The following is a 71,740-nucleotide window of genomic DNA, read 5'->3' as shown; positions in this document are numbered from 1 at the left end:
TCTGAGCTGTGTCTCCAGGTTCTGCAGCCCGGGGCAGACTCGGCAGAGGAGCCATGAGATCTAACCCTCAGAGCACTCACCGCCTCAGAGCTGTTCCTGCCTCAGAGGAACAGTTTAGAAAGTTGAAAGCTCAGCAGAGGAAATAATATCACAAATTAAATGGTTTTGAACCATAACAAAAATGAGTTTTCCTTGGAAACTCTTTTGTTTCTTTAAATCAAAAACAAAACCTCTCAGACTATGGAAAAACATGACCCAGAGACTTAGGCAACGTGGAAAGCCTGGGTCCTCCTTTCTGCCCTTCCCTCAGCCCCGCCCTCCACTTGTTCAGTCCAGGAGGCATGGGGCGGGGTGACGTTGAAAGCTGGTGGCACGTAACTTCTTTGACAGTTGCACAGTCCCCAGAGAAGTGTGTGACTTTCTAAGGCCAAGAGATTGAGTTTTTTTCAGGGCACTGGCAAGAAGAGAATAGAAAATGTGAGGAATGTGCTCAGTCCTTCCCCCGGAACAATGACCTAACCTACCTCCCAGGCACTGGAGATGGAAGGAAGAATAAGACTCAGTCCCTGCCTTCAAGGTGGGAGAAATACCCACTCAATAAATAATTATGTTTTGATACATAGATCTAATTCATTATATATTAATATACTGTGTATTTGTTACTTAATATTAAATATATTTGTTTTAGATTTATAGCTGTAAAGCAGCTTTCTTAGGAATAATTCACATTGGTTGAGTGCCACTATGTGCCAAGAGTTCAATATTCCTCAATAAAGGAAGGGGCACGTGGGTGGCTCAGTTCGTTGGGCGGCTGCCTCTGGCTCTGGTCTTGATCCTGGGGTGTTGGGATCGAGTCCCGTGTCAGGCTCCCAGCTCCATGGGGAGTCTGCTTTGCCCTCTGGCCTTCCCCCTCTCATGCTCTCTCTTACTCTCTCTCTCTCTCTGTCTCAAGTAAGTAAATAAAATCTTTTTAAAAATCCAATGAAGATAGAGATACCGCTTTTGTTCTCCCTTTATAGATGGAAAAACTGAGGCATAAAACATCTAAGTAATATGCTCAAGGTCACACAGCAGGGAAGAGGTGACACCATGACTAGTACCAGATCTGTCTCTTTCTAGCACCACTGGATTTAACTGTGGATTTATGTACACACAGTCTATTTAGCCCTCCAAACAGACCTAGGATGTGGGAAATCATATTATTGTTTTACTAAATGAGGAAACGGAGGCACAGCTTAAATAATAGCCTACTCATCATCTCACATCTAGTGAGTAGCAGAGCCAGGGCTTGGTCCCCGGTTTATGTCCAGCAGTAAGCTCTGGAGGACGGTCCGAAGCAGCTGGTTAGGAAAGCCCTGCAGAGGAAATAATACCAGAGAAGCAGCTTTTCAAATCAATGAGCACTCAGCCTGGTGCCTGGCACCTCTCTGTAGGTGTTTGTTGAATACAGTTTCATTTGTACTATAACTCCCTCATAAATGAAGAAACTGAGAATCAGAGAGGTTAAGTGACATGTGTGAATTTACATAGCTAGTAAACGCAATGAACTAAAGCTGGGGAGTAAGAGGGTTTTGCAAGAAGACAAGAACCCAGTTATTAGAATAGGGTGAGGTGTTGTATCTGTATTCATCAAGATAGGCTCTGCACATTTCGATAGCATCTCCAAATCTCAGTGGTTGAAAAGTCCATAAACCAAGGGCCCCCTCCTTTCTTCCTTCTTACTTTTCTTTTCTCTTCTTTTTTCATTTCTTTTCTCCTTCCTCCCTCCTTTTTTTTTCTTTCTTTCTTTCTCTCTCTCTCTCTCTTTCTCTTTCTTTCTTTCTTTCTTTCTTTCTTTCTTTCTTTCTTTCTTTCTTTCTTTCTTTCTTTCTTTATCCAGAGCCAGAGATTGAGCCTGAGATTGAGTTGGGGGGGGGGGGAGTAGTGAGGTGCTGAGGGAGAGAGAGAATCTTAAGCAGGCTACACACCCATCACAGAGCCCAATGCAGGGCTCCACCTCATGACCCCAAGATCATGACCTGAGCTGAAATCAAGAGTCAGATGCTTAGCCAACTGAGCCACCCAAGTGCTCTCCCCCAAAAGGTCTATTTCTTACTCATGCTTCAATCCTGTAAGTTGATGGGAGACTCAGCTCAGCTTGGTCACTCAAGAACCAGGCTGACAAGGGCCCTACCCTCTTATGATCCCACCATGTCTACAGAAAGCTCTGGAGTTTGCTGCAGCAGGAAGAAGAGTATGGAAAGCTGCACACTGGTGTTTGGATTCTTCTGCCAGAACATGACTCACATCACTTGCGCTCATTTCTCATTGACCAAAGCAAGTGGCCACTCCTACCTTTATAGGGGCTGGGTAGTATAATCCTCCCTTGCACCTGGAGGGAGCAGGGAACTGGACATACTGGTGAGCATTCACAGTGTCTTCTTCAGTGGCAAGTGGTTCGTTATGTGGGTAGGTTTGGAGTTGGACAGTTATATCTTTGAATTCCATCTGAGACAAATACTCACCATGTGATCTTGACTCAGTCTCTCTCAATTGTGGTTTTCTCTTCTGTAAAATGGCGACAGCAGTAGTAACATGTGAAGCCCTTGGTTCAGGGTCTGGCACAGTGTAAGCCCTCAATAAGTGTTATCTACATCTATGAGGTCACAAGCACTTACAAAGCATGACAGTAACATTTGTGGCTTAAATAGTGTGTGACCTGGGAGAGGGAGGGGGCGGGTATGAGGCAATGAGACTGGAGGCAGACACATCAGGGAGGAAGCAATTGAAATATTCCAGGCAAGAGATAATGAGGCTTACCACAGGGCAGTAATTGCTGGGAGAGAGGGAACAGGTTTGAAAAAACTAGAAGCTAAAACTGGCAGGATTCTTGTTGATTCTGAGCTGAATCTTAAGGTTGCTTAAATTCTCTTCACTACCTTAGCAGTCCTTGGGGAGTGAGGCACCATGACAAAGCAGCGGTATCCTTGGAAGCAGTGGTAGTGGCGGGAGCCCAATACCCCTCAAAACCCTGGAGAGGGTGGTGGTGGGGTGGTAGCCTCAGGACATGTCAGACTTCACCTAAGGCCAGAGGTGAGTTATTCCACCTGCACCTTTCTGTACAAATACTAATTCAATTTTAAGTCTTAAGTCACTTTTTTAATATATATGATCTGCTCTTCCCACTTCCAGCCCTTTCTACTGCTCTCCCATACAAGGGATATGAAGTTTCTGAGTATGCAAAGGGATGAGAGGAGGAACTGGGGATAAACAGCATAGCGCCATGAATACTTATCCGTGGGCTGATTTGAAGCCACCACCCAGACCCCTTGGGCTCTAGATCCTCTGAGGAGAGGCCAAAACCTGCAGACCTGAGGTCTGAGAGCTGCCAGTGCCTTGACCACAACAAGACCACAGTGTCTGGTTTCTCTATGTGGTCCTGGGATCTTGGATGTGGCATGGGGTCACCATCTGATTAATGTTCATTGAATTGGAAGGGAGACTGGCTTTAGAGAAGAAAGAAAGGCTGGAAAGCCTTCTTCCCAGCCAGACCTGAGTGCTACTGTTGGACTGAGGACATTAGGCAGTAAGCACCTCCACCATCTGAAGCTAGAAAATGTGCAAGTCTGTTCTTGTAGATTCTTCTTCAGATTCTGTGAGCTCTGACTTTGATAACTGTTTGTCTTTGAGCAGGACAGGGAATGGCCCTGAGCAGAGGGTTCCCTGGACAGCCTCCCTGGCATGGAACTAATAGAGCTTCTGAGGACAGCACCTTGGGATTGAGCATTTGGAAGTCTGTCCAAGTTGCTGTGTCTCCAGAATGCTGCTTCTACCAGGAGCAGCTATGAGCTTAGGAAAGTACCTGTATCAGCCCATTTTAGCACCAGTCCAAGGAAAGCAATCACAAAGGAGAAGCAAGTGGCTAGGTCTGCGTCTGCAGTCACCTGCCGTATATCTTCTTGATGCTTCCTGAGAAAGCACAGAAGCACTTTCTTTGCTTGATCTTCTTTGGGTTACTTATCAGGCTGTTCTACTCCCTATGGATAGTAACCTAAAGTACCATGTCCTAGAATATAACTGACAAATATTCCCCCTGCCCTCACTATTTAACACCTAGTAACACCCCATAGAGCTAGTAATCTGCAGAACACACTCTAGGAAGAACTGAGCCAGCTCTAGCTGTCTTTTCAGAGATTCTGTGATTGCTATTAATGTTAAGATTTTCTGTCAAATAAATCAAGATAATACCACATGTAAACTGCGAAATGTGTATGGGCCAACCAGTCACTGGTGTGAGATGGATTAAAATCCTCTGTGACTTTTCATGATTACAAATTACGTCTCTACATGGCTGCCAGGTTGGTCTTCTAAAGTGCCAACTGGGGCCTCACAGGCTAAGCCATTGCCTATGGGATAAAATCTAGATTCTGGAGAACAGTGTTCAAGGCTCATCACGAGTGATTCCTAACTGCTTTCCCAGCATCATCTCTTTCTTGACTCCTAAGGACATGTTGGACTCTGTTCAAGCTACCTTCCTCTGGTTACCCAGAATCCCATGCTTCCCTTTGCCTCCCTGCCTTTGTAAATGCTGTTTTCTATGCCCGGGACTTCCTTTTGCCCTTGTAGTGTGCTCCAACTGGTCCTCTGAGCCTCAGTTCAAATTCCCCCTCTTGTCAAACTCCTTTCTGGCCTCCTTAAGCAGAGTTAAAAGACTTCTCTTACCTCATGTTACATTTTATCACATTCATATCTATTCCATTACTCACTACTTGGATTGTGTCTGGTTTTCCCACTAGACTATGAGCCCTCCGAGGGCAAATACTCTGTCTTATTCATATTCTACCTCCTCCCCACAGTGTCTAACACATAATAGAAACTTAATACGTGCTTGTTGAAAGAATAAAAGATTAAATGAAAGAACAATAAAAGTAGAGGATGTTGCTTCCTGGTTACAGATTTGTAACTGGTGGTCAATAGTCCAGGAATGAAGGCAAATGAGCTTCACATTGCTTGGTCACCAGCTGATTTCTTATCAACAAGGAAAAACAGTGAGCAAATGGAAAGCACTGCTGAATGATGTGATTTATTTTTTTATTTTTTTTATTTTTTTATTTTTTTGTTTTGAGCTTTTAAGGAATATGATAAACTATGTCAAAATCCTTCAGGGGCAAGATATCATAGTCAAATTATTTGAATGATGTGATCTTTAAGGAGTAGTGAAACCCTTCAGGGAAAGCTATCAGGCAAGTACCTAGTGTTCCCTCAGGAAGGACTTTGTTTTTCACCATTATCAAAGCTTCTAGCATCCATAGCTTCTCCCTCTTTGACTGCTTCCCTATGCTCTTAAGTAAGTTCGTACATCCCATGCGAAACAAGAGAAGCAAATGAGTAACCCCTAATTATGCCTGAAGTTCTACCCCTAAGATCTGATGGAAATTCTCAGGGTCTTGATACACAGACAGTATTTTTACTTCCTCAAGGCATTTGGCAATGTAGTTCATGAAATCCTTGCAGACAGGATGGGGAAAGTGGATTAAAGCTTTACGACAATCGAGTTTAAGGAACACTGGTCATAGATCGAAGTTAATCTGGAGGCAGGTCTTGGTGACAAGCCAAGTGGTTCTCTCCCATGGCCTCATCTTCCTCTAGGCTCTCTTTTCTGCATTCTGTTCCAGCCATGTTGGTTTCTTTTCAGCTTCCAGTACTTTCTGGAATCTCTTCACCACCAGACCTTTTGCAGAAGGCCTTTGCCTCTGCCTGGCAACTTCCTTACTTTCATCCTCACTTGGTTGGTCACATGCTTCCTTCACCTCACACATAACTTCCTCCTCCCCAACTAGACCAAACCCCTTTATTGTGATACTCAGAGGCTGCCCATATTTCTATTTGTAGCACTCCTCATGGTTGCAATATTACTTATTTGTGGGTTATCTTTCTTCTTCACTAGACCCTGAGAAGATGTTTCTTTTCTCATGTCTGATTTTTCTTACTGGTGCATTCTCAGTTCCTGTACAGCTCTTGGCTTGGATGAACAATGAATGAATAGGAAAGCTATAGTCCAAGTTAAGCAAATTCAAGATCTGAAAGTATGTGAGGGGATTCCTGGGGTCCAAAGCTGACAGGAGCAAGCAAACAAATATGTTCAGACAAAGTGAGTTTGCAGTGAATTCCTTGGACCAAGGTCACATATGTTGGAATTTCTTTCAAAAGCTCCATTGTAGGCCTGATTCTTCCTCAAGTCACAGTTCTCTGGAGGTTGAGAGGATTGAGCAGTATGTTGGATCATCAGATCAGGATTCAGAAAGAACACAAGATCAATGAAGGTTCAAATAATTGAGCATCTCTCTTATCAGTCCTACACTCTTACCTCTAGGGGGAGCTCTAGGCTTCTCTCTTCTCACCAGGTGACCAAAGAAGCAGGGGTGGGGCTCCTAGTGGGAGGAATAATGCAATTGTAAGTGGAGCTGGACTGAGCAAATGCTCTTTCATTCTTCCCCTCTTTCATGGTTTTCTTTTGTTCTTGGTTTATTTTCTTTTTCTTCCCTGCTGTGTTTGTCATCAGATGGGCTTGTTTGGATGAGTTCACACAAGTTCTACAACAATCAGAGGTGGTCCAGTCCAGGTTGGGGGGGGGTGGACACGGGTGGAGGGCAATACTATAATTAGGGGTAAAGATCAAGCTTTTGCCTGGTGCAGTCTTGGTGCCTTTATGCCTTAAGCTGTCATCATGATGGGAGGCAGCTGTTACAAGACATAGCTAACATGTCAGGAGCCAGGCACTGTGCTAGGCTCTGCAATATCATAACTGGTTAGACACAATTCCTGCCCACAGAGGCTTTCAATCTCACCGTTTAGTCAGTCACATTCCTATGTTTAATCTAAACAATCACTAGCAGAAATGCAAGATGGAGGAGTCCTGGTTTAATAATAGTAAGAAAACAAAACAAAGCAAAAAACCCAATGAATTATAATTTACCATAAACTCAAAATGAAAATCTAGAGTGATGTGGCAGCTGAAAAGGTTTTTGTAATTTTAGGCTCCATTAATAGAAATATGCTATGTGGATCAAAGGAGTTAATAGTCTCATTGTAATTAGTGCTGGCCAGTCCACATCTGCAGTATTGTGTTTCCTTCTGGACACCACATCTGAAGAGAAACATGGACAAATTAGAATGTGTCTAGTGAGGGCTGCCCAGGATGGTAAGGGGGCTGGAAACCCTATCATACACAGATAATTGAAGGACCTGGGAATGTTTAGGCTAGGAAATAAAAGACTTAGGTGGGAGACATAATAGCTATTCTCAAAGATTTGTCATACAGAAAGGGTATGGGCCAACTCCATGTGTTGCTACAGAGAACACTTCTCAGGGATAGCACTTGGTTAAACTGGTGGAGATGTTGGGGAAAGATTTTTAGTTTGACACAAGCAGAAACTTTCCAGCATCTGGGCTGTCCAATGGTGGACTGGGTGTTCTCTTTTCTTAGCACTTCCCCTTCTTGACTTCTTTTCTGTCTCTCTTTCCAAAAACTGGATTTCAGGTTCTCTTTTCCACCCTAATGATCTCGAATCCTTGGTTCTTCCTGGTTACAGTGGAATGAAGATTTAGATTTTACTTCTGTGTGAGAGAAATGGTAATATAGACCACTGACACTGCTGAGCACTTTAGAGTGGTGATACTGATTGCTTAAAACAAACTATGGAACAAATATAGTCATCATTCTATTTTATAGAGGAAGAAACAGAGCTTAACTAACTTGCTCAAAGTCACATACCTATGTTGTGGACTGAACAACGTGCCCCTAAAATTCACATGTTGAAGCTCTAACTCTCAATGTAACTGTATTTGGAAATGGGGCCTCCAGGGAAAAAAATTAAAATTAAATGAAGCCTTAAGTGTAGGGCTCTGATCCAATAGGGTTAGTGTCCTTATAAGACCTCTTCCTTTTCCTCCCCATTACGCCCCTCATCTCTCTCTCACAGTGACAAGGCAACATCTGTAAGCCAGGAAGAAAGTCTGTACCAAAAACCAAATCAGCCAGCACACTGATCTTGAACTTCCCAGCCTCCAAAACTGAGAAAAATTAATTTGTGTTGTTTAAGCCACCCAGTCAATGGTATTTTGTTAAGGCAGCCCAAGTTGAACCCATACAGTCAGTAAATGGGAGACTTAGGATTTGAACCCAGAAATGCTACTTTAATAACCTATTCTAGCCACCCTGCTATCCTTGTCTTTCTGCTACAAAAATAGAAATTCATGAAAAAACAAAAAACAAACTAGGTAGATGAGGAGTTAAGACCTAAGTGGACTAATGGAATAGGATTTTTTTTTTTCCCCCAGTGAACAGGGGGAGAAATGCATGGCAGAAATAAATATGTAACTTGTGTGAATGTGTTGAGGGCAGTGTTGCTTGGTGTGTTCTCCTGGGCTTGTCACTTCTTGCTGCCTGAACAGTGCATAGTGTCTTTGTTAAAAGAAAACAGTGCTCAGATCCACTCCGATGGCCACTCCAGATGGCCTGCACGTGTCACCAGGCTAAGCCCACTTTATTTAGGGGCATGGCCAGGATTCTGATTTAAATATTGCCTTCTTTCTCTGACACCCTCCCCTGGTGCCATAGGGATCTGGGCATTCTGTTTTAATTGTGTCTTTATTGCTTTACGTGGGACAAAGTCTTTTATAATGAGTAAGACAATTGAAAAACTCTTTCCTCTTAAAAACCTCTGTGACTCACCAAATACTCTCAAACCACAACTCAATAAAGCCATGATTAAAGTCTATGTCGAATAAATCTCTCAATGAGCAGAGTTTTGTGTGCTGTTACCACAAGTCATCCAAACCCTTTGATGTATGTTGGACCCTCTTCCTCATAGACCTCTGTCCTATCATCATTTTCCCCAGCCATGAATCTTGTGCTCGTGTGATTTCTCAGTGGAGAAGAAGTCTTGTCTAATGGGAGGTACAGAGGGAAGGCTTCCTGGAACATGTGGAGAAAAACCAGGAAAGTGACCCTAATGAAAGGTAAGACTAGAAGAAGAAAATCAGCAGCAAATGGATAGCTTTCCCAGCTGGAATCCTTGCCTGTGCTGAATCCAGAGGCTGCTGGAATAAGTGAGCCAGACTGATTTAGAGGGAGTTTTGCCCACATTTTTGTCTTTTGGTTCTTGTTCTGTATAGAATCATGTTGTGGGGGAAAAAAAACACACCCTAAAACAGTGTCTGAAACAAAATTCTTTCCAGAGATGAATTTATATTTACCACCTGAGGCTGTAAGTACCAATACCAAAAGGTTTACTGAGTTATAGGAAGATGACTTCTGGTATACACATAGAACATTTGCTTTGATTTTATTGCTTCCAGCAACTATTAATTCAGAGAGAACCTGACTGGCCATCTGTTCTGATAAACTTGAGGTGGCTTGAATTCTTTGTAATTTTTTCTAGCAAAGTTTCTCTTAGGGCAATTAAAAGCTTCATTTTACTCAGAATAGTGATATTTTCACTGACTTGGTAAAAGAGAAATTGTAATTACAGCAGCAACTGTCATAGATCCAGAAAGGAGCCACCTAAAGGGAGAAGACTAGAACTGGTTGTCATTTTTAAATGATAGTCTTCAACTAGGATGGGCCATAAATAAACTGTATATTGCCCTTTAAGGGTGAAAACCAGAGGTGGAAACTCCACATATGGCCATCAAGAGATCTGGTTTGGGGTTTTCAAATGCTCCACGTGCCTCCTGACATGGTTGGGTTATGGAATTAATCTATTTAAAGCTGAAGGGAGACAAATTCTGAGACCGATGGGAGCTACTTGTTGTACACACTTAACTGCGACATTTTTCATTTTTACAACCATTGCCGATAGCTATGTCGAGTGTTATGTAAACTGTCCCGGGTAAAACAGTAGAAACAGCCTCTCAGGGAAATTTTAGGACAGACCAGAATGTCTCACACTATTGAGGATGACTTTTCATCCTCAGGGTCAGGGAAGAACAGGAGCTCGCTCAGATTTACCTTGAGAGGGAGAGACTCTGTTGTGGCCTTTGATTGTCACTGACTCTTTTTCTGCAAGTAGGACTGAGTCTGGTGTTGTGTGCCAGTTGCCCCCTTTTCTACCTCGTCGCTAATGCCCTCTTGAGGCCTGACCATGTGACCCTGCTTTGGCCTCTGGCTTCCCTTTGGGATGAGTTCCTACCTCTTCAAGCCTTGGTTAGAGCCACCACTGTTTTCTTCCCAGGAGTATATGTATCAACCAAGTCTGCTCCTTGATGACAGACTTCTCCCCATCTAGGAAGGGCAACTGTGCTGAGTCAGATCCCCAGGTGATTCAGGTCAACATTAAGCTTGAGAAGTACTTCCCCAGACAGGGGCAAGGTCAGAGCCATGGGCCAAGAGTTTGAAACTCAGTAGGGGGGGCGTCTGGGTGGCTCAGTGAGTTAAAGCCCCTGCCTTCGGCTCGGGTCATGATCTCAGGGTCCTGGGATGGAGCCCCACATTGGGCTTGCTGCTCAGCGGGGAGCCTGCTTCCTCCTCTCTCTCTCTCTGCCTGCCTCTCTGCCTGCTTGTGATTTCTGTCTGTTAAATAAATAAATAAATAAATAAATAAATAAAATCTTAAAAAAAAAGAAAGAAACTCAGTAGGGGCGAGGTGGGAGGGAGTGAGAGCAGACAAGGACAAGCCAGCAGGGCCGCAAAGGTGAGGGGCAGAGTGGTTGCTGCCAGCATCAAGGGGGGTGTTGGTTTGAGCCTGCCCCTGGGAACTGTGGTGTGGGGTATAGGGATATATCCAGACTCAAAGCTCTATTCAGCTTCCTCCTCGGATGGAGGGGTCTAGAGGTTAGGAACCTAGCTTACCTTCTGTCTCCTTGGGGCCTAGGATGGCACTTACACAGCAGAGAAGTGCAGCTGAGGTGTCTGCCCAACTAAATGGGTCCCCTTAGCCTCTCCTGTCAGTGATGCAGCTTGGTGGGGAATCAGGATGGAGAGGAGCCGGCGAGTTTGCCTTTCCCTCCGGGGTCTCCTAGTAAGATAGAGACATTTTGGGATCTTCTTTAGCAGAAACCACTGAGCTGGATCAGAGAGGATTCAGCATCAGAGTCCTTGAAAGCCCAGGCGATGGCCAGAAGACCCAGGCTCCCAACCGGGGTGTCGACCCAGCCACATGCCACCTCTGTGCTATGGAAAATGGACCTGCTGGCTCTTGCTTTTACTGCCGAGAGAGCTGGTGCCAAGCTGCCAGATCTAGAGCCCTGTTGCACATGGCTGGGGTGGGGGGTCAGGGCCGGGGGGGGGGCTCATTCGTGCCAACCTCTGCAGAACCTCAGGAATGAGCTCCGCTTGCAACAGCCTCCTCCTGGCAAGAGTTAGCACTAAGGTGCAGCTGAAGGAATGTGAGGGCCGGGGAGCCAGCTCAGGGGATTGCTATTGCAATCAGAAGACAGCCCAAGTCAGAGCTCCCAAGTCCTTTGAAGGGATGCCAACGCGGACACATGGTTCCAATTATCGTATGCAATCTCGAGACAGTGTGCAAGTTGCACTTTCATTATGTCAAAGCAAAAGGAATAGTGAGGGTGAGATAAAGGGGGGAGAGGCCGCCGGGCCCGAGACAGCCCTGAACTGTGGCCGTGAATGTCAGCCCTGGTGGCTAGCGGGCCTCCAGCCCGAGTCCGTCCCGGAAGCAGGGACTGGTGGTGCCCACTTGGAGGGCCAATCTTTTTCTGACTTATTTTGGGCATTAAGGAATGCTGGCAGATAAGGATGGAGGAAGTTGCATCTTCAAGAAGCTATTTGACCAGTTTGTTAGCATTTGGGCTGAGTACGAAGATTTTATGGCTGACATACAGGCACCTTGTGTTCGTCCACAGGATTTCACACTGTTCTTCCTTGGGTTTTCCCAGGGTCTGTCTTTGCAGGAGATGCTAGTTCCTTTGCCAGGCTGTAGCTTGGAATGAGGAAGCTCTCCTCTCTCTCCTGTCCAGGGCAAGGCAACTTCTTAGGTGGGCGTTATATGGCTTGTTAATCTGGGAGAAGTCCCAGTGCAAACGGGGCTTTTTGCATTTCATTCAACTTCTTTTTCCAAACATAGTTTTTGAAATTGTCTCCTTCAGGAAGTCTTCCCTCATTTACTCTTTGCACTGACTACTTCTTATCACTGTCGCTGTCGTTTGGGATGTTTTATCTGCACTGATTTGTATGTCTCTCTGTGTTCTTTTTTTAAAGGTTTTTATTTATTTACGAGAGAGAGAGAGAGATCAAGAGCAGGGGGGAAGAGTAGAGGGTGAAGCAGACTCTCCACCTAGCAGGGAGCCCAATGTGGGACCCGATCCTGGGATTCTGGGCTCATGACCCAAACCAGAGGCAGATGCTCAACCGACTGTGTTTTTAAGTCAGTGTGTGGGTGCATGTGGGTGTAGGAGGTACATTTCCTGGCTGCTTCATAGCTCGCGGGGGCTCTGTGTGTGTGTGTGTGTTGTGTCTCTATGTGGACTTATATACATATATATGTGTGTGTGTGTGTGTGTGTGTGTGTGTGTATGTGTGTGTGTGTGTGTGTGTGTGTGTGCATATTTACATATGTTTTATATACAATAATCTACAATGTGCCAAGCACTGGACTGAGTGCCTTACTACTCAACAAGATAGGTTCTATTATTATCATCCACATTTTCCATATAAGAAAACTAAAGTGCAGAGAAATAAGGTAATTTGTCTGATACCACTCAGCCAAGCTGGCAGTGAGGCCAGGATTCGACCGTGGCAGTCTGAATACGCTTGTCACCATGACACCATCCTCAGAAAGCTTCTCAGATGACTTTCCTACAGTACCCTTAGGAAGGACTTTGTCTTTAACCCATTAACCAGTTTATTGCTGACACAGAGTAGGCACATACAGGGCAGGGGGGTGGCTGGGAGGGTGGAGAAGAAGACGGGAGTTGAATTCTGACTTACCTGCCCTAAGGCACTGATTGAGCGCCTGTCGCAGGCATTGGGCCGGATGCCAAGGGGAACACAGATGGAATGCATCCTGGATTTTAAGGAGCAGCCCCGGGTTGGAGGGATTCTCTTCTGATTTCCGCTGTAGGAATTTAATCTTGGCCCTGGCCCTCCCGAACACCTCCACAAACCCAGGTGAATGCTGGCAAGGTCACGGCTTTTTGTTGTTGTTGTTGCAGACCCAAGTGAACTGGAACAAAACAGATCCCACGTGCTTGACACGTGGAAATGGTCAGAGCCAATGGTTTATAAACTTGCCAAACGCTGGAGGAGTAAACACATCTGTCCGTGGAGGCGTTGTCTGGCAGTGATGCATGCAAACAGAGAGCCTGGACTTCCGGCGCTCGCCTTAAGGTGGCCTTGGTTTTAGAAGCCGGGGGCTTGCTCTGAGCTTAGCCACATGCACAAGCCTGCGCCTGGCAAGCTCTAAGTCCCATGGCAAGCTAACAGTCCCTATCATTACTGCGTGTCACAGAATGAACCTCCGAGGCATCCACGAAGCTGTCTGTTCACGAGCCTCCTTGCCTTGCTGAAAGCCGTTCCACCCCGTCCTAACATCCTTTTAGGGTTTCGCGGCCAACTCGGCTTTTCAAAACTAACATTTATTACGTGCTTCGAAGCGCCAGCTTATGTATATTTATACGTTGTCTCCTAGAATCATCTCTAGGCCCTCTGAGAAGACTGCTGCTATTTTCTCCATTTCATGGATGAAGAAATGGAAACCCAGGGAAGTGAAGCAACTTGCCTGAGGTCACACAGCCTAAGGAGAAGTACCTGGCTTGTCTGACCCCAGAGCCCACACCCTTGCTTTTGACCTTCTGGGCCTGACTATGCCATATGCACATTCATATTCCATGACGCCCACTGATCAGAAGGTTTCCTTTACTGGATTGATATCTCAGCCCATAAACCAATGGTTCCCAATCACCAGCACAGTGGTTACTGCCCTACAATCAGCACAGGAATTGTTCCATTGAGGATAAGTTACTCTGCCTTACACTTGCATAGGATGTGGCTGTTTACTTTCAGATATGTCGTTTGCCTTCACGGTCGCAACTCTGGGAGATAGGAATGATTATTTTCATCTCACGGCTGCAGGATCTGAGGCCAAAGAGGGGCTGTGGCTTGCCGAGGCTCACAGATAGGAATGGGGCCTAGAATTTAGCTCTGCTGACACCGAGCCCTTTGTCTGTGGCGTCACACCCAGCTGTTTCCTCATCACCAGGGGCCTGGGGGCGCTCACTCTTCAATTCAGGCCCGTGGAAGAAAGCCTGAGGTCACTGCCGAGTTGGGCCCCTGTGATCTTCATAGTCCACACTTGCACTCATTTCTGCACCCCCATTCCTAATGTCCCCTTTTGTCTAAGGAGCAGAGAACACGTGGTCCATGAGGGGCTGCACCTGTGTCCTCTGTCCTCCAGGTCTGGGGTGGACTCTTCTCCCAGAATGCAGATTAGACAGAAGAGAAAGTGGTGAGACTTCGAAGAAGTCTCATGGGGATGAAACAAGCTGTTTCTTTGGCTGCTGAAAACCCTTCTCTCTGTGGTAGGTGTTTTGCTAGTGGTGGAAGCAGATCTAGGGGCCGCTAGTGCCCTGGCTGGGGGACAGGAGGTCAGAGGGACAGACTGGGAATAGAAACCAGAGTCAGGCACCGTACTGCTCTCATCTCCCAGAACCAGGAGTTTTGCTTTGCTAGGAGGGCTGGGCTGTGTCCGGCTGAGGACAAGCCTGGGGCTCACTCTAGTTTTCTTTGGCATGTTGGAGGGAGGCCTTCCAGCCGAGGAAGCTGCAGAGGAGAGGGTATCAGCTCAACTCTCCAGCCTTTGGGGAAACTGGGCTAGAAATCTCGCGTGGCGAGCAAAGGAAGGGCCAGTGGGATCCTCAGCAGCCGCCCCTCTGTGGGACATAATGGGTGGTTGTGAGCTATTGTTTCAACGGGTTCATGTGTCTGGTGCCCCGATGACCTGGGCCCGCCTCTCAGAGGCAGCTGGGGTGGGTCTGGAAGCCAGAGCTCCCCTGGGTGTGGGCGCAGAGTCCAAGCTGCACAACCACCGGGTTTGGGGTTGTTTTTGGACCGCCCCGACTCTCCTGGGCCAAACCGATATCCCGATGCGGGGTGTGAAAACACTGCCTCCCACGCGGCGACTCGGGAGCTGGGCCTCGAGCTTTGCTGCCTTTGGGGAAGGCCTTGGCACGGGTGGGGTGAAGGGGACCTCCTCTTACCTGAGCCTCGGCCTCCGTCCTTCCTCAGAGGCTTGGAGGCTGCCTTCCCTCCGGCAGGCCAGGAGAGTCTGGAATATCCATTGTCGGCGTCCCAGCGGCGTACAGCGCCGGGACAAGCTCCCCAGACTCTTCATGCTGGTGTAGCCGCTCATAAATGGAGTTTTGGGGTTGGGAGCTGGCGAAATGCCTCCCTCACTGCCTGCCCTCGCCACGGCCAGGACCCCGCAAGCCTGCCAGCCCGAGGAGGAAGGCCCCCCAGGAATGGTCTGCAGGCAGAGGCAGGAGGGCCGAAGCCTCGGGCCCTGAGCCCAGGGAAAAAGCCACAGACACAGGCCAGTGGGAGGGCCCCCTCTCCCCAGCCTTTATCTGACCAAGTATCTCGGCACGCAATGTTCTGGTTGGTGTTTCTTGAGCATAAATCTTTATTCCAATTGCAGTAGCTTTGACAGGAAAAATAGGGTGCATTTTCATCATGCTTTCCCCCTAATCAAATGTCTCTCTTGCCAGAGCTCTCTACATTTCTAATTTGGCCCTATTTGGATTGGGTTGGGGGCGGGAGGGACAGACGGTGTTATAGAGGAATGGATAGGACCTTTTTTTCTTTTTTTTCACATCAGAGGGACCATTTGGGTCTAAAAACTAGAGTAGGCCTTTCACCCTGGCCAGGACGCGATGCTAGGAAAGCAGAAATTCCATTTCAGTGTAAGTGTTCCTCTGGGGGAAAAAATGCACCTTCAGGGAAAATAAGGAAGTTAAGGGGAAGGTGGCAGCTGGAGGTGGGTGGAGCTCTGTCACCCCTACCCCTGGCCAAGACCTCTTGAAGTAGTCAGTGTTGATGAGCATAACCCCCCCAAACACAATTGCTCAGGGTGTTGGAGTTTTTGGAGGCCCAGGATACTGATGCTAGTCAGCACGACACCCTTTCATCTCCTTCTGCCCTGTGGCCCCCTCCTCACTAGCCTCTCCTCTCCCCTCTCCTGTTCACTGTGCCCTGTCAGGGAGCAGCAGGAAGTCTTTGTTCCCTTCTGGCCTGGCCCACCTTTCCTCTGCGCCTCCCCGAGTTTTGTGTGGGTTCTCACGGTGTTGACCTCTTTTCCCCGCTACCACCATCTACTCTCCCAGTTTCCTGGCCCCTCCCCACCTTCAGTCACTGACAGAAGTCACCCAATTAGTTCTTTCTGGGAAGTTCTTGGCCCCGCGATCATGGCCCAACACTGGGGCCACTGGAAGCTGCTGTGGGGCCGACAGTGGGTGGCAAGAGTGCTGGAGGCCCTCATGTGTTCTCGGGTAATGATCTCCTTCTGCAGGAAGCCTCTGGAGGATATGTTGAGGGCCGCCATTCGTCCTAAGGCAATCTGAACGTGAAATCAGATCTACCATGACAGCTCTCACGAGATTATTTCATTACCATTCTTCCAGACAGCATTTCAGCCAAAAGCAAATCTCTCCCCCGACCCCGAAGCAAGCCAGCCTCATAGGTCTTCAGTGCAAGACTCTTCCTACTGTAAGGCGAGTCCCTCCAGGACTCTGAAGCAGTGGACCTGCTTCTGCCGAGGCTCCCCAAACCTCCCCGAGGCTCATGCACTGGGGCAGTGGGCCAGGTAATCCAAGGATTAGGTAGCTTTGGCTCTGGAATGCTGAGCAGAGTTGCAATCCAGCAGACGTCCCTTTCTAATTATGTCCGGCTTAGGGGAATCTGTGAACCCAGTCAGCTTTGCCCTGAAGTTTGCAGAGCTGGCTGGGGTGGGGGAAGGATGACAGCCAGCGGTGCCAGGGGTAAGTTCACCCCACAATGTCCCCAGACTTGCAGAGGGTCACACTTGGGGACAATGACTGGAGTGCCGGCACATGGGATGCTTCCAAAAATTTAATAAATAATGATTTTTTAAAACTGTATAAACTATAAATTACCATGCAGTCCTTATAATTTAAAATAATTTACAGGCTGAGGTAGGGAGGGGCCCAGGAGGGTGTGGAGGGGGAGCTCGGGGAGGGTGGGGGCCGTCCTGCAGGTCAGGCTCTTCTCCCAGTCTTCCTGCTGAGAACGCACACGCAGGCCGTGTCGATCCGGATAAACCGCCAGGCAGCCTGCTTGCCGTCCATGGTCAGCGCCTTGACGAAGGTGTGGGTGGTGGTACAATACGAGTTCCAGTGCTTGGAGTCGATGCCCCTGCACCCGCTGTCCACGGGCGTGGGGTCCCGGCACTTGGTCTCAAAAAAGTACTGTTTGAACACACTGTTATTAATGTTCACCTCCCCCAAGACCATCACCTCCTTGCCCTTGATGTCCGTGGCGGTGGTCTTGTCCCCCACCCACACGCTGACGCTGTCGCACACCGAGAACTCGCCCCGGTGGAAGACAGGGTGGGATGACGACCGCTTGCTCCTGCGAGTCCTGTTGGCCAAGGCGGCTCCGCCCGCCTCCAAGTCCAGATCCTGAGTATCTGCGGCCACAGGCGGGGGGTGCGTGCTGAACAGCACGCGGGGTGAGCGCAGTCGCCGCTTTTTAAAGAGTTTGGGGTCCACAGTGATGTTGCGGGTCTGCCCGGCCACCCTGGCAGCTATTGCCCCTGCCGGGGTGCTGCGGGCTCGGCGGAGGGCTGTGTCAAGGGAATGCTGAAGCTTAGTCCAGTGGGCTTGGGGGATGGCGTGTCCTGCTGGGACATGGCTCTCGGGGTGGGCTTCTGCCTGGGTGCCGATCAAAAGAGCTGTGATCAGAGTGTAGAACAACATGGACATTACGCTGTGCACCTGGAAGGAGACAGAAATGGGGATTAGTCCACGGGGCACGGAGTTCTGTACAAAGGCAGTTTCTGGGTCTTGACCTCCCGAGAGGATCCCAAAGAGCTGTCTCACCTGGGAGTCCAAGGGCAAGGTGACTCTGGAATTTACCGTTCAAACCGAGAGACTTTGAGGGTGAGAGGGGCTGCTGGCCACAATGACAGAGGACGACAGGTATAAATAGGGCTGGCTCAGGTGACCTGGAGATACGGTCACGCCATCAAGGGGCTGGGCTTTTTCAGGAAGGGACAGAGCCCCCAAATTCCAGCCTGTGGCACCGTGTGAACTTGGCAGCACCATGTACAGGGTCCTCTGTGTGCTGTGTCTGCCAGCTGCAGGTGTCCGTGTGTGTCTGACTCCTGTCCTTAGCACTGTGTTGAGCCCAATGCCTTGACTCTCCTGGGAAGGCAGTGGGAAGGGTTTCCCAGGACTCGTCTTGAAGCCCCAGCCCTGAATCCACCCTCTTCACACAGCAGCACTGGTCAGCTCTGAGATCTGGTGATGGGGAACCCTTGTTGCAAATCCATGAAACATCATGTCTAGCAAAAAAGTACAGAGCTCTGGGACCAGCATTGCCTGCCTAGTCAGCCACCAGCCAGGACGTAGAAATACCGACGCTGATATAGCTCCTTGTTGTGTGACATTTTAAAACTTTTCAACTGCATTCATTTCTAATTTCTCATTAGTCTTGACTAAGGATTTATCATCTTTCTTTCATATACAAGGAAAGTGATCCACAGAAAATTAACCAACAGTCCTAAAGTCATCAGAACCACTAGGAACAGAATCCAAAGCTGACCCCTTCTGAAATCAGTCCACTCTTCCTTCCCCCTAATTTGTCTTTCATCCTTTTTCTTTTGAAAATATTTTATTTATTCATTTGAGGGGGAGAGAGAGAGAGAGAGAAAGAGTGAGCGCACGAGTAGTCAGAGAGCCTGACTTGGGACTCGATCTCATGACTTCAGGATCATGACCTGAGCAGAGGGCAGACGCCCAACTGACTGAGCCAGGTGCCTTTGTCTTTCATTCCTAAACATGCCTTTTCCTTTTATTATTTACTCCGATGTGAGTATACAGCAAATGGCAGAAATCCATCTGTCCCCAAGAGGCAGCGCAAGCAAGCCCAGACAGGGTTCCAACACTGTACCAGAGTTGCCCACCTGTGACCACCCCCCAGGGCAGCTGACTGTGGAGGTCCCAGTCACACCTGTGGATGGATATCAAATGTCACCTCCTCTGTGAAGCGTCTCTAAATCTTGGTAGGCTTAGTGGCATCCCCTAGAGAAGGGGCCCAAACTTCCTATTCCAACCCTTCCTCTTTCTCATCCCCACCCCCACAGGCCATTCTGCATTGGATTTGGAGTTAGAAAACCTTGTTCAGATTCTCATCTTGGCTACTTGCAAGCAGAGGGAAATCACTTAATCTTTCTGAGCCTTAGTTTCCTCATTGGTAAAAAGCAGGCAATAACAACTATTTCACAGGGATGCTGCTGGGATTGAAAGGTGCGCACACATCTCCTTACTTCTGAGTCATTCCAGTGTCCTGTGGCCAAGGACTTCATCTTCTTCAGTCGTACCGCTGCTTGTTTGCTCTCTGAGCTTACTCCTGTAAGATTTCAGCCTGTCTCCCGCTGGCTGCAAGGTCCTGGAGCGCAGAGTCGTGTCTTATCCACCTGCCCTAGCCACTCCTTCCTTGGTGAGCCCCTCTCCTGTCTTCCATGGCGGCTTGCCCATGACCCTATCACCTTTCCCAGTGCCATGGATAATCACGTACATTGTCTGTCTCCTGAGAGCACTTTAGAAGCTGTGCCATTTAGAGTTAAATATTTCTGGAGCCATGTGCAGTGCTGGCACATAGTAGGTCCTCAAAAAATTTAAGGCGAACGAATGAAGGAGTGAATGGGGACGGCCCAAGAAGCTCACTGCCTGCCTTCTTCTCACTGCGGTAGGTGCCTTCTCTTGGATTTTGTGGCTGTGGCTGCAGGGTGCCTTTCTAATCTGTTTCAAAGTGATGCATTCTTCTCTTCAATACTGTGTTTCCCCCTTCCGTCCCCACTGGAAATAGGCAGCTCTTTGGTGAAATACCAAGAATAAAACCACCACATTCTTTTCTCTTGGGTTACTTTGAAAAAACACTGGTGTTTACTCCAGTCCTCCAGCCGGCTATGCACATCTGGGCTTCTGCCCATTGCTGGTTCTGCTGGCTAATGGTGTGGCACATCAACTGTCCAGCCGACTGCCACAGAACCGAGCATTCAGTTGGCTGGCAGCTAAGTCAAGCCCCTTGGTTTGCTCCTTTTCTTTCTTCTCAATACATGGTATCTCTCATCAGATAGAAGAAGGGAGAAGAAATGAAACCGAAAATTCATCCATTTTTATCCAAATTAGTAACGCTTAGAATTTGGATGGGGAAATGGAAAAAGAAAACCACAAAACTTTAGGGTTTTGATGGTAATAAGGGACGTACTGCTCCCTATTTCCCATGACCAGGGGTTCCCACCTCCTCCTCCAGTCTCCCCCTTGGTAAGCCCATCCTCTTCTAAGGAGGCGGCTGAGACTTCTGTGGGATTGATGCCTGGACTGGGATCTCTAGCCCCACTGCTCTTTCAAAAGCCGGTTCTGAACCTCCAGGGACTCTCCCCGGATATTGACATTTGAAACGCAAGGCATCCCAAGCAAAAATCTTCACACTGCTACTCCGCTTCAGGATGATCAGTCCCGCCTTCCCTCTCAACAGCAGCAGCCCTGTTTTGGACCACTTGATGGTTTATGGTGTAGTTCCCCAGCAGCTATCTCTTGTGACCACCTCCCCACACTCCCCTCCTAAATGTGTTTCTTCAACATTTCCCTTTATGCTGGCCCTGGAACCACCATCCCTTTGTCCACCAGCTCCAAACCTCAGCTCAATGCTGGCCTCTACTCCTTCCTCCTGGCGCTCCCCCTCAGCCCTTTGCATTCCGTTCCAGTAGCACCTCTTGAAACTGTAGTTTCCATTCTCACCTCCTGTTCCTGGTTCAGGTCACAGAGCCATCTCCCCACTGATATCCTGGGCCCTCATCTCTCTTCTTTCAGTGCCTATTGTCCCTAGCCACCCCATTTAACCTCTTGAAGCCCCGCTCTGATCACCTGTTCCTGCCCAGAGGGTCCAGTGGTGAGCAGCTGTCCTCTCGGTTCAGCATCTTCTTGGCCAGGAATGCCCCCCCCCAGCCCTCCCTGTGCCTTTTCTGCTCCCCTCCTCTGTTGGTTGGAGTCATTCACATCACCTTTTAGCACCCAACTCATACATCACCTCCACTGGGGGGGCCTTTTTCTATTTCCACAGAGACCAACTCTCTCCCTTCTCCACTTCTGCAGAGCATTTCCTTAGTCCTGCCTTAGGACCCTTGTGTTCTCATCTCCTCCCACCCCCAGGCAAACTCCCTGGAGCCAGAAAAGCACCCTGCCCCTCTTCGTTGTGTCCAGGTGACCTAGTGTTCACAGGTGACTCCGGCTCTAAGAGTCAGGGAGGGGTGGACGCGCCCCTTGCTTCTGTGTTCCTTCACTTCTCCACGGGACTCTTGAGGAATCTTCCAGCTCCGACATGCTTCGAGAGTCAGCAGCCATACAGGTTACTGCTCTGCCCAGCACTGCAGGTGCTACTGAATTCTTAACGTCGACGGTGACTTCCAGTTCACTGTCACAAAACACATGGTAATGGACGGCATTTCTTCACGGGGGAGGGTTGCATCAGGCACAGACTGCTTCGTTAAGATTTTTGAAAATGTTGAAAATGTTCTCTCATTCAAGTTTTTAATCAACTCACCCCTAATAGCATACCCCATAATCTTTTTCAAACTTTAGTTTTTATATTTAAAATATACTTCTTGGCGTGTTTTTTTTTTTTCAAGTGAGAATATTGCCGTGTCTGACATTTTCTCATAAGACAGGGACAATATCAAATATTTTTTTATATAATATAAAACTTTAGTTTTTATATTTAAAATATACTTCTTGGCGTGTTTTTTTTTTTTTTTTCAAGTGAGAATATTGCCGTGTCTGACATTTTCTCATAAGACAGGGACAATATCAAATATTTTTACTTATTCATTTTCATTAAGCTTTTTATTTTAGTTCCAGTAAAGTTAATAGTGTTATAGGAATTTCAGGTGTATAACACAGTGATTCGACAACTCTAACCATTACTGAGGGCTCATCATGGTAAGTGTCCTCTTTAATCCCCTTCGGCTATTTCTTTTTAAATTAAGTAAGTGTTTCTTTTAAAAAATCATCAGCGGAGAACTAAAGAAAAGAAAAAAAAAAACGAGTGTGATTTCTAGTCCAGTGATAACGATGAACAGAGCGCAGTTTACAAAAGAACATTCTCTCCTTGGCTGACGTAAAGCCATGGAGTGACTTTTCTTTCTTTCTTTTTAAGAACCACCCTCGAGGGGCACCTGGGTGGCTCAGTGGGTTAAGCCTCTGCCTTTGGCTCAGGTCATGGTCTCAGGGTTCTGGGATTGAGTCCCGCATCGGGCTCTCTGCTCAGCAGGGAGCCTGCTTCCTCCTCTCTCTCTCTGCCTGCCTCTCTGTCTACTTGTGATCTCTGTCTGTCAAATAAATAAATAAAATCTTAAAAAAAAAAAAAAAGAACAACCCTAGAAGCCTTTCTCCTGGTGACACGACAGGCAGTCCTCATTGAGGCTTCTCGAAGCAGAGCCCTATCAGCTGAATGATCAGCTGGGGATGATGTCGTTAGGGGCTCACATGGGGGAGTGTGTTTTGTGTCAGGACTGAATGTTCTGTATTTGTCCTGCTCCTAGCCTGAATGGAGGACATAGGATTAAGACAGTGTGTATGTGTATGTGTGTTGGGGGGGTGCCTTTTATTCAGGGCTCCCCAACTTTTGTGCCCTCTCGGACCAGGGGTACATTCTGGGGGTTTCCATGGTTCCTATGCTCCAGTGATGACAGCAATTTCCTGCACCTGGCGAGTGATCTGCACACTGACTCAGGCTGCACGTGGGGAGGTGAAGAAGCTGCTGGACGCAGCTGAGCAGCTGGCCCACATCCTTGCAGCTCGGAGGATTGACAGCACCTGGGGACCGAACCCGTCGTGGTTCACTGTCCAGGGAGTATGAAGATTCCTGCCTCAGAGGGGTGGTGCCTACAGCTAGTAGTGGTTCTGGGCCAGAGACTGAGTCAGTGAACCGAGATCATTAGTGCTAGTGAGGCCAAGTGCCTGTGGCTGAGGAAAGCCAGCCTCCCCTTCCATCCTACTCGCCATGTTATGAGAGTGGGTCAAGGGTCCTTTTCCACGTACACTTGGCCTTGCTCTCATGTAAACATGCTGCGGTCTTCAGTGTAAAGATGGGGACACCCCCAGTTGTCAGCGCCTGCGTGGAATGTGAGAGGCCTTCTGCCGCTCCTCGGCTGCCCAGGGAGGTCTCCCTGAGGCCTCAGCAGAGAATAACATTGCCAGGACAGAACCCAGTGAGCGCCTCTGCTGGCCTCTCCCCGGGGAGGAAGCTTGGACCGGAAGGGACATCAGAGATGATCAAGTCCAGAGGTTCAGGGTGTCAGAATTACCTGGAAGGTCTGCCAAACTGCAGACTGCTGGACCCCACTCCCAGAGTTTCTGACCGAGTAGGCCTAGGGTGGGACCCGAGACTTGACGCTTCTCACAGGCTCCCAGGTGATACTGACGCCGCTGAGGACTATGTTTTGAGAATCAGCGATCTGGTCCAATCCTTGAACTTGACAGAGGGGACACATGGGTGTTGGGGAGTCTGAGTGACCTAGGGGTTCTGCAGCTAGTGAGTGGCGGGCTCCAAGTATGGGAGCTTCCCATCGCTCAGCCTCAGCACCTTCCTGAGGAGAGAGCCCTGAGGCCACACACGCACTGAAACCCATGGCTACACTGAGTTGGTCACCAACATCAAAATGAGAATTCCATTCAACAGGCTGTAAGTTTTACCTTCCTTGTGCCACAAATCCGGACACTGGGGAACACCTGGATATTCGATTATTTTCCTGTTTGGTTGATCAGGTTTCTAGGCATCAGGTCGATTTTGTCCAAAAGCACTCAGAGTGCCCATGATAGAAATATGCAGCCAGAAGGCACTAGTGAGTACAGGCACCTGCGGCTTTCCTGGGACCAGGATCTACAGGCCTGAAGTCTTAGGCACACATTTAAAATGAATGAGGGGAGATCATAATTATCATCATTATCCTTTATTGGGCATAAGTACCTCATTAACCTTTGCAACAAACCTGGGAGGAGGCCTTATCATGATGCCTGTTGTACAGAGGAGGAAACAGACAGGTGTAAGTGTAAGTACCCAGAAGCGGGCATACACCCAGCCACAGTGGAACTCAGCACTGGCCTCTGCCCCATGATCTGGAGCTTCCCTCACCTTCTACTCCATGGCCAAGGATGTGAAAGTGATCAAGGATACTTCATCTCACAAGGCTGCCTACTCAGACAGACCAGGCGCTGTGTGGAGGGTCTGACTGCTGCTCTCTGTCTGTTGGAAGTCCCGGGTTCTGTTACTACAGAGGTGGACAGCTCAGACTCTTAACCTGTCCCTGGAGGTATGGGACCAGCTGAGAGCATGAAGGCCACATGTGCTGGATCACTAGGACCATCCCAGAGCCCAGCTGATTAACAGATGTGACTCCCCTTCTTCAGCCCGGAGCTCATGTCCAGCTATCTCAGATGCTCCAGAGCCAGCAGCCTCAGTGAGGCAGGCGCCCCTCAAGTGCTTACCTCGGTGGGGCCAGGACAGAAAGCTGCTGCCTTGGAAAAGCCGTTATTGGGCCCGGACGCTGAGCTGAGCTTGGGTCCAGCATGCCATCCAAGCCCCCTGGACTGCACGACCACGGGCCAGGACTCTGTGGGATGAGAGAGCTGGCATTAGATGGGCACTTTACCCTATTCCCTAGTAGGTGGATAGCTGTACCCTAGGCAGGAGAGTATAATAGTGTACACGTCCTAGGCAGGGGCGTGCCAATAGGACAAACCCCATTCCCTGAGTTTTGGGTCTTTACTGGCATCAGCACCTGGGAAGGACCTAGAGTCTAGCTACCAAAATTGCCAGGGGCTGACCTTGCACAGACCTGCGGTGGTCCCTGCCTCCCATTCTTGTGCCAGAGTGCTTGGTTTCTGCCTGGATGCAGCCCATGGGTCCCAGTGAGGAGCTTCCTGTCCCGCCCCAGCGCCCTGCTCCAGCAGACCCTGACTTAGCACCAAACCAGAAATTATTCTGTACATTACACACATGCAGATGTAGTAGACCCAACTTGGGATGGCCCAACTTAAGATAAATTATATGGAAGAAAAAGTCCTGACAATTGAGACCAAGTTGGTACTCTGATAAAAATCCAAATGAGTAATGGTGGCGAATAGTATGGCCTGACCACTGGATAGAGAACAGAAAACTCTTACGGAATTGGGTTGTGCCTCTCAGAGAATCATGCCAAAAGTCAAATTTTATCAATCAGAAGATATATAGGTGATACAATGAGGAAAAAAAAGACTATTCGAGTTTAGATTGTAGTTCCTAGAAGCAATGGAAGTTTTCTGTTCCCCTCTCACTTCTATAAACCTTGTATATATGTTAAGTGTTTCCTTCATTCATTCAGCAATATTTCCTGAGCACCTGCTATTTGTTAAGCACTGATCTGGGTGCTGGAGACCCAGCAGTGAATAAGATAGACAGGATCTCATCTCATGGAGCTTACAGTCTTACATAAATAAAAAACATATCTTCTGATTCTTTACATGTCATGAAGGAAATACACAAGGTATGGTGAACAGATTGTGGGGTGTAGTGAGGAGATCCTGTAGACAGGTTGCTCAGTGAAGAGATCTTGGAGGAAGTGGTCTTCAGGCTGAGATCTAAAGAATGAAAAGGAATGAGGGAGAGAGCTTTCCAGGCAGAAGGAACAGCAAGTGCAAAGGCCCTGAGGTAGAAACAAGTCAAAATTGCTGAACATGTGCAGAAATGAATGGGGAGGTAAAAGGAACTAGGTCTGCAAAGACATAGCTGGAACGATGGTTTTATCCTAAGGGGAAGGGAGTAGAGGGCTTTAAGCTGGAGAATGACAACATTTTTAGTGAATAAGTGAATGAATTATTATGTCTATTGTAGCACTTGTGAAGGATTGAGTCCCTACCCCACAAAAAAGTTTTAGAATGACATCTGTATCTTTCCTGTTTTTTTCCCTTCAACTTCCTCTCATCTTGTACTACAGAAGCAAATGTCAATGAAGCCACCAAGTTCCTAATCACATATAGGAGGTAGAGGACAGGGAGGTAGAAAGAGCATCTGGAGTGGTTTTTCTGCTGTTGGAAATCATGATATTAAGGACTGGGATATTTCCATTCCTCTTCCTTACCCACTCTACTCAAAATATTCTGTTTGCCTCAGAAGCACCAGAAAAACCTTCTCATAGTCAATTGGTATTCAAGTCTAGAGATGGGAATTTACCTACACACCCTTTAAAAATGTTAGACTCCGTGGCAAAGTACACCGTCATGCTTTCTTGGGGTTGGGTTGAGCAACTGGAGGAGGATGGCATGTCGCCGGGGTAATAGGTGGGCTCCTGGGAAATCCAGTGCACAAATTCTTCATCCAGGTATTTGGCCAAGACTGACTGACCATTTGACTGGAACCCACAGTTAAGCATCTCCCAGCTTCCTCTTCCAGAAGTCAAGGAACTACTATGATAATAGCTAAATTCTCCTGCCCTGATCATCTGTGATTCTATGATGTCAATTCATCTTTTCTGGCCTGTATCCCTACTGGATTCTTAAGTAATGCTTTCTCCCACCCAAACACTCGAATTTTTTTTTTATTAATTTTGTTTTTGTTTTTGTTTTATTAACACATAATGTATTATTAGTCCCAGGGGTACAGGTCTGTGAATCGCCAGGTTTACACACTTCATAGCACTCACCATAGCACATACCCTCCCCAATGTCCATAACCCCACCACCCTCTCCCTACCACCCACCCCCCCCCGGCAACCCTCAGTTTGTTTTGTGAGATTAAGAGTCTCTTATTTTTTTTTTCATTAATTAAACCGTAAAACTTGCAGGCCCTATGCCAGCCACTATGTTAGGTGCTAAGGACACAAAGAAGAATATAACATAATATTTAACTTCCAAGAGCAAATAACCTAGAGGTGAGGAAAGACAAACACATGAACACACCTTCAAAGAACAGTGTGATAAGTATGATGTATATTTGACATGATATGGAAACCTAATCGAAGGAGGAACTAGTTTCATCTGGCCAGATGAACCAGAGACATAGGTTCATGGGGGGTGTAACATCTGAGCAGGGTTCTTAAGGATGAATAGAAGTTCATCAGGGAAGAAAGGAAAAAAAAAGGCATCACAGATCCCCCAGAGTTCAAGAACTGGCTAGAGGTTCAACACGGCTTGGGGAAAGGAACAGTGATGGATCTTGTACCCATACTACTTATAGTAGCAGGTGCCTATGAGCTTGGAGAGCTCACTGCAGTGGTCTGCCCATGGACTATTACTTCCTGTGTGACATAAAAGGCGACCACTTTCCCCTCTATGGATTAGCCAGGCAAGTAAGAGTGACTTTCTCTGGAAATATTCTGGATATTCCATTACAAGCCACGATGGCCTCCAGTGTAGATGATAAGGAGGAGAGAGAAGGTTGATCTCAATTAAAAAATCCCACAACATCCAGGCAGCTCTGTCTTCCCAGGGGTTTGCTATAGACCCATCACAAAAAGATCCCTTGCCCTATTGATGCCATCTAGGCCAAGCCACCTTGGTGCACCAGGGTCACCAAGCTAGGTGGCTGAGTGCTATATTTGAGACCCTGTCTAGCATCCCCTCATCCCCTATGCCTTTGGCCTTCTCCTGTCCATTGTAGGTACAGTTTGCTGTTGGAGAGAACAATACCCTGTCCAGAATATTGAACACTAAATGATTTTCATAGAAGCTGCTGTTATTGTGTTTAGTCTTATGCTAGTGAAGGTTAGAACTCTAAAATTAAATCTGATTTAAATATTACCAATTTCTAATGCAAAGATATGAGGGACAAGCAACCCTAAGGCTTATCTATTTAAAAACTCTGTTCTCATGAGGCAATCACTTAATCAGATGGTTCTCACCCTTTCACACGTGCATGAAAATAAAGCCAAGTTCATTGCAGACCCACATTCCATTCCTTTTTCCAGGGCGTGACGGAATACTCTTTAAAGTCTGGTGTACCTCTTGCAGACCAGGACAACCCTAGTCTGTCCAGGGTCTCATTATTAAGGCAGTGATTCTCAAAGTGTGGGCCGTAGTAGTATCAGCAATATCTTAGGACTTACTAGAAATGCAAATGCTCAGGCTCTACCACATACCTAGCAATGCTGAGTGAGACCCTGTCATGTGTGTTTTAACAGCCCCTTGGGTGATTCTTTGCACACCTAAGCTTGAGAATCACTGCTTTTGTGGGTCTACTCTGGCTCTCCTCTGTATGCAGTCTCCCCATGGAGTGAGGGATCCGGGACCAAATGAGAGGGTCAACCCGGAGTCAGTCTACTACCGTGGATGGCTTGCTCGATTGGAACTTCCCATATTATAGTCCATCTTATGTGTAGACCATGACCCCAGAACCCCAGAACAACCAGCCTCAAGTCAGCTAGAATTAGAGGTTCTTCTGGGGCCCCCTGAGATAAAGCCTACTTGAATATCTCTCTGTTGTTTCCTGCCTCAGTGTCCCCTTCACTTTCTTAAGGTCTCAATGAGGCCTTTTGGTCAATTTCAGCTAAGAAGCTTAGACAATGGCCAATAGTTGAAAATTCAACTTAATATACAGTTGGAGGAAACTAAGCCTCTGGAGAGTTATCGGGGAGTAAACGGGCATCAGCTAACAACCTTCTGACTGTTGGTCAGCATCCTGCAAAGTCCTCCAAGCTTGAACTTTGTGGAAGATCTCATCTAATCTCCTCGCTTCCCCTTTCCACTGCTCTCCTACACTGGTGGCTCGCCACCCTGGCTGACCACTGAAATCACGCAAAGAGCTTTCCACAACCCTGACACCCATCCCATCTCCAGAGGTTCCAGCTTAACTGTGCCAGAGCGCTGCCTGGGGATCAGTATTTTGTAAAGATTCCTGAGGAGTTCCCAGGGAAAAAGCCAAGGCTGAGAACCACTGCTATACAGGATGAACAGGACGCTTGACATCAGCTTTGATGAGCTAGCAATTAAGAAAAACTATCAAGAAATTAATATATCTCAGAAAATGTAAAGTGCAGACGTGGTCACATTTAGGCAACAAGAATCCAGCTTCCAGACTCTCCACCCTCTGCCTGGCCAACCATCTAGATATAATTGATGTTTGTGAATTGGAAGGTTTTCTTTTTACTCCTTGCACGCCACTTAAAATGTTGTTTGGTGGCTGGAGCTATGGTAGCTTATATTAAGCCCAAGGATTATTTGCTGGCAAGGATTTGGGGATGCTTGACCAGAAAGACCTCTTGGACCATTCCTTGCACGTGCTCAGACGCGATGCTTAGTTCCAAGAGCAGCTTAAGCCACATCAAAGATGACAGAACATCTGGCGCGAACTGCAGCCTCCTTTCTCCTCGCTTCCACCTGCCAGAGCTCTGTGCTGGGAAAACTCACTGGGGATGTTGGGCATTAAGAGCATGTAGTGGAGGGTGTAACAGTAATCATAGTTGGTGCTCTCGCTGTGACCATTCCCCCCCACCCCGATTCTCTCCTTTCTCTGGTAGTTCTTACTCTGAGCCTGTAGGCAAAAAAGAAATTTAAAGTCTTTCTTGTTAGGTCTGTTTTCCTAATTTTTAGCCTAATCAGAAATTTTCTAGTATGGAACATGACCGTGAGGTTTGCTGACTAGGAGCTCTTTTTTGGGGGGTGTGGTAGGGAGGGCATTCAATTTTGGCCACTTAGAGATGATTTGATGTGTTTTAACTATTTAGTGGTTTTGGCAAGTCCAATAGGAAAATAGCACATCTGGCACCAAGGACTTAGGAAGACATTAAGGTTCAGCAAAACTGCTATTCTTTTTGACTGAAAGGTTCAATGCTAACAATTCTAGAGTGCCCTGCCACATTTCTCTAAAAGATAAATGGTCCTCTGGCTCTTTGGAAGACTCTCAGGTAAATTATAAAACCCTGGCATTTCTCCAGAGAGTTGGGCAGCTTAAGGGGGAAACCACCGAGATGGGCTGACCTCGAGCTTCAGAATCAAGGAGCAGTTGCTACGAGTGTCCATGGCCTGTTGGTGTGTGTGGCTGGCCACAATCTGCATGGTATTTACCTGACTGGAGTCATTAGCTGTGCAAGGCCAACACCGCAGGGAGGTTTCCAAAGCGTGGGCAATTAGAACATTGATGTGGTGGTGGGAGATAAGACATGCAAACACACAGCAGCCTTCCACTACAGAGCTGAGGGCAGCGCACTATTGCAAGAACATACAGCTAAGTAACAGTCCTCATATTATAGCCCGTCGGCTTAGTAATACTAATGCTATATCTATAATCTATATTTTGTTGCCAAAACCAATTCAATCGCTTTTCAAACTTCTCTGCAACCCTAAGAAAACATCTCCTTGGTTCCAACTGGCTGATGCTTAAGCCACAAGAAAAAGATCCATTTCTTTCAGCCCTCCTTTTGGCCTTTCCCTGCCTGCCGTTCCCATCCTTGGGACTAAGAGCAGACAGAAGTATTGGGGGGAAAGGGCTCTCGGGTTGGTTGGGGTCTAAGGGAGTTTTCGATAACACCAGCACCTAGCGAGGTTTTTAATCCACAGCAGACCTCGGGTGACCACCTGGGAAGGAACGCATGAATGCAAACAAAACCTCGCCGGTGAATGCTAACCCGGATCCAAGTTCTTCCTTCTACTAGCTTTATAGGATTAAATGTCCTCAGCTCCTCTTGAGCTAGCCTTTTCCTCTCAGTGTGTGGTATGTTTTCCAAGCACTAGGTCAAGCAACGTTACAGCACATAAGTCTATAATGCAATTCAGATGTAACTTCAGAAATAAAGACAAGCTAATGATCTACAGTTCTGAGACAGACCAAGAAAAATCCTGGCCTTGCACAGTGTTCTAGGGCTTTTAAAGGCAGGCAGGCCTTCGTTCAATTGGTGAGGGATAAGGTACGAGCTGTAGGACTTGAATGTAAGAATCCCAGTAAAATGTCACCCTCACTGGTCCATGAGACACCCATACCTGTCGTGAGACATCCATACTTGTTTGTGATGCATGCTTGTCCATGAGACACATGTGCCTGTGAGACACACTTACCCATCCATGAGATGCCCATGCTTGCCCAGGAGATACACTCACTCGTCTGTGAGGCATACTCCCTTGTCCTTGGGAAACCCACACTTGTCCACGAGTCAGGGCCATTTCTGCTTGAGCAGCTGGACTCCCGTCTCTGCAAACACTGCCGCACCTCGACCACCCTGCATCCATGAACATCTGGATCACACCAGCCAGCATGGAACACCTCACAAGGGGAAACTGAGTCCCAAAGATGAGTTGGACACTTTCCCATACCGCACCACTCTGGAGTGACAGCTGCCACCGTGTCTCCAGCTCCCTCACTCTTTCGCACTGACATTTCCTGGCTTGTCTGCTGACTTCACACCCAGAAAATCTGACTCAAGGCACGAAAGAGATAACTCAGCCTTGTTTTGCCCAGGCATGCAGCACAGGCAAATCCTAGGGAACCTGAGGCTAAGATAAGAGCTGGAAACAAAGAATTTACTTCCATGTATGTGTTTGTCAGGGGGCTTTATGCTGTTCTAGCTACTTCCTGCGCACGGCTTTAACTATCCCAGTCCCGAGCGGGTTCCTATCGCACGGTAAAGTATATCCTTGATGGGGGATGCTGGAATGTCACTGGGGTGGTTAACTATAATGAGGCTGTTTGATGTGCATTTTTTCAGCTTATTTGAAGGAGTTTCATCTAGCTCTTTCATTACCTTAGGGAAAAGGTCAGAAGAGATGAAAACCTGCTGTCCCTTCAAAAGTCCCTTGATTCTCATGTAATGGTATTTCAGAACATCCCCAATCCAATGTTTCTTCTTTTAGGTATTATTTGCCCATGACATCATGAACAAAAGGAAAAGTCTGCCCTGCTGCAATTTAGTCCAGAGCTAACAAGAGACTCACAGCATGCATCCATCTCTGGGGACACTGTGGGTAATTAGAAATTCCACAGATGAGGGCAGACAGTTTCACCCACTCGACTACCACACAAGCATGTGCCTGCGTGCATACACACACACCAGCCATGCATCCTGCTATTTCTAAAAGTAAATTTGGCTGTTTAAGATCCAAAGAACTATAAACTAATTTAGAATCTCAGTTGTGATTTTACATAATGACAGACTGCAAGAACTGTAAAGAAAGGGCCACCAGTGATTCTACAGTCCAGATCCTTCCCTTGGCCCGGGGCTGGGTGCATTTCAGTCCTACCCCTCATCGGCTGGCTGTGTGACCTTTAGCAAGTGTTTTAACCTCTGACTTGGTGTCACCCCTCCAAATAATAATCCTATCTTCCACATGGGGTTATTGAAAGGATTAAACAGAAGGAGCATTTTGCCCAGAGCCCGGCACCTAGTTCGTCCTACATAAAGATCGGGCATTTTAATAACTATCATTAAAGACATCCAGCCAGAACTAGGTAGTGAGTTATCAGCAGGCTGGGCGAGGAAGTGAAAGCAATGCCTTGCGTCCATCTCACGTCGCCGTCGGGCCATCTCCTGCAGGATGGATCCTGCTGTTTGCTCCAGTCTTGGTTGGAAGGGCTGGTCACGCTCACGCTCAGTGGTCCCGTCTGAGCAAGCGTAAAACGCTCCGTCTGCAGCTACAAGATGATTATCTGCAATCATTTCTCAACAAAACTGCTGAGTAACAAACTGAAACATTTGTTTTTGGAATGATCCATTTTCTCCAGCCACGTGGCAGAGGGAGGAAGCCGTTCTGGCCCTGAGTACAGTTTGGGGAGCAAAGTGCTCTTGGGCCATCAGGAAAACAGGCCCAGGCCCCATAGACCTGATAGCATCTTTAATTAGGGTCAGCGCTGCCTCACTGGGAGGGTGAATCACAAGGAGATTACAAAACGGAGGTATCCTCACGGTTCAGTTGATGCTCAGGTTTCCAAGGGGCTGGGGACACATGGTGGCATCTGCTTGAGTGTTGACTTCTTGAGGTCTTCGGTGTTTTTCGAACCACGAGCTGTCCCAGAGTAGGCTCTTAGGGAATGTTTATTGAACAGAACTGAAAACTCTTTCCACAGCTGCACCAGCTTACTCAAAGTAAATCATTATTTCCTATTATATTGGGAAAGAGCAAGTGGTCCCAATTTATATTCCTGGATCACTGGGTCAGCCCCCCTTTCATTTTGGTGAAGCTTCATTGAAGGAGAATGTCCCACTGGTGGGCTGACAGGTGCACTGCTGAGGAACTAAGAGTCTTAGCTCTCCCCGGACCCTCATCCCACCTCCACCACCAGCGCTAATAAGTATATACAGGTATTGAATCAACTCCTTCTTTCCAGCTCGCTCATGTCTCTTGTCCAGAATTTATTTGGGGAAAGCTATGCTCCAACCCAGCCATTGGTTCTATTGTGCAATTCAGTGGGATGGCAATCACCTCATTGTTTAGTTACAACCCAGGAAAAGATGAAAAAAAGAGAAAAAAACAAAGCACACACATACAGACCGAGGGTGGAGGCTGTGTGATGATAATGAAAACCATTTGTTAGTACTTCACTCCTTTCTCTGTGAATCCACTGGGTTCCTGGCGCCAGGCCTCTGTCTGTGCGGGGAGCTGCACCTCTCAGGCCTTCCAGGGACTCATCCGCCATCATGGCGGATGTCTAGTATAGTCTAGTCTAGAGTGTGTTGCCTTTTGTCCTCAGGAAAGGGGACACTTGACTGTCCCGGCTCCTTCTGGGCCCCAGCCACCAGGCCTGGCTCCGGCTCTCACCTCTGTCCCAGGGCGCCTCTCTAGCCTGTGGAATTATGCATTAACCTCAGCTGTTTTTAAACTCTGCCTGAGCCAGACCGTGGTCTGTTCCGTGCAAGAAGGGCTCTCCTCTGTGCCTACACTCCGTCCATGTGCAGACCCGATCTTGATTTAACTGCTTCAACTTTTCCTTCTCTCCAGAGAATTTCCATATTCCCAAAATACAGATTTGAACTACTTTGTAGCATAAAAAAGAAAATAAATAAAAATGTAAAACTAAAACAAACTTAAAGATTTCAACAAACAACCCCCTCCACCCCCGCAAAGTCACAACCAGGAGAATAGTGTGTATCTATCTCCCTCAGCATGTCTGTTTTGCTTGAGCCATCCCAGGTAGAGGAATCATCTTGAAAGTCACAGGGAGTTACAGGCTTGGACCCCTGTGCACTTGGGCCCATTAAGTCCTAGTGCCTCACTACCCACCACTCTGCCCACTTCTCAACCCATCACAGCATCTGTCCCAGTCATGTCTCTCATTCAGACCCATGGAGCATGGCAGCGTTCTCTCCAACCCACACCACCATCATGACTACTGCCTCCTCCATCGTCATGACCACCACCCACCATGAAAGGCTTAAAGAACTTTCTGGAGTCAGGGAAGTCTGGCCAATGTTCCCCGCGACCTCCTCTTAGGCTGTCAATTGAATCAGCAGAACCAGAAAAGAGGCATGCCTGGGGGTCATCTATTCTCTCCAGAGTAGTTAAATGAATTGTTCAGGTCCATAGAACTTCTGATGGAGTGGTGAATAGAGCTGGGTCTAGAAATTAGTATTCCTGCTTTCCTGTCTGTTCCATTATATGTTTCTCAGTACCTATTTTGGAAGCTGCTTCCCCCCCACCCCTTCTTTCTCCTGAGATTTTGTTGTCTTGTTGTTGCTTTTATCTTTGTACAGCCAAAAATGTAGATGACAACATTATTCAGTTTTGACCTTGATAAAATCACCTCAAAAGTGGAATATCCATGATGGTCCCAAGAACATTCTAGACATGCACACAAATTCACAAAGGTAAATAAGGAATTATGTATCTTGGTTCTTCAAAATGAGGCAGGTTCTTCCATTTGCCTAATGCACTGTAGTAAGGATAAGTGTACAGTTTTCGCCAACATCTTTGAGGGTGTCTGTTTCCTCACATCTGAAGACAAGTGGACTTTGTATTTAGGCCCTTGCAGGGATAGAACCCTCTCCCAGACCCCTCCCATCAATCTCTGGAAGGAGGTACTCCTCTGACTAGTCCCATTCCATAGTAGTGATTGGTCCCACTGGTTAGAGAGGAGTTCCCTCAGAGTCCAAGGATGGCTCTCTCCCCACCTTCTGTGCCAGCAGGAGAAGGGACCTGCCAGTTGTCCTAGGAGGAGGCTTGGCCAACTCCATGGCATGCTTCTTCCTCAGCCACAAGGGTGAGTACACCAACATTGGAAAGTTGAGTCTGGGCTTGGGGTGGGGAGGGAAAAAGGCAGGAGTGGCACAGAAGTACCCCAAGATTTCCCTTAGGCCTCTCCCTTAGGCTGTCTGAGAGGCATTCATAAAGACAGAATTATCTCTATGCTAGGTATAAGATTAAATGTAATGTAATATTAAAATATGTATTAAAATATGTTAAGTACTTCACATAAAGTATGGGTTGGAAGTGAATACACCTACCATCACTAATAATGTGGAACATTTATGGTGTCTTATGTGCCAGACACGCTACTGAGGGCTTTCCATATATCATCTTTTAAAATACTTGTTAGAAATCTCTGAGCTCAGTATTATCCCCATTTTACAGATAAGGTAACTTCAGCTCAGCATGAAGTGGACAAGTGCAAGGTGACACGGCTTAGTGGGTGGTGTGACGCCCAAGAACCCAGGGCCTCTTGCTCTGTGGTATCCTCCTCCACATCTGCTCTAGATTGCTCACAAACCTGACCATTCAAAGGAGCAAGAGCTTCATCCTCTGGGTTTTGCACTGAGTGTCGATTTCTGCTTCTGTGCTATGGGTGATGGATAAGTGGAGGTAGCCATTCCATTACTTCTCACATACTTTTTACTCCCAAATTTACTACCTGCTTTTAAAAATCTAATGCTGACATCTATAATTTTCTATTTATAAAAACCCAGACTTCTCCACTTGTCTGTCAGAAGACTCTCATTGTTCACAACCTCTAGGGAACCCATAAACCATTCTTCCCTCCTCGCTGACATACTCTAACCACCATGAAGTGGACTCTGGAAAGACCAACTCTTCTGACAGAAATGTCGGCACAGTGGCTCCAACTCTTGGTTTTAGCTCAGGTGAGGATCTCAGGGTCATGAGACTGCGTCCCCCGTTGGGCTCTTTGCTGAGTGCAGCGTCTGCTCCAGAGTCTCTCTCTCTCTCCCCCTCCCCCTCCCCCACCCCTGCCAAATAAGATAAATCCCTAAAAAAAAAAAAAAAAAAAAATGGAGGCACAGAAGATGGATGCTTAGAATGTACAGTTGTTTCTTCCTGAGTAATTTATAGACATTGGAATGTAGCTATTCCACTTACTTTCATACATTTTCTGGATATGATTTTACTCTTAATTGTGAGACCATGAACAATAGCCACAGGCAAGACAGGAACTCCTCTCTCTGGGCTGGGATATGATTCTCTGCTGATTGGCTTTTTGGGTGTGAAGACCAAGCCAGAGGCTGATGGGGCCAAGTGGAGTCTGTTAATATTTCCATTCATGGACATGCAATAGAAAACCATCTCATACATTTACAGGAAAACATCGAATATAATATCATTGTTGAGCTTAATCAGAACCAGAGTAAAATTCCAGTCACTAAGAATAGAAACTTACCCTAATGATTTCATTTTTAGTCCAAAATATACAGTGTTTTCTCTGCCTGCTCTGTTTGTCACTTTCTAAAACAAGAAATTACCAAGCTATGACTTTGGTTTGAGGGATGGGTAGAAAGCAATAAACACTGAACAGAAATGCAAAGAGACCGAATATCAAGGGTCCTTGGTGCATGAGTGTTCCAAAGTGGATTCAGCCTGTGAATTGTTGACTTTATTTCCCAGAACTGTGTGAATTACTCAATCAGGGTCCAACTGTCCAGGTTTCAAGCTCTCAGCAATGACTATTTATACAACAGAAGTCAGTCAAAAGGCAAAGAAAAAAAGGAGTTGAGTTACCAACAATGTTTTTGGTTTTGTTTTTTTTTTCCTGTTTTTTTTGGTGTTTCTTTTGGTTTGTTTGTTGTTTGTTTGCTTGTTTGTTTTAGGCAGACATGGTTGTTTTCACTGATAAAAGGTGAAATGGTTTTTTCTGAGACGAACGAGAAACTCCCACTATTAAAAACACCAGATCGGGGTTTTCCATCTGACACTCTGGGGTGAAAATCGGACAGTCTCTTTAGCCCACAGGCCTGCTGCCTCCAGAAGCCCTCTTTAAAGGACACAGGGTCTCTGTCGTCTTTTAACTTCTCGAGAATAGCATGAGCAAGAAAGTGCAAAGCACAGGAAGGCTCTTCACCAGTGAGCAACGGCTGTCACCTACGGGCTGACAGCGACATTTTGGCAGACACATCAGAATGGCACACACTGGCCATGAATTAAGTGGCTTGGCCCAATCCCCTTGGGGCACCATCGGGGCTCTGAATAATGCTGGCACCAGGACAGGTCTGGCTCTGGTGCTGGACCTGCTGTTTCCAATTAGAGGCCAGCCTGGGGCCGAGCCCAGGTCAGGGGCAGAGGGAGAAAATGCCTTTCTCATTTCCCATCAGCTGGAGTCTGAGGGGTGTTTGTGGCATGAATAGATGAGTCCTGAACAGATGGGATCGGACCAGCCAAACACCTGCAGGACCAACGCAGTGAGCTGGGATTCACCCTACCCTTAGGAAACCTGATGTATTTATCGAGCGAAACTGAAGAAACGGCCTGAGAAAGATAGAGCCACAGCCCACCTTTGAAAAAGGTGGGGGTTAAGGGTGCTGACCCCTCATGCCCTTGAAGATCCACACGAAATTTTGACTCCCCTGCGACCTAACCACTGATAGCCTCCTGTTGACCACAACCCTTGCCAAGAGCATGAACAGGAGATTAACCCATATCCTGTATGTTACCTGTATCACATACTGTGTTCTTAACCATAAAGTGAGCTAGAGAAAAGAGAAGGTACTTAAGAAAATCAGAGGGAAGAGAAAATACGTTTACAGTGCTGTACTGTGTTCATCAAGAAAAGTCCACATGTAAGTGGACATGTGCAGTTCCAAAGTCAACGGTATCATAGGAAGCAATCGAGAGAGGCAGGGAGTGGGCAAAGCAGAAGGAGGATGAAGAAAGAACCCCACGGGGCTAAGGAGCGATGGCAAGGAAAGGGAAAGAAGCCTGGCGAGGAACCAGAGAGCGAAGGAAATGGAAGAAAGAGAGAGACTGATGGAACACTCCGAAGACGGCCTCAGCCTCAGCTGTAGGGAGGTGGAAGGAATCCCCACCCAAATCACAGACTCACACTCCTCAGCCTAGAGGAAAAGCCCAAGCAACAGGTAATCGGAGCCATTTATAATTAGCAGGCCCCCTCCCCCAACCCGAAAGAACCCAGACTTCACTGAACTGGCTTCTGGTAACCTTACAAGATAATCCTGACAACGTTTCAATCAACAGTCCATTAGAATATGAGTTTTGCTGGAAAGATTCCAAATTTGAGCCCAAACCCAATGATAACATTGCCTTGGCAGGATGACACAGTGATTTCATTCCATAGGTTAGGATAAGGCCACATCCCAGGGTACACAACATCTTCAACACGAAATCCTTCAACACAGAGTCGCCGTGCTGGGAGTGCCAGACTGGCCCTTAAAATAAATGAGATTAAATGACCTCACCATTATCAGATTCAGAGAAAATGACTTGGAAGAGAAATTGTGAGGGAAAAGGACAGAAGGACAATATCAGGGGAATTGGGGCTTCCCATTGATGCTTGGATCCAGCTGGAGTTGGTTACAGTGTAAACTCTGTTTAATCAAATCCTCTGTCATTAATAAAACCCCAAACCAAATCCAAACACAGATAAATGATGATGTACTTGGACTTCACATTGGCTTGCATCATTGCTTTCCCCAGGTGCCATGCATAAATCTGGAATGCAGGCTTCGGGAGCTCGGGCTGCAGAGAGACTGGCTTCCGCCATTCCGCTGGTGCCCTGCCGTTTCCGTTCCTGGGCTCAGACAGTCTGCAAACAGAGGGGACCCGCGACGCTCCTCTCCTCCGCACGGCAAGCATTAAAGGCAGACCAGAAAGGTGAGGCATCTGGAAACCACTCCAGAACAAAAATGACTGGATGACTTGGAGAAATTACAAACTCAGGAAGGCTTTCAGGGGGAGAGGGAGAAAAGCTGCTCTCCATCGCTCCCAGGGACGCAGTTGGGATGAATGGGCAGAACTGGAGGGAGAAGCTGGTCCCTCCTCCACACGAGGTAGTTCCAGACATCCAGAGAAAGGGATGCGTGGCCCGCTGAGCTAGAAGCCCAACACAAGCCATATTCAAGTCAGGCTGAATAACTGTAATGGCCTCTCCTTACAACAAACCTGTGTTGATTCAGCTATTACAATGCGAATGAAAACAAGGAGGAGGAAGGAAAAGACAGAGAATGGATAACGATTTAATAGTGAGGCTGATTCTTTACATCACTCCACCAGATGAGCACACGTGATGGAGACCATCCTTCCCTTCCATTAGCTCCCACTGACCTCTCATTCTCGGAGCCCGTGTGTGAATTTACTCTCAGGGATTTGCATGTTTAAATGGATGGCCCCTTTGAGATCCAACCAGAGAAAGAGATCTGTTCTCACACTGGAGGAAAACTAGCTGGTTGGACTTATTGGGGGCATTATGTTATTCTCCAATGTGGGGTCTTCCTTAGGGTTAAAAAAAAAAAAGATTTCATTTATTTATCTGAGAGAGAGAGAGAGAGAGAGAGAGAGCATGAGCCGGGGGGGGAAGAGGAAGGAGCAGACTTCCCACTGAGCCGGGAGACCAACATGGGGCTGGATGCCAGGACTCGGAGATCATGACCTGAGCTAAAGGCAGTCACCCAACCAACCGAGCCACCCAGGCACCTTCCTCAGGGGTTTTTGAAGGTCTATCTGGCAACACTTCACAGACCTCTCGCACGCTGATTTTAGAATACGCCCTGGCATGAGTGCAGCCAGGCTCTGATTAGAATGCCGAATGCTAGAGAAGGGTCCTGGGCAGGGAGGGCAGAGAGATGGCCTTTAACAGAAGGTGGGCGATGGGGAGGAGGCTTCAGGTGTACTGAAACAATGAGGGTAGCCCCAGAGCCACCTTCACACTCAGACAAGGCCCCTCTGATATATACTTGAATTACTCATCTGTCTTAGTTGAGGCTAGTAACATGTGTAACTGCTCCTTTAGAAAGCCCACTCTTGTTGTCATAATAAAACTAATTTTAAATAGATGCACATATTAAAGACAGACATGGGAAAAACCACTAGAAGGAAATCCAACACATGTGAGCAGCGGTTGGGTTAAAGGGATTATGCATGATTTTTATTTTTGATACTTTCCAATATTTTCTAAATATTTTGCAGTGAGTCACTGATCGCTTTGATCATCAGAACGATGTTATCGCAAAACTTTGACAATATTATATTTAAAACTGCAGAAGTGTTCATGGATTTTTACCTATGAAACCCCACTTTGGAGACTTGATCCTAAGAAAGGGATCCTAAAAGGGAAAAAGCTATATTCGTGACTTTTTTTTCCTCAGTGATTTATAACCGCAAAATCAGAAGCCAAGTGTTCTTCAATAATGGACTGGTTAATTAGTGACATCATGGAAAACCTTTTTCAAGAATTTCTCTGTAGTCATTAAATAGGAAAACTGTGAAGACAGTAAGAACAGAGCAGGGGACGCTTGGGTATCTAGTCTGAACTGGGTGGCAGGGCGGGTTGGGGGACAAGTTAGAGAAGACGATACGTGAAATCACGGCAGCCAAGGGAAATCATGTGTGGACAGACCAGGCCTGGAAGTAAATACACAAAATGAAAACAGTTGTACTGAGTATGAGAACTTTGGGTGATTTCCTTCTCTTCCCCCCAATATTGCAAATGTTTGTAGTGTTGTTATAATGCCTTTATAGTGAAAATAAAATCCATAAACCTTTCCATCTGTTCTTTCTGTAAACCCCGCGGGTGCTGGGCGATACCAGACATGCTCCCATGTCAGTGTTACCCCCGCAGTGCCTCGTCTGGGCTTCTCCACTCCGCAGCAGCCCAGTCAGCACCCCAGTCAGGCTCATTCGATGTCTTTGGGGAGGTAGGCGTCCGGGACACGCTCAATCTGTGAGCAGCCTCTTTCTTTACTCAAGTTATAGTTTTATCACGTTGAACAGAGAATAAGAAGCAAACGAATGTTCCAATGTGTATGGATGCACTCCCTCTATTTGGTAGTTCCTGGGCATGAAAGCATAGGGCTGAGGACTCAGATTCTCCTTCGGTTATTGTTGACTCAGGCAGTTCCAGCCTCTGAGGCTCACATAAGGTTTGGATAAAGTGTCAGCTCCTGATTATCTGTTCTATGGAAGGAAAACATTGGAAACAAACCACCAAGCTATCTGTTGTGCACATCACTGGGTTGGGTTCACCCCTGGCTTTGGGGAAAGAGGAGTCGGGGGAGTGGCCGTAAAAGGAAGGGAGCTACTAACATCTAGCACACGCCTACCTCTTGCTAGGTATTATACTGGAGGCTTTTCGGTGACTGCTCACTTGCACTCATCGGACAGGCAAGGGAACAGAGACTCGGAGAGGTTAGGTAACTTGTCCTAAGTCACACAGGCTAGAAGAAGGAATTATCTCATTCCAAAGCACAGGGAGCGGTAGCTTCCGTTCTCTGGGTACATACTAACAGATAATCCACAGAATTAAAAAATAAATAAATAAATCTGGAACTGACATTAACCACCAGGGATCCTTTTATCATCCGTGGTCCTCAAGCTGGGATGGTTTTGACCCCACAACCCCACACCAGGCGGCATTTGGCAACACATGGAGATATTTCTGGAGTCATAATGGGGCGGGGGGAGGTTGCTACTGGAGTTTTACAGGCAGAGGACATGAATGATGCTACACATCCTATAGCAAAAAGACCACCTACCACAACAAACACTCAAATGGGCCAAATGGGTTGAGAAGCTGTGCCATATCGTAATAGAAGTCATTGCAACTTCTCCCCATTAAATTCACTTCCCAGCTCACTTAGGAAATTAACTTTCTGTGGTTCTGAACAATTCTGAAATACATAAAGCATCCGAGGTGCTGTCTGTTGACTGATCATAAAATTAGGAACCACTCAGCATATGTAAATCAAATAAATGTGCATAAAATCTAGATGACAATGCCAAGTTTAAATCTAAAATTTATGAAGGGAGTTTACAGTGAAATTGCCAACAAGAAATTAACAACTCCCCAAGTGTTACCAATTGTGGCTAACCCTAATCTGTGTTAAATTCTACGATGAATAGCTAAATGTTCACTTGAGTCTCGGGATTCCCATATGTAAAGTCAGAAACTTGGCTGTTTTCCGATTACAAGGTCAAATCACTAAATTTTAACACTTAAGATATGCCTATAAGCAGGGAGTAAATTGCTTTAGTTTGCTGTGGCTTGCCTCTTTGGAGGAGTAGCACAGACTAATTTTCTTACTTCTATGGCATTTAGACGGCTTCTGGAAAATTAGAGGCATGAATTATTCAATATTCTTATGGCTCTCCACAATTTTATACACATAGGGTTGTACAAATATTTGACAAAGACTCTTAGGCACTCTGCAAAACTTAAAAGGAATCGTCTGTGTTAGTCTTTGTTGTTTGTTTTCATTTGGTTTAGTCTTTAATCAACCAACTAGCATTCATTGAATCGTAGGTCTACTGCATCCAATTCCATGCTCGGTACCATAAATACTAGACAAGTATAAAGTATGAGCGTTGCCTTCAAATATAAACAACATAGAGGAGAAGATAAGACCAGTGCACAGGAAATGTTCAGGGAGTAACTTCGCTCCTAAACTGTGTTGTGTAGACTGTCAGCAGCACTGGTTCAGAGAAGACTGTATCACAAGAAATTGTTGATGTCTCACATCTATCTTTCCCATTACATGGATAGCTAACAGAATGCAGGCACCTAGACACTTTCTTCTTTGTACCTATCTCGATGTCCCGACAGAGCCTGACTGTAGAATCCATTAAATTAATATCCACTTAAGAAGCAAATGAACGATCTGAATAAGAAGTCGACTTTGATCTCGGCCTTAAAGTCACAGGGATGTCTAAACCAGTGTTTCCCACCCCAGAATGTACAAAGAGATTTGGTCAAACAAGGGTTCCATGATCAAATGCATGTCAAAATTGCTGGGTTGGAAACAGCTATCTTTATCAGTGTTCCGTGTGCCAATACACGCTGAGAATCTCTGAAATGATACACTTACGTGAGCTCAATCTTACTTGATCATGGAAACATTCTTTTTGCTGAAGATTCAGTAACATAAATTTGGATCCATATACCAAAAAATTCACTTTGAGAATAAGCTACACCATCTAAAGAGAATGGCCCCTCGAACTGACCAATGCTTTGATAACCAGTACAATGGAGCCTCAAAAACGAACATTGGGAGATTTTCTAGAGAGAGGAGAAAGGAAGTCCTGTCCCTCCAAGCCAGGCCTATATGAAGGGCAGACCAGGATACTTTTTACGTTGCCCTTAAGTGGCTTTTCCGAGTGGCCTCTGTAGTCCTGGTTTCTCGAATCCCGCTCTGGTTTGTTGTAACAGCTCAAGCCCTGGATGCACATTTTTCAAAAATTTGGATGAATCTATTCTTAATATTCCCAGTGGGCTTGTACTTTTATTTTTTAAATGTCTTCTGCCCTGAACTGCTCAATTGGGCTTGATAAATTCTCAGCAGATTGCTGGCCCCAGAGCCCTAGATGATCTGGACCAGCTGCTGCTTGTTTTTCTGTAAATCTGCCCTTGCTTTGATTTCGGTGGGTTTCCTTGCACAGCTTCCAATTATAAGGATCACTTACGGGCACCAATCCACTAAAAAGGTAAAAGCAAAAGTACGTAGCATATTAAGTTTCTTTACCTTATTGAAAGCTTTCCCTTTTGTCCCTTTCATATACCTTTCAAATGTATAGTTGTTTTTTCCTTTTCTCATCAACTTTCGAAACAAGCCTTCCAGATCCCAAAGGGTTTTTATTAAAAGACAAAGCAGTTTAAAAATAATTGACGGTGAACCGGAGGGCTGAGTAACATTCTGCTCCCACCAGGAGAAAACACAAGCAGACAGTGACACATTTTGTGAATTATTTCTATTTAAACATTTGAGCCTGAGGATACAGTTGAGGCAGAGCTAAATCCATTTTCGCAAGTAGCTTTGATTTTAAGATAAATTTGTAAAATCATTCCTAGTACATTGTGTCATGTTCTATCCCAACTTATAATCCTGAATTTTGTTTCTGGATGCCTCCCAAAGGCGCTGGTCATTGGGAAGGGGCCTCAGCCCAGCCTCACCCACACGGGAGCCTGAGGGTGGCATTGCCAAAAGGCCCAGTTCCTTACCCCCAAAGGAATGGACAGATGCAACTTCAAAGCCCAGGAACCGAGTTGTCAGTTTCTGTGGAAGGGTAGCAGAAGAAGACCGGAACACAGATCCTGGTGTGTCTGACTCACCCAGGTTTATCTGCGCAGTGCCACGGCAGCTGTGTGGTTTACCCTTCCCCTCCAACACCGACACTGTACCCTCGTGGCTCAGGTCTAATCAGCTCCTTTGGTTCCATTTGCTTCAGCTGCTTTCCCCAGAGCTTGGCTCTCAATGCACAGGCCTGGCCAAAGGTCGCTGCAGAGAGCTGTGCTGTGTCTGCACCTCCCTGTTTTCTCCATCACACAAAGCCCCATTTGTGCTGAGCCTTCCCCCCAGAATTGCTGCCCAAGATCTAATGAAACGCTGGGACCATCTCTCAGGAAACAAACAAAGCCTTTGGGCAAAATGCCTCTTGTAGATGACATGAACTGGAGAGAAGTCACATAATTTGTGGCTAGTGGTTGGCAATTGTTCGACTTAAATCAACAAATGTATAGCAGGCACCTGTTCTGCGCAGGTGCACCACGGTTGGAACTACTGGAATCACAGAGGGGAATGAGGCTGGTGTAGTCGGGGTAGTAAGAGAAGTACACGAACAACTACACAGAGATACAGAATGGAGGTATATTGTTGGTTGACTTACGCAGCAAACATATAATGAACACCTACGATGTGGCAAGACACTGCTCTGGATATGCCGATACGGTAGTGAACAGAGTGGAAAAGTGCTCTGCTCTCAGGGAGCTTAAATTCTAGTAGGTTAGACAGAGAACTAAGAAAAAAATATCCAAGAAAATGTCAGTCAGTGATAAGTGCTGGAAAAAAACAAGGCATGGCAAGGTTTGGGAATTTTAAGTCAGGGAAGTGCTAATTCGGTTGGAGTAAGGTCTTTCTGATGAGTTCTCTCTCTTACAAAGAGATCTGCATGAAGTATGGGAGAGAGCTATGAAGAAATGTGGGAAGAACATTCTAAGTAGAGAGGATGGCCAGTGTGAAGGTCCTGAAGCAGGAGTGTGCTTGGTGGAAAACAGTGAACGTGCTGGGGCAGAGTGTTTGCCCAGGAGAGTACAGAGGATGAGCTCTGAGACACAAACAGGGCCAGCTTTCCTAGAACTTTACAGGTACTGGTAGGGCTTTGGACTTTATTCTAAAGGAAAAGGAAGCCATTAGAAGGGTTTGAATAGGAAAGTGACATGAGCAGATACATTTTCAAAGGAGCACTCTGACTGAGCCTGCGCCGTGGAGAGCAAGTACAGAAGCAAGAAGACTGCCCAGGTGGCGGGCTGTCATAATCCGGGCAAGAGGTGGTGGTGGTGAGGACTAGGACAGCAAGGCAGGGGAGATGAGAGGACACCGTGAGCAACGTATATGGAAGGAAAGAGGCAAATAAATTCCCTACTGGACTATGAGATAGAGGAGAATCAAGGATGGCTCGGCTTCCAGCTGGGTGGAGAACATTGTGGAAGGGGCAGGTTTCGGGGCAGAATCAAAAGTTTAGGTTTGGACATGTTAAATATGAGATCCCTATGGGACACACAAGTGGAAAGTCTGAGTAGGCAGCTGACATAGAAATCTGGAGTTAAAGGAAGAGGTCAAGTGCTATAAGTATACATTTTGGAAATATCTAGCTTTGGAACTTGTCGGGGATAAGGAGCCTGGAGAAGCAGTGCAGGGAGGCTTACTATGTGACTTGACTTCTGACCTTCAGTCTTCTGTAGAGGAAACTAAATAAGTCTCCCCTCTCTGAGATTACCCCCTCGTTCCCTGCTGTGCCTTCTCTGGTAAGTCTCTGGAAGCTTCCTGACAGCAGAGACCATCTTATTTAGTTTCCTGTCCCTTCCAGTGCGGAGCATGTACCCGACACTTCAGAGGTCAAAACCATTGTTGAATTGGATTAGCAAACCATGTACCAAGTACCTACTATACGCCCAGGCTGGGCCGCCTGCCGTGTGCTTTACTAGTGGTATAAGACCCACTGGTGTGGAGAGTCAGTATCATCTACGATCAGACAGTAGAGGATCTGAGAAATCATCTGCCAATGTGATGGATGCACCAATAACAGTCAGTCCCCCCGGGGCCAATCTTATCTCTGTTCACTCAGTGACATCAGGTAAGTCATCCCACTTCTGGGCTCAGTTTCCTCACCTGTAAAATGATCTGGTCTGACTTATCTCTAGGATTCCTTGTGGGGCTAAATTCCAGCCTCACCAGATTAAGCATTACACGGAGGCTGGAGGACTTGAGCTGGCCCTGGGTATTTGTTTCCCACTCACATCTCTTTCAAGTGAGTCCAATTCAGAAAGAAGACACTCAATATCTGCTCTTTTGCCCACTTATTTTCTGTAGCTCTTGGTGTCAGCTTTTAAAAAAAAAGAGAGAGAGATTTTATTTATTTATTTGACAGCGAGAGAGGGAATGCAAGCGGGGTAGGGGGTGGTTGGGAGAAAGAGAAGCAGGCTTCCCGCTGAGTGGGGAGTCTGAGGTGGGGCTCCATCCCAGGACCCTGGGATCATGACCTGAGCTGAAGGCAGACACTTAATGACTGAGCCACCCAGGCGCCTCTGGTGTCATCTTTATGTGTATTCATTTCATTCAAACGAATATAGTTCATTTACATATATATGGCTAACAATAGCTAAAATTTATCGAATATCTGGTCTATGCTATGGATTGTAAATACTTGACATAGATGACCTCACTTAATACTCATAGTAATTCCAGGTCTGCTTTGTGCACAGAGGAGGAAATCGAGGCTGCATACGTGCTGTGTATTTGCTAAAGCAAACCTCAAAACTCAACCAGCTAACCAACAAACACACCAACTTCATGTTCTACCCAGATCACATAATTTTAACCTCAAAAATCTCAAAGAAAGTCGATGCCACTTAGATTAAACTTCTAAATCTTAGAGCAACAGAACTGGTTTAATAAGTAGCTAGAATTTTAAGATAAATTTATCTTGAAAGATATTGCATTAAAAAAATTTCCTTATAACCTCAGGAAACCTTGGAAATGTCTTTGGGGATCGAGTGGAAGTTTCTCAAACAAGTATGCACAATTCCAGGTTTGCCATCCTGTTTTCTGTTCTAATCCCTCCTACTCAGAGGTAACTAGTATCAACATGTAGAGCACATCCTTCTAGAACTGTCTGTGGTATCTAAATTTTTTATACCTACTTTAGCTATCTAGAGGTACTTTCTTTCGACCCAGGCTTGTGCCCTCCGAGTGTGACAGAGAAGAGAAGGCCTTTCTCTCTTGCCCAGTTGGTAAAAACGGAGTTTCACATGGCAGTGAGGAGAGGGAGTCATGGCTCTTGTAATTTTCCAACGTGATGGCGCTTGCTGGAGGCACCATCTGTTCGCAGGGCAGCTCTGAGGGCTGGACATCTGATTTCAATAAGCCTGGAGAGTGGTTCCATCCTACAGCACATTAGTAGGCAGGCACATCTGCTCTATTTCCACACTCCAGAAGCCAAAAGAAAGCTGGTCTTGTGGAGCCTGTGGTGCGGCTTGACGAGAGAAGATGGTAGTTGCTGTTGGATCTGCTCCAATCCCTTAGAGGTCAGGTTTTGACCCAGAGCCTTTTGGAGCTGAGAAGCCAGGCGAGTATTGTTCTTTATCATTAGTTGTGTTGTCTCAATCAGACAAAAAAAAAAAAAAAAATCTATGAAGTCTGGATGCAGAATTCTCAAGTCTGGAATTCCGCCCACGTATGGAAAACAAGACTCACTCAAGGAAACAATGTCACTGTGTTTGTCACCCACATACTCTAGGGTCTGACCATGGAGAATAATTTGCGCTTTATCTGGGCACTCTTCACCTGGGACTGTCGGGGAGCTGCCGCCCAGCAGAGGCCAGCAGGAGACCCCAGACAGGGGACTGTGGCAGCAGAGTCAACACTTGGAGCTCGCTGTTTGACTGCAAGGGCGTCCCTGCTGCTGGCAAGAGCCCCGTGTTCTCTGTGATCTCTGGATAATTATCAGCAATAAGATGTTTTATTTAACAATATTTAGACACTGAGCATAGTAACATCAACAGGCTAATTACTTCCATGTTAATGAGGAGAGCCTCCCTTCATTCCAGGCGGCGTGCCTTGCGGTGGAGTAAACAGATAAACTGTGCCCGCCCAGCTTTCATGAAGTGGGCAACACTTGGTCCTCACCCTTCCCTCCCACTGACGGGGCCTCTCCCTTGACCCCACAGCAGCTGCCTTCCCTCTTCTCTGGGCTTTCCATCCTCTCTGGAGGTCCCGATCATGGTGCAGCTGGGCTGTAGGGAGCCTCTGTGTGAATTAGCAGAAGATGCCCTTTGCTCCAGCAGACGAAGCCTCATGCCAGGGGGACGGCGGCGTAAGCAGAGGCCCCACTCATCCCTGCGGCTAGCCACCCTCCCAGGACACAACCTGCACAACCACACCAGAGATACCCACTGCTCCTCCCCTGATGGCTCGTCAGGGGTCCGCTGTGGACTCTCTCACTGACTCCCAGCCCCCAGGCCCTGACCCTCAGATGACTGACTGTGCATTGCCAGAAGGGCCGGGAGACACCCTGGGGACCCAAGGCAGTGTCAGGAAAGGCACGAGGAGGGGACGGAGGGGACAGGACGGGCAGGGGCTTCAGGTCCACCTGAATTCCCCTTTCCTGCATTCCCGAGGGCGGCTCACCTGGCACCAGCCTCCTTCCCCACTGCTTCTGTGATCTCCGGCCACTGTCTCCTTCATGGTCTCCTTCCTATTCCATACACACAGCACTGACCAACGCAACGGCTTGGGCAGCAGCACCTCCCCCACACCCTGGCAGAACCCCTGCTGGCCCCCCACCCACACCCGCTCTGGGATGCCTCTCTCCCTCGGTGTGTCCCCTGTCACCCTCCGCGCTCAGCCTGGGGACCCAGAAGTGAATCCGAAACTAGGTGTTAGTAGCTGGGAATGTGGCCCTGATCGCTGTTGGTTTTGCTGTCAACGGAAGCCTCCTGGAGACTCACTATCAACCCAAGCGGTGGCGCTGGAGTGGGGTTAGGGGCAGATAAAGGGGGTGGCTTCATGGGACCCCCTGAATCATGCATGTTCACGTCTGACTTTCACAGCAAATCCTGGCTGGGAGGCTTCCTGGTGTCACCCAGTTTTGAAGTCAGATTGGAGGTCCAGGTAGTAAATAAACGCCGAACTTCATAGCACAAGGGGTGCTTTCCCAGCAGGGGCCAACTGTGGGAGCCACTGGCTCCTGCCTCGGAACTGGAAGGGAGCAGCCAGAAAGGGATTCTCTCCATCTCTGGTGCCTGGCTTCTCCTCCCAACCAGACCCATGGCTGGTCTCTCCCTGTGGGATTCTCCATCTCAGAGCCCTGCCTGCCTTCCTCACGTGCACCTGCACTGCCGTCCACAGCCACTGTTTGTTCCCCATATTCTGTACACACAGCAGACATCACACACGTGTGCACCCACACACACACAAGAGCGCTCATGTGCCCAGGAAACAAAGGTGCTTTTCCCCTGCAAATCCTGTGCCCTGGATGCCCGTCCAGTCTTGCTTTCTGCTGGTCTTCACAATGACTCAGAACTCACTTTTTCTTCTGGCAAGTTCTCCTCAGAGAACTGACGGTGGGCTGCAAGGGAAGCAGCATCAGTTGTTTCCAAAACCTGACTAAGTCATATATATGGTGAACTCTGACCCCCCCAACCCCTTGGCATTTCCTGTGCCCAGAAACCGACTGGGGGAAGAGTGGCGGTGCTAACCCCTAATCCCCGTCAGCCGCTGGTTCTCGTGCCCTGAGCAGCCCAAGTTATGTTAAGGAAGAACAGTGTCAGTCCGGCAGCCTCAGCCAGGCTCCAAATTCCTGAGGGGTCAAAGCCTGACTTGAGGTCTGCCCAGCCAAGTGTCTCATACAGTGCTGGGCCGGTGTGGGTGTTGACAAAATATCATTAGATGGCAGGGGTGCGACGAAGACCACAAGAATGGGCTCTTTCTTGCTTGCTACTTGCTTGCTATTAATTTGCTGGGACATCCTGGATCCCAGGAGAAGCCAGATGGCCCAGGGGCTGAAGTAAACAGCCCTAAGGCCCAAGTAGCTTGTTGACAGTGCCTTTCCGGGAACTGGTCCTTCGTGGAGTTTCTCAGGAAGGGGATCAGGCATTTGGCTCAAAGGGCAGGGTCTGTGCTACCGACAGTAGGAAACAGGTGGAATCCATGGAGCCCAGGGTATGTTGGGAAATCGGCTGTCCGAGGGGAGGGGAGTCCCGGTCTGTAGCACCTGCTGCTTTCTATGGTGTGAATGCTCCCACTGGAAACTGCCAGCGCCACTTCACTGCGTGTGGGCCGAGAAGAGAAGCTTACTGGGGAGTAGGTGTGAGCCTGTCGTGGGCCAGCCCCAGCCACACCCTGATCAAACGGGGAAACAGGGCTGTCCTTTACCTTGGGAGCATCTGCCCTTCTCCCACTGCCTGCCTGGCAGATCTCAAACGAACCTCAAATGCCTTCCCGCAGGAATCTGCCCTGCCCTACTAAGACACCCTCTCTAATGGCAGTCTCTTACTGACGTAGAAACTCGTACTCCCTCAGGTGACTGTTGGCCGTTGTCTTCCTGGCTAGTCTACGAGCCCCGTGAGGGAGCTGCGTGAAGTTGTTGAGCTCCCTTGGATGACTGGTGCCCAGCACAGCGCATGGCACAAAGTTAGTGCTTAGTAAACAGCCGGGCGCGAGTGAAAGAAAGAAGTGAGCTGAGGCCTGACCCTGGCTTTGCTCTAGGCACTGCGATCATCCTCTAGAGGTCTGATCCTCCAGCCTTTTGGCTTTCTTTTTTTAAAGATTTTATTTATTTATTTGACAGAGAGACACAGCGAGAGAGAGAACACCAGCAGGGGGAGTGGGAGAGGGAGAAGCAGGCTTCCCGCAGAGCAGGCAGCCCGATGTGGGGTTCAATCCCAGGACAGTGGGACCATGACCTGAGCTGAAGGCAGATGCTTAACGACTGAGCCACCCAGGTGCCCAGTCTTTTGGTTTTCTTTCCTTCTTTTTCTCCCATTCATATATACATCATATATTATACATGCCACATATGACCTGTAACATATATGTCATATATACCATGTATGCTATATGGAACACACACCATATGTGACATATGACAAACACGCCATATATGACATGCATAACACATATGTCCTATATGCCATGTATGATATATAACATATGTGATATGGGTCATATGTGATATTTTATATTGATCTATATGATTGATATATTGATTGATATGACATATTTTATATATATATATGTAGAACAAAGATGGCAAGACTTCAGAAGGATAGTGTAATTTTCAAATTACAGCAATGGGTCCATCTTTGTGTGTGTGTCTGTGTGTGTGATGTATGTGTGTTTGTGTCTCTATGTGTTCACGTGTGCATGCCTGTGTGTGTCTGTGAGAAAGAGAGAGAAAGAGAAAGGAAGGGAAGAAGAAAATCTTATAATGAAATGTTTCTGTTTCCTCTTCCTGTCCACGGCCACTGGGTCATAGGAGAATCCATCTGACAGCCAGCCCTGTGGCATTAGATTCCTCGCTGTCATTCTTTTCCCAAAAGGCTACAGACTTCCTTGGAATTAAAAGGGAACTAAGAAGTGTCTGTGGGCAGGATGCAGTCGTAAGCATCCCTGCTGCCCACAAAAGCCCAGAACAGTGCAGCTGAGAGCTCAAGGATGCCTGCTGAATACTTAACTTTGAGACAGATCTCCCCTTGGTAGTAAGAATGAGTCTTCATTACCAATTTTGGTGGAACAAAAAGTCCCTCCATATTGACCTATCTGCTTGGGACACGTGGATAGAAACATCTTCAGAACATTTAACTAGTTTTTATCATAAATGAAACAACTTACAATTTACTTCTTTCCAGAGTCTAAGAAACATAGAAGACGCTTGTCTCTGCGATTTCTTTCCTCTCTGCATCCAGCACATTCTGGCAGAGCCAACAGCCAAAGCTAAGTTAAGGCCACTTTTCCCCCTTGCTGGTTGCTAAACACATTCATTTCAGGGGTCATTTCATTTCAGGGGTCAAGGTTCCCTTGCTTTTGTGGCCATCCTAGGAAAGGTAGGTGAGAGCCAGGTAGGACCACCTCCAGGTTCCTGGTAGGAATGGAAAGAGGCCGTTCCCCATCTGTGCCCAGCATAACAAAGCCACGTGGAGGCAGTGAGTAGTGGATCCCAGAAATCTGTGGGAGTGATTTTTAGCTGGCTGCAAATGCCCCATGGTAGGAACAGACCCAGAGAGGTGGGAGAGAGTTCTGGAACAGGGTAGTCCCGTGTATGTAGAAGCGGGACCTAAGAAAAGAGTGGGTGGAGAACTAGTATGGGGAAAACGGGTTGTGACTACAATAGAAACAGTGCTAAACTCTTTGAGGCTTATGTGCCAGGTGCTCTGTTAGTCATTTTGTAAGGATTTCTAGCCCCATCTTACAGATGGCTTTACTGAGGCTCACGCTACAAATGAGTAGTAAATCACAGTAACACCATGACATTGAACTTCTGTCTTCCTTGTCTAGGGATTTAAACTCCAATCCCCTTCTCTCTCACAGTATGAAGTCCTTAAACTCTAAAATATTTCCATGAGTCACTGATATCTGAAATTTAACTTTCCAAATTTTTAATACTTTAGTGAGAATATCTACTGTTTGAAGGGCACCTGGGTTGCTCAGTGGTTAAGAGTTTGCCTTCATGGGAATGCAAGCTGGTGCAACCACTCTGGAAAACAGCATGGAGGTTCCTCAAAATGTTGAAAATAGAACTGCCCTATGACCCAGCAATTGCACTACTAGGTATTTACCCTAAAGATACAAATGTAGTGATCCGAAGGGGCACATGCACCCGAATGTTTATAGCAGCAATGTCCACAATAGCCAAACTATGGAAAGAACCTAGATGTCCATCAACAGATGAATGGATAAAGAAGATGTGGTATATATACACAATGGAATACTATGCAGCCATCAAAAGAAATGAAATCTTGTCATTTGCGACAACATGGATGGAACTAGAGCGTATCATGCTTAGTGAAATAAGTCAAGCGGAGAAAGACAACTATCATATGATCTCCTTGATATGAGGAAGTGGTGATGCAACATGGGGCTTAAGTGGGTAGGAGAAGAATCAATGAAACAAGATGGGATTGGGAGGGAGACAAACCATAAGTGACTCTTAATCTCACAAAACAAACTGAGGGTTGCTGGGGGGGGGTAGGGAAAGGGGTGGGGTTATGGACATTGGGGAGGGTATGTGCTTTGGTGAGTGCTGTGAAGTGTGTAAACCTGGTGATTCACAGACCTGTACCCCTGGGGATAAAAATATATTATATGTTTATAAAAAATAAAAAATTAAAAAAAAAAAAAAAGAGTTTGCCTTTGGCTCAGGTCATGATCCCAGGGTCCTGGGATTGAGTCCTGCATCAGGCTCCCTGCTCAGTGGGGAGTTGCTTCTCCTTCTCCCTCTGCCCCTCCTCCCCCCACCCCCACCCCTGCTTGTACTCTGTCTCCCTCTCTCTCAAATAAATAAATAAAATCTTAAAAAAATATCTCTTCTGTCTGAACAGCTTTTATGTGCCAAATACTGTGTGGTTACACACATTCTCTCATTTAACCACTACTTTATAAAGGATGTATTATTATCATTATTATTATTATTCCAATTTTATAGTTGAGGAAACTGAGAATCAAAGGGAGTTAATATCATGTATTTAAAACCACACAGCAAAATAAATAAAGTCACACAATCAGTAGGAAGGAAGGACCCAAGCCAACCTTCTGTTTGCCCTTTTGTCTGTGAGTGGTTGGCTGCCTTCTGATGGAAAGAATATGATGGCTGCTAAAAACATCTGCGCCTAGGATAAGCATCGGTCTCAGCACTTATCAGCCCCATATTTCTTAGTATGATGAAGGGTCAGAGGTCACTTTTGATGGAGAAGCCTGAAAGCATCAAACCTCTGTACACCAGGAAGGGGACCTAATGAGGGAAGAGGGGTGCCCAGTGACAAGTTGGCAGACAGGTTCTCTGAGGGAACAGGGAAGGGACGGTCCCTTGGCTGTTTCATGACTTCCGAGGCAGTGTGACAGAAAACCTCATCACCTTCACCCTCCAAGGCAACTATGAGACCACGTCTGTGGGGAAATACATATTTCTATGGACTGAGTCAGGGCTAAATTAGACATTAGGGTAATGCGACACATCTGAATTTCATCACCATGACATCATCTTTTAGACCTTATAAATGTTCATAACGGTATTTTTGGTAGGCTGGAATAAGCTGTCTCCATCCGAGGTGTATTACATTCAAGCTACATTTAATAGACTAATAAAATGAGGTGTTAGCCAGCTAATCCCCTGTAGTCATATCCTCAGAAGTAGCCACGCAGTGAAAGGGACCAGAGTTATGAGTAAGTGTCCTGAGGTGGCTGTAAGGGCACAGACCCTGACCATACTGTGTCACTTGGAGGAGATGGTGGGACGACCAGAGCTGTGTATTTGGGACCAGGCACTCCCCCCTCACAGGAGACTCCATTATCTACCACCTTGGAATCCTGAGACCTTAGAAAATGATCCCTGGTCTGAAGCGACTCCCCACCCCTGCCTCAAGAACTGGACATCCACATCCTTTGTGAGGTGGCACAGGGGGCTGATCTGGGGACGTGGGAGCATCTCCTTTTCACCTGCCCTGGGCTAAACATCAGTACTTGTGACATTACAGGAATTACTTTCCTTAACTGAAGAACAGGACCAATGTCTGATATCAAAGACTATGTTTGAACCACGATTTGCATCATTACTTCATGTGGTACCAACTTAACACAGGTCAGTGTGTCTGTTCAGGACCCAGTCTCTGCCAGGCTGTGTGGGATGCCTGACTTTGCCCCTCGCTGGCCTTCCCAGTGCTCTAGGTCCTACTGAGGCCCTCACCGGGCTCCTGGCAAATGATGGCGCAAGCCCCCGCCCCCTTCGCCAGGAATGACCAGTGGCCCTTCAGGATGAGCTGACCCAGAGATTTTCCCCTGGAGCTGGCTACTCTTCCCTCCCCCTCTTCTGGGGTCTGCTCCCGACCAGAACCAACTTGAGCTTAGATTTGGCGCCCTTGCTCCTGTTTTTCTCCCACTCACCTCCCTTCCCTGACTCCTCTCTTCAGTCACACATCTCAGAGCCCTCCAGTCTTGCTCTCTGTCCCACTGAATATTAAAGTTCACATCCAGCTCTGGTCTACAACAGCTCCTCTGTACATCTACCAGAATAGGCCAAGCCTCCTGAGCCCTGCTCTCTCTGGGTCCCCTTAGCTGAAGGAGACTCCACAGACTTGCAGTGCAGCCCATGTCATGCCTCCTCCAGGAAGCCTTCCCTGAAATGCAGGATCCCACTGATGTCCTTCCTAACCTTCTGTCATAATCCATGTCTGTGCCATACTTATCAACTTCATTCATTCAACCAACACCTACTGAGCTTCTATTACATGATGCACACTTCACAACACAACAAAGTTCCTGCCCTCATTCTTACATTCCTATGGAGGAAGCAGATTAATACTGAAACAAACAAATACTAGAATTAAGTACTGTGAAATAAATAAAGCATGGTAAAGGACTATAGCCTATTGGTGGCTGGGTTTGGTGGGAGGGTAAAATAGATATCTTAAATCGGGGCCATCAAGGGGCACCTGGGTGGCTCAGTCTGGTAAGCATCTGCCTTCGGCTCAGGTCATGATCCCAGGGTCTTGGGATTGGAGCCCTGCGTCGGGATCCCTGCTCAGTGGGGAGTCTGCTTCTCTCTCTCTGCCTGCTGTTCCTCCTGGTTGGGCACTTTCTGTCTTTGTCAAATAAATAAATAAATAAAGTCTTTTAAAAAATAATAAATTAGGGCAATCAAGAGGGGACATCTGAGCAGACCAAATGATGAAAAGGGAACCATGCAAAGAAGATCTGTGGGCAGAAGTTATCCAAATAGAGGAAATAGCCAGTGCAAAGGCCCTGAGGCAATAAGCACAGCACTAGCATGCTGAAGATATTCCAAGAAAGTCAGTGTGGCTGCCACATAGCAGGCAAGGAAAGGAATAAAACCGGATGTTGGAGAGAGAGAAGGGATCCAGTTCATAAGAAGGCAGGGATTCTCCTAGCAGGTCTGCAAACCTACTGACATTTTGAGCCAGATAATTGTTTGTTGTGGGGGACCATCTTGTGCATGGTGGGCTGTTCAGCTGCATCCCGGGACTCTACCCACTAGATGCCAGTGTCACTAACCCCACCCTCACTTGTGACATTAAAATTTGTCTCCAGAAGTTGCCAAATATCCCCTAAGGGGAAATCACTCCCTGCTAAGAACCACTGAAATAAGGTCATAGCAAGACTATAGATTTGAGTCCGTAATGGGAACCCACTAGAAGGTTGAGGCCTGGGAAATAAATAAAATAAAGATTGACATCTTAATTTTTAAAATATTTATTTGTTTTATAGAGAGAGCAAGTGAGCATGAGCAAGGGGAGGGGCAGAGGGAGAGAATCTCGAGCAGACTCCCCACTGAGTGCAGAGCCCAATGTGGGGCTTCATCCTACGACCCAGGGACAATGACCTGAGCTGAAGCTAAGAGTGGGATCCTTAATAAACTGAGCCACCCAGGCACCCCATGGCTGGCATCTTTAAAAGGGTGCTCTGACCTTAGCTGGGCGAAAAGGCTGGGGAGGGAGAAGAGTGGAGGTAGGGGCTGCATGAGGGGCCCCTAGTAGTATGGGGGACAGGGGATAATGGTCTGGACAGGCAGTGGCGGGATGGTGAGCAGTGACTGGATCCAGAATTTATGTTAAATCCAGACTTGCTGGTGGATGGGAAGTGAAAGGTGACAAGGAAGATAGAATCAAGGATGATTTCTAGATTCGGGGTCTGGACAACTGTGGGGATAATGATGTCATTATCTAAAAGGGAGAAGACTAAAGTAAGACCTAAATTTACAATATCCAAGAGGACATGACAGTAACGCCCAAGAGCCAGGAGCCCGGCGAGAGGTCCGCATTGGAAACAGACATACAGAAGTGGTATTTAACACCTAGGGAGGAGAAGGTATCTAGGAAGAGAGTGATACGGAAAGGGAAGGAGCCTGGACTGAGCTCCAGGGCACTCCAACATCTGGAATCAGAAGGCAAAGCCAGCCAAGGCGAAAGAGAAGGGAGAAGGGACACGAGTTACATCTGGCCTGGTAACTCCAGCGCCTCCTCCTGTCCACGGCTGGGTCACCGAACAGTCGGGCCGCTCCTTAGGCATATCCACTTGCGTTCAGTGTCAACAACCCTACAAAACCAGGCTGGGGCCACGCAAACAACTAAGCAAAAGTCACCGTGTTTAATCCTTCCTAAGAAGTACTATGAGTCCCATTTTCAGCAGACGAAACTGAAAATTGGAGAGGTATGGTAAGTCACTGTCAATCACATGTGTTTTCAGCCCCAATCCTGGGCCTGGAACCCTGGAGAGTCTGATTCCACTTTCACACTTTTTCCACAGTGCCCTTGGCCTCTTACATTAGGGGCCCACTCCATGCCTGGCACCGGCTTTGTTCCCATTGTGGCAGGAATGGCTCATTTTTGCCCAGGCTTATAGGAAATGCTTTCCCATCTGCTGCTGCAGTCAGTATGGGCAGGAGGGAGCTAGGATCACTTGCGCAGGGCAAGTGACTGTTAGGGGTCTACCCTGCCCCCCACCCCCAGCCAACCAAGGGCAGAGCCAGCGCTGGTACCAGGAGTCTCACACTCCTTTTATAAATCTCAGTCTTACTTTTATACCCACGGCCAAGGTGCTTCCCCCAGCTGGCAACCTTATTCAGCCAGCTCTACCCATTCACAGGGGCAATATCATTACTCTCGTTTTATCAGATTAAGACTCAGAGAGGCTCAGAGAAGCTCTGGGATTTGCCCAAGTTACAGAACTTGGGAGAAGCCCGAGCCAAGGGTAAACCCCCGGTCTCCCGAATCTCGGTATTACTGAGATGAAATAAGAACCCCCTGTCTGACTTAACCACTTCTTCTTCCTTATATAACAACTCTCCCAACCCCTGAAAGAAAGAACTACAGACAGGTTTGTGGAATTTTCCCAAGCATGAGTTTGCCAGTCAGAATTCTGTAATAGGTCCATAATCATTTCAGGAGGTGAAATGATTAGAAGATGGACGTTCTGTGTACCCTGCCAATTTGAATCCTTATTTTGCTTAACTATAAAGATCTTTTAAAAGAATCTTTGCAATGTAGTTTCGCTTTATTAAGCCCTGTACTTCCTGACATGTCCTGCTCTGTTTAAGAAAAATTCAAAACAACAACACTTAAAAGCCCTTCCCTCCCCCCAAATATTTTCTTTCATTTCCAAGATACAGAGATGCTGACACGTGGGCGTGAAGCATGGAGTCAGGCTTTGGTGTCTGACCTCCTCAAAAAAGAAAATGAAAACATTTCTGGGTGTTCACACTTTCCCCAGGAAAGGACAGACACAACACTCTTGAACCCGGATGAAAAGAAAGGTAATTCATTTCATGCCTAAGAAACATTCCTGATGGTGTGTCATGTTCTGGGACAATTGAGTCCATCTGTCATTGCAAGTTTCAGAAAGGGGAGAAATAAGCTCTTCCCCTCTCCCTCCGGCTGTGGGTACAGAAAAGTCAGTCAGCCTGTGTGTGTTTTTTCCTTGAAAATAAAAACAACAACAAAATCAGGTGCAACGGTGATGTACTTAAATAGCCTCTTGGCTGCTTTCCTTGTAGCCCCTTCAACTCCCGTGCTTGGCTCAGTAAAACCCACCTGCCTGCGGGAAGGGAGCTGGGTTTGACACACGGACGTTCCTCTGTTATAAACGTTAGTTACAATGTGCAACTGACCTGGTGACATTAATTTTATAGGGAGTGGCGGAATGGGTGGTGGAGAGGAGGGAATAATACTCCAACGGAGATGAAAATTATCCCTGAGAACCAGGTCCTTTTTCTCCCCTTCTGCCCCACTCCCCTGAAACCTCAAATAGAGATGTCTTAAGTGCCCCAGAAAGGAGCATTAAATCTTTGGTCTGGACAGGAACTCAGCATTTGAGGAGAAATCACTAATAATCCTTTTTGAATCTTAGTGGTGAAAATGGGGCCCAGTGGGAGGGCATTTTATGAGGAGAGAGTTGGAATGAGCCCCAGGGGAGCGTGAAGAAGCACAGATGAGGGGGGAGGCAACAATTCCACAGGAACAAAGAGGCAGGCAGTTTGTCACCACTGACCTGTCCTCAGGGGCTGCATTAGCTAGGCTCTCAAGAAAATTGGGACATGTCACCTTTGTGGCCCCAAAGAAGAATCTTGGCACGGGTCACTCATGTCCCCTCCGCTGGGAAGGGAAGGTCTAGGGTCAGTGACACATCGTGGGCTGGGGTGAGGGCTGGAGTTAGGATTAGGGTTTGGTTTGCCTGACGGTGGCCGCTCTGGTGTCCACAGGAGGAGCCTTTAAGTTATTTACCCAGGAGAGAAAGTTAAACCCCACGCGTTGGGGCCGCCTGGAGCCTAGCTCATGAGAAAATGTTAGGCTCTCTGCTCTGGGCAGGAACGTCTTTAGAATTTTGACAATGTCAACATTTTAATGGCATCTTAGCTCTGCCGCCCTTATAAAAATATACTAAACGGGAAGGATGTGATTTGTGGGAACAGAAGCTCCTTCCAGAATTACTGCACCCACACTAGGACCAAAGCATTTATCCTGGTCACATGGCCAGGAAAGGCAGAGATACCCCTCTGACGGTTCCTGGTGACAGAGTAGGACGCCTTGTGCCCCTCGGACAATGATGTCATGGTCCCGAGTGGGGAACAGAATCACAGGAAGATGGCTTTGCAAGTCGGAGATGGAGAAAGGTGATACAGGAGGTGGGAACGAAGACAGGAGACGACTGTTGCTGTCTCTTTGCTCAGTTTGCCAGGGAAACAGCAAAACTCAGGAATAATCACATTTAGGGAAGTCATAGTTCTGATGAGGTTGAGGAGTAATAAAGAAGGAGGAGGAGGAGTTAGAGGAGGAAGGAGAAGACAGATGCTGATAGCAGCTCTCACTTCCAGAGGGTCCATTTGGTGGCAGGCACCTCACACGTCCTCATTGTTTAATCTACACTGTTGTTTAATCTAATCAATTCATGGTTTAATCTACAATGGCCCTATGAGAATGGAATCCTTGTGACCTCACGGAGAAGGACAGGGAGGCCGTGCGAACTTAGGTCACCCGCGATCAAACAAGTGGGACTCGCAGAGCGGAGACTGAACTCCAAGTCTGTCTGGCTTTGGAGCTACGCCCTTTCCTAAATCATGCTATCGTCCCTACCAGTAGCTTTTAACCTTTTTCAGTGACTCACAGTGAAAAAATTCATTTTCCATCACGATCCAGTTTGCACACATGTATGCCTAAGCATATGTACAACTAAAACAGAAGTCTCATGTATACTTTCCCTTTGCTACATGCAATGCGTTCTGGCTTTTAAAAATTTTATTCTAGTCTCTTGCATTAAAAGAGAGAGAGCTGTACCACTAGACTGGTTTCACAGCCCCCTAATGGGTCTTCATCTTTGAAAAACATTCTCCTTTTCTCTACTCTATGGCAGTTGGCTTGAAATGTTTTTCAACTTCCTGCTTGATCTTGCGGGATGCTGGGCAGTATCTTTGCTTCTGAGGCATGCTGCTAATTATGTACTCTGGACCATCCCTCTGGTGGAGGGGTCATCATTAATCAAATATTTCAGAAATTACAAATATCTGACAAAGCCCTTTGCTTGGAAAAGAGTCAGTCTAGGAAACCATCCAGAAACATAACCGCTGATCTCAGGCACCAACTAATACAATATTTTAAAAGCAGCTGATGCATGCTTGCAAAAGAAACTCTTTTCTCTGCTTTTAGAACCTAAAGGACTCCTCTGCTCTCATGGGGAAATGCATGCTCACCATTTCGCCATAATGCCAAAGGAAAAGCAACACGTAAGGGGTTGTGGCAATCCGTCCATCCACCATCAAGAGTGGTGCTGCCTTTCTCAGTTTTTCTTGAGTACACCTAGGATCTGCAATCAGACTGCTTTGTAGGGGAGTGTGCGTGTCTCCACCCCGGTTTAGGATTTCGGGGACAATTCTGTTTCGACAGCTAGGGACAGTGACAGGGTTGGTTGAATGAGATTTAGGTCATGGAAAGAGAAGTCCAGATCAGATGGCTCAGCGCGAGTCAGCCCCAACGAGATGCGGACTCAGTGACTTCACTTCAAGCAATGTGCACGCTAATTGAGAAAACATGTTCCTGTGATGGCCTCATGCAAAAATCCAGATTTACGAATTTTTTTTTTTTTATTCCTAAGAATTCCTTGAATATTTGCCGTGCGTGTCTATACAGCTTCCCAGAGTACTTTTCCTTCTTCCTGAGGAGCATTGTGTTTTTCTGCTGTGGCCCGGGTCGGGTTTTTAAAAGGGTGGGATCCTGACAGAGAACAAGTGGGCACGTGGCCACAGGCCTTGGGGAGAAGGAGGAGGCGGGCAGGAGAGGAGAAAGATAACCGACACCTTCTGTCCCTTTCCTGGGGCAGAAAAAGTGACTGAGATCCAAGACCTTGAAAAGCAATCGTCCACAGAGCTCAGCGAGGGACCCTTCTCCTTCATGCTTGTGGCCCTGCATTCTGAAAGCCCTCTGGGCTGGCCTACCCCCCACCCCCACCCCCATTCCCAAGCCCCAGCATTAGGCTTCTGGGACATTCACTGCATTGCAGGTTCTGGGCTAAGTTTGCGCTTTCCAATACTCTCCTCTCTCACCTCATGACTGCCCTCCGAGATCGACATTAGGATTCCTTTTTACAGATGAGGAAACTGAGGCATACAGGCATTAAGGAATGCGGCAGAGAACCGAGAAGAGGTGGAGCATGGATCTGAAGTGAGTGCTGTCTGATTTTGTGTCAGGGCTTCTTGCAACCAACCCTGCCCACCTGCAGGACACGCCACCTCCAGGAAGCCTCCCCGGAATACACCACACCATTCAAACCTCTCCCTTCCTGTGGCTCTTAACAGCCACATCAGCAGTTCTTCCACTTGTCCCCCTTCTGATGCTGCTCTCCACTGCCCCAAGTGTGTTAATCTAAACGACAAGATAAACAAGCCTGCAAACAGATTCTTTTTGGTCTGCATGGATGTTTTGAAAGTGAAGAAATTGCACATTTGGGCTCCAAGTTTTGACTTTTCTTGAAAAGTTGAAAGATCTGGCCACCCTGGACCCATCACCCTGCAGAGCAACAGAAGGCCTGTCCCCTTTCAATGGGGGCACACTCTCTGTAGTTTACTGTGGTCCCCACTGGCCTCCGGACTCACCCCACTTACATTATCTGAGGAGCCTGTAAAGCCATTTTATTTCTGACTCCTGAGCAAGCCCTTGGGTGGGATCATGACTCATATTTATCACAGACAACCCCCTCCCACCCCTGTGCCCAGTCCCCTGACTAGCACAGTAATAAAGACGTTAATCTGGGAGAAGGAAAATCAATCTGGTGGCCTGATAACCAGGGGACGTACCTCCCCAGCAGGGTGGGGACTGTCCACCCTTTAACCGCAGGTTCAGCCCTAGCTGCTCAGCCACAGACCCTGGGTATGGGGAGTATGGCTGCTCTGCTGTCATAGGAAACCCACCTTCTCCTTCTCTCTTCTCTTGTTAACTTGATAGGATACATAAAATCCTAAAGACACAAGTGGTTGGAGGAGGAGGCGTTGGTATGTGGGGTAAGAAACCAAAACACTCTTCAAGCTGCCAGTACAAATGGCCATTCTCAAGAAATGCCTTATTTAGAGAGCACTGCATAACAACGCTGAAAGTCTGAGAAGTTTGCCGCTGGAAGAAAATCACACGAGACTCTCCATGTGTCTTTTTTTTTTTTTTAACCCGGGTACGAGGAGGCAAAGATCATTGAGAAATGAAGCGTTTGGCTAAAATTCTATCAAAATGAGAGTGTTAGTTACAGGAGGTCCAAATATAGGTGGGTAAATTCCTAGAGAAGCCTTTAATGCTACCAAGAGATTTCTTCTCCCAATGCGGCAAAGTTTTATATATGCAGAGATATAAAAAGTTTAACGATGAGATCGCGTGAGCTGAAGTGGAAAGCATGAAGGGAGGGCTGCCCCATACTAAGCGAGAACATGAAGAAGGGCAACTCATACCCGCAGAGGGCTTCCTATGTGCCAGGCCTGTGCTGGTGTGTGTCCCGTGTCCGACACGTCCACCCACCCACCTTTCTGACAGCCTGATGGGGCAGGTACAGTTGTTACTCCTGTATCATGGAAGAGGAACCCACAGAGGAGATGCCCTCCTGCTGTGTGATCATCTCCTGCTGTGTGATCACCCCCCCAGTCACCTCCTCCAGCACCTGTTAGGCAGTGAGAGCCCAGCATGGCTCCAACTTCAAAATCATCGTCCAAAAGGGATCTTGTCTCTCCTGGCCACTCCCATACACCTCAGGGAATCCACTTCTGGTTATTGACAAGGATGAGGGGCTAGCTCAGTGCATCAGCCGCAAAGCTGGATGTGCGCAGGGCCAAACAGGATGGCAATTCACCAGACTGAAATGCAAGTCACTCCAGCCATGCCTCAGATCTGCTGTGATGAGGAGGTGACACAGGACCTGAGAGAGAGGCTGAGCTCTCATGGCTTCTACCGGACGGTTGGTCCTCCTCAGGCTCACTGAGGAACAGGCTGCAGTAGGCAGACACATGATAAGGTCACCAACCCTGGCTACTGGACGGCTCAGCCAAAGGAAATGGGATGGGGAAATCAGCCCATCGGTCCCCAAGAGAAAATACTTTGTGGTTATCAGGAAACGAGGCTGGGAGTCGTGGATGGTAACAGCCCTCGACATGGAATGGCTTCTGTGGGAAGCTGGGGCCGTTCACTCCCACTGACTCGGGAGCCGGGTCCTCACACTTGGCGGGCTCTCCACCTGCTGAAGCCACCACAGGCAGTGTCGACATGGCTCCCTCTGCTCAGCTTCATGGTCGATTCTCCAGGAGACCCTGACTGTCTGCCACTAAGAGTACCACTAATGAGAAGCTCTCCACATGTGAAGAGTTGGTCCAACTCTTGGGGCAATTTAAAAAGCACTGTTGCTAGTCCCACCTGACAGACTGTGTCATCAGACCCTTCTCAGCCTCATTAGAGAATCTCCTTAAGTCTCTTATGTCTCCTCTCCCAACCCATTAGGAATCAACTCTGAACTCTGCCGCCCAATGGCTTCAGTAGTTTTCTCTCCTGCTACTTGGGGATGCGTAGCAAGCAGGTGTTTCCATAATCCCCTCCAAAGATAGCATTCATCTTGGCCCTTGGCACTAGGAATAACAACTGCTTCCATCTTTTGTCCTGGGTAAGAGCTTGGGGCAGGGTTAGGCACAACGTGGGCTGTTCTCCTTGAGAATAAATCCAGGGTCACAAGAACCACCTCTCCCGCATCGTCTCGCTTGCTGACTTTTTTCAATCAAATGTCCCATTTTTGATTCCCATTTATTCTCACAGCTTGGGCACAGTAGTATTAATTTGATATCAACATGTTCCCATGTTGATGTAAGTGCTGGCCATGCTGGAGAGAGTTCTGCTTCCTCGTTCTCTTGTTCAGGGAAAGGACCTCCCAGTGCCAGAATGTGATCCATTTAGTAAAGGAGGGAAGGATTCCCTCCCAGAGCTGTGGACACCCGGGGCAAGCAGTCTGCCTGTATTTTTAAGAGCATATGGCAGAGAAGAAAAGCAGCCATGCTCTAACACCACCTGTCCCTTCCCCCTACTCTCTTTGGTTTTCTTTTCATGTGGGTCATTTGTAGTCAAGCTCCACTGACAAAAGGCAAAGAGTGATGCCTGGCAGGACCACAGCAGTGAGGTTCCTGCCAATGGCGTCCTGGAGCCTGACACGCTGGTTCTGGGAGAGGAAGCCCAGGGCTGGACTTCTGAAGCCCCATTTCAATGATGAAATAATTGATGCCCTCACAGTAGGGCCTAGAAAAAGGGCCCTTTTTGGTAATTTCCAAAGGAGGGTTTTAACTGGGAACAGTATTATCCTTTTAATAGGCATTTCGCCATGTATGAGGGGGCATTTTTTGGTCGTCACCATGACCTCCAGCACTTAGTAGGCAAGCTAAGGACATTAAACTTCCTGCATTAAGTAGGTCACACTTAACCAAGAATTGTCCCCCAGCATTGGGAAACACTACTAATTCAATACAATAATCCTATAGATTGGAAAAGTAAAGCCTGACAAGTTCACTGAGTTGCTCAAAGTCACAAACATTTTTTTCTCTTCTGTCTCTCAACTCAGGAAACTATCACAGACCATTTGCCCAAAGTACAGCAGAAAAATGTCAAGAGATCATCTCCATGTTTCAGTCCAATTCCTACTATGTCAAGGTCTAAAGCCAGCAGTCTATAAAGGCTCCTCAAAAACACGTGAAGCAGCCAACTGAAAAATAATGAAAACATCAGGAAGCACAAGAGACTTTTCTTTATGACATGTCGTCATTATTCTGGTCTTGGCCAATTGCTGTGGCTGAAGGTCTAGCTTCCTTGGCTCCAAGGATGGGACAACTCCATCCCTGTGCACACCCAACCAAAAGATCAGTGCCTGGGCTTCTCCAGCTGCATTTCTGGCTCGGGGCCATCCCCATGTTACTATTCTTTGGAGTCAGGACATGAACTGTTTGCCTACTGCCAGGTAGAAAGGTCCTTGGGAATGGGTTGGGGAAGGGCCTTCCATCTACATTTATTTGCCTGATGCCACCATATGCTGTTCTGTGAAACTGGCCCATCGCTGAGCTGATTTCTCAAAACTGGCTAAACCTGAGAGCTGACGATTTGGCTGATGGTTTGCAAGATCAGAGGGGCCAATCAAAGAAAGAGAAACCCTCTGGGAACCCTCGTTGTTTGCTCAGAGATACCCAGAGATTTTAAGGGAATCCTCGGCAAACCTTCCACTGGGCCCGGAGAGCAGAGTATTTGCTGTAGGTAAAGGTCTCCAAGGCATGATCAGGACCCCCTCAGTCTCTCCAGTCTCCTTTCTTAACTGGGAGAAGACTAATGGCTGGGGCTCCGGACCGGGTCTTAGGCTGATGGCTGCTTGGGGGCCTGGGCCTCACCCCTGCTCCAGGCACAGTGGGGAAGAGCAGCAGCATGTCTCCGGGTAAGTTCTCTGCAGCCCCAATGTGGCTGCCCTCCCAATAGGGCAGTGAATGTGCTGCAGTAGTGCTCAGCACTTGTTTCAAAGCAAAGAGGTGAGATTTTCTCATCAATTTAATCTCAGTAATGATGAGAAACTTCCCTCAGGCTCCAGCCCTGCCCTGCCATGCCCTACCCTCCCTGCTGATGTAGGCAGCTGGGGCCCCCTTCCTGGCCATGGCACAGATCTCTCCATGGAAGAATAGCGTCAAGCCTCCCTCTGGCCCCCCGGCTGGGGGAGGGGTAGGGTGGGCAACAGAACGAGGCAAGAACCTCACTCTTTGGAGAAAGACTAAGAGTACAGAAAGAGTCACCACGACTAGGATGACTGTCCCGATTGGGACCCAGTTTTCCCGACAGGCTAGCAGGCCTGGGCTGCTTCAGGGGTAAGATGGCCGCCCGGGGAAGGCGTGGCCCTAGCAGCAGGTTATGAATCCTCCCAGGTGCTCCTACAGTTCCTCAAGACATGTATCCCCATGCCCCAGAGACCTTGGTTTCCTACTTGCGGCGCCTCCTAACACTTTCCCCTTCAAGCCTGCCCTTTTCATCCCTTGCTTAAAGATGTTGGGAAAAAGAGGAGGAGTTTGGCAGCTTGTGGCCTTAAGCCGGCCCCCTTCAACGACCCAAGTAGGAGGAACATGCCTCTCTTCTGTTAGTCAAGGCCAGCAGCTCTGGTGGCAGACCCCACAACACTCCTCCCTACCACTGCTGCCCAGTCCCACAGTCCCCTCTGAACCTCTGGGAACATTGCCCATCGTGGATTGACATTTGGGTTGCCCAGGCTGACATATGACTTATTCCAGAACAAGACCCACAGAAGGCACCCATCCAGATCCAATGGAGCCTTTCCTCTACACAGGGAGAAAGTTTCAGATATTCAGTAAAAACCAACAAACAACAACAACAACAACAACAACAAAACAACCTGTAAACACTGTTCAACAAGTATGGGCAGGACCCAAGTGCCGCTACCCATTCTGCTCTGCTCTGGGAGGGAGAAGTGTTCCCTTCCAGTGGCTGAATTGACAGCTTCTAGAGTCTGAAGACCCTGCAAAGATGTCACTGGTGGGCCTTCCACCACTATGTCTGAATTGGCCAGAATGCAGCTGGCCACGCACGTGTAGGGGAGGAGGAGGCTGGCACTGGCAGTGGGTGGGGCCAGAGGATGGAGCCAGGACAATTAATCAAGTGCCTTTTCTCCAGGATTTCCATTGGCCTTGGATGACAGATGGGGCAGAGACACCCAGGAGAGCACTATTTTGGTTTCCAGCTGGGAACGTGCACTAAGTTTTCCTTAATATCCACAGCACCCAAAAGGCTTTGCTGTAATACACTTTAATGCATGAAACACCCATAAATTATCCTTCAAACTGTTACAACTTCCAACCTGGAACAACTTGGAAAAACCAGCCTAGCAAGCAGGATCTTTTTTAATCTCTCAAGTCACAAGGGAAGAGAAAGTTCAAGCAGAAAACACCTTCCACGAGAATCTCGGAGATTTTTTTTTTTTTTTTTTAAAGGAGAGTTGTATCAAACAGAGCTAAGCCACTTGTTTATGTTGCCTCAAAGATGCCGCTTCCTGACCCCTGGGTCCTCTCTGACTCCCCTTGGTTCTTGCCGCCTGGACCCAAGGCGCTGCTCGCACCACCCCTCCACGCCAGCTTCTCCTACACCTCGCAGCAGACAGCTGGAGGTGAGGCGTGTGACCCAGGTAGCAGGGCTGAGGTTTGGCGACCTCGGCCCAGCGCGGCTCCTTGGAGGTCCCCTGATGCGTCGAGTCCCAAGCCCCTCACTCGGGTCTTCCAGCCCTCCAGCAACGCGGGGAGGAGCCCGAAGACCCTTACTCGGTTCCCTGCAACACTTCTAGCGCGCCCTGACCGGGTCGTCCCGGTACCTGGGGGCGGCGTGGCACTTTTCGGACTCGGCGCACACAGCAGCCGAAGCGCGGGGCGCACTGGCCCTCCGCGGGGCGCACTGGCCCTCCGCGGTGCAGACCACCATTCCTCTCGCCCCGGCGCGCCCGCAGCCCGCGCATCCCTCTCTCGAAGCTCTTTCGCGCTTCCTCACTTGCGCGCTGTCCCCTTCCAGCCCTCGAACTAGCAGCCCCAAGCATCGCCATGCGGCTAATGCAGCCTCCGGGATTGCCTCTCCGGACTGCGGGCCATCGGGAGGCAGAGAACTCCGGGACGAAAGAGAGCGCTGCCCACCACCACCACCACCACTAGCACCACCGCGATTCGCCCGCCTGCCCAGGCTCCCGCGCTCCCGCACCCATTCGGGACGCTCCTCTCACGGCTGCACTTCAGCCCGCGGGAGCCTCGGGGGTGCCCGGAGATCTCGCCAGACCGGGATCCATGCACTCTCTCCCAGGGAGCCCAGCCGCGCTAGCCCGCGCCCTTGCCCGCGCTGCGTCCCTCTCGGGGCTCGGCTCGGGGCAGCCTGACTCACCGCTGCGCTCCCCTCCGGCTCCTAGCGCTCTCTGCTGTGCATGAGCGCCGAGCTGCTCAAACACAAGCTTCTTGAATTCTTAGCCCCTCCTCCCGGACTCCTGAGTCACTCACTCCAAATCCTTCCCCCACTGCAACCCTCCCCAGCCCGGGCCCCGCACCTGCTCTGGTGGGCGGAGGTGCCGGGCTGTAGTGGGTCCTGGGTGCTAGAGGTCGATCGCTCCCAAGAGGGCTGGCTCGACACAGCCGGGGAAAGGTTCAAACCTCCAGAGGTCAAAGGGAAACACACGAGGGTCGGAGGGGCCTCGCGGGCAAGGCCTGGACAGGGATTTTCTGGAGCACCAGGCGGGGGTGCGGGCTTCGAACATCCTAGGGCCAGCAGGCGGTTGTGGGCGGAGTTGTCCCGACCTCCTCGCACTTCCCCACCCTTGCCTCTAGCGTCGCCTGAGGCCGAGCTCCGGGGGTCTGCCCGACGTCACGCTCCGTGCCCAAGGGTTTGGCTGCCTCTGCTCACAGCAGCGAGAGAGGAGTTCGGAGAGCTTTTGGCCTGGGACGCCACCCATCGCCCCGGGAGAAAAGAGCACCCAGGGGAGTTTGGCGAGATGCAGGTGCCAGGGTTCCTCCAATTCAGGGGAAGGTGGGGGCTTTGAGAACAAGAACCAGCTTTTTTTTTTAAGCCGTCCCCCCTCCCCCAGCAGGAGCGAGTTGGCATGGGGACAAGGCTATAGGATATGTGGCAGGACCTAGACTCAGGCCTTTAACTTACCGGTCTGGGTTCCAGAAGCTTCCTTGCTGGGGCTGCTGACCCCTCTGAAATTGTAGGCGAATTTGTATGTCTGTGTTGAGTGTGTGCCTTTTTCTGGCTAGAGGGTCTGCTGCTTTCTTCAGTTTTGCAAGAGTTCTGTCACTCTAAGCTGATCTAGGCAGAAAGAGCCTGGTGCCCTACCTTAGGCCCTAAACAAATTCCTTTTTATCCTCCCAGTGTGGACTTCAAGTGAAGTTGGATCTCTGGGCTGTCTTTCCAAGATTTCTTGGGTTCCTGGATTCAAAGTCTCACAGGGGAGCTCCTCTGGATCCCCCGCCTGGCCTTTCCCACCGCAGCCCCAAACTAGCAAGGCAGATTTCTCACCAAGTGCGCATCATTAAGTGTCATGTTCCGGAGGATCCATAGGTCTTTGAAAATTCACACCCCAACTCCCTCCGGGGCTGGGGGAGAGCTTCCGATGCCTTCACTCCTTCCTTGCATAAATTGTATGCTGAACCCCCTACCCTGTTTCTGATGCCACTGGAGGAACAGATGTGGGGAGAGAGAAAGAGAGGTTTCTAATGAAACCATGCCTGCACTCTTCAGGCAAAGGTCACCTTTAGGTACTGGGATTTAGGGAGACATGGGGGGGGGGGGGCTTCCTGTTCTAAGCCCAAAAGCGGTCCTTTATGCCCAGGGCAGGTCACTTGAGCAAAGTCAGGCTCTGCTTAGGTCCTGGCAATGCCCTTAAGACATATCGGCCTGAGTTCTTCCCTTCTTTCTGTTGGCACCTTTGCCAGGATACCTAAGTCCACTCCATGGATGCAGGCTGAGAAGGATGATATAGGAAGAAAGTCCCAGAATTGAAAGTCAGCCTTAGCTTTGGGATGAGCTCATTATTTCCCAGCAAAGGCTCTTTCACTGCTGAGTTGTTCATATACACCCTGGGGGCTGAACATACTTTGGGGGAGGGGGCTAACAACTGGGGACACCATAAACGGCCTTTCTGTGGAGGTAGCATTGGAGTCTGGGTGATGCATGAGGAACTTCAACATTGTCAGTTAACAAAGGGATTTCGAGACAATAGGACAAATTCATTCATCAATTGTGCCATGTAGAAACTTGTCTGAGAGCACCAGCCCTAAGTCTTACCTAACAGCTGCCTGAGAATTTAGGGATGACGTTCTAAATTTTAGAATAGCAGAGAATTTGCTTGTTGAATACAGAGCTTTTGTATGCAAACTTGTGGCATCACCCAGAAGGACAAAAGGATTTGGGGCACTTGTGGTTCTCTTTCATGTGGTGTGTAAGGGGGAAATTTAAAATGATGTAAGCAGAATATAAGCCTAGATGCCCCAGCCCCCAAATTGTTGATTATATTCTGATGGCACATGTTGGTTTAATAAGAGCTCTTTCCTTCCCTGACTAGCTCAGTTTCTGTCCCTGAACTTTAAGGATCTCAAGTAAATCAGAACACGTAAATGACAAACAAGTAAACAAACACTCCAAAGAGTACTCATTGAGCACCTGCTGTGTGCATGGCACTGTGAGATGGCCACTGTCCCTAATCAGAGAGCACGTGCTCTTGTGTGAGCTGGATTGTTAGGCCCTACCTGTGTTTATCACGGTCTCCCCAGGTCCTGGTACAGGTCTTGGCACACAGTAGGTGCTCAGTAAATGCTTGGAGCCATCTGTGACTGTCAGACAACCCATTCTCACTGCAGTGGTTTCTATCAG

At 47.8% G+C, this 71,740-nt stretch overlaps 1 protein-coding gene across 1 annotated transcript; it reads right to left on the bottom strand.

Annotated features, from left to right (window-relative positions):
* Nucleotides 1–17,055: 17,055 nt before the first annotated feature.
* Nucleotides 17,056–69,309, bottom strand: NGF (nerve growth factor). The gene is made up of 3 exons (XM_032302906.1): nucleotides 69,260–69,309; nucleotides 24,718–24,842; nucleotides 17,056–17,943 (listed from the first exon to the last, which is right to left on the bottom strand). The coding sequence occupies exon 3, from the start codon at nucleotides 17,929–17,931 to the stop codon at nucleotides 17,206–17,208; it is 726 nt and encodes a 241-aa protein (XP_032158797.1). The 5' UTR covers nucleotides 17,932–17,943; nucleotides 24,718–24,842; nucleotides 69,260–69,309; the 3' UTR covers nucleotides 17,056–17,205.
* Nucleotides 69,310–71,740: the final 2,431 nt, after the last annotated feature.

Source organism: Mustela erminea, chromosome 10, assembly GCF_009829155.1.
Source record: "Mustela erminea isolate mMusErm1 chromosome 10, mMusErm1.Pri, whole genome shotgun sequence".
NCBI lineage: Eukaryota > Metazoa > Chordata > Mammalia > Carnivora > Mustelidae > Mustela > Mustela erminea.
The sequence above is the reverse complement of the archived record's forward strand: the minus strand, read 5'-3'. Positions and strand labels throughout refer to the sequence as shown.

Bases quoted from the DNA above. Each gene is read 5' to 3' on its own strand.
- NGF (XM_032302906.1), bottom strand. From the start codon at position 17,931: ATGTCCATGTTGTTCTACACTCTGATCACAGCTCTTTTGATCGGCACC.